The 72,089-nt window shown below is 43.4% G+C and overlaps 1 protein-coding gene across 1 annotated transcript; it reads right to left on the bottom strand.

Moving 5' to 3' along the window:
* Positions 1-43,713: 43,713 nt before the first annotated feature.
* Positions 43,714-70,074, bottom strand: NR1D2 (nuclear receptor subfamily 1 group D member 2). The gene is made up of 8 exons (XM_059920415.1): positions 69,979-70,074; positions 63,417-63,683; positions 62,407-62,495; positions 60,364-60,508; positions 57,910-58,532; positions 55,987-56,172; positions 53,379-53,589; positions 43,714-47,108 (listed from the first exon to the last, which is right to left on the bottom strand). The coding sequence occupies exons 1-8, from the start codon at positions 69,992-69,994 to the stop codon at positions 46,912-46,914; spliced, it is 1,734 nt and encodes a 577-aa protein (XP_059776398.1). The 5' UTR covers positions 69,995-70,074; the 3' UTR covers positions 43,714-46,911.
* Positions 70,075-72,089: the final 2,015 nt, after the last annotated feature.

Raw genomic sequence — 72,089 nt, 5'->3', positions numbered from 1 at the left:
CTTAAAGTTCATAATGATCAGCCTTGCAGGGCAGAGCAGGGAGAAGAAGAATTTAGAGTTATTCTAGAAAGGCAAACAGGATACTTTTCACAGGGGTGGGGAGAAAGTGCTCAAAGCCATTTAATTTGTAAAATAATTTTTACCCCATGGTAAAACATGGGTCCAGGAGATCAACAGGAGATACCACTTGTATTCTTTTTTCAGACAGTTGAACTATGTATCTGGGAGGAAAAGTAACTCAGTAAAGATTAATAAAAAAATAATCTACAAAAATAAGATTCAGACCCAAGTCTGCTTGACAACAGGGCCCACACTTTTAGCCACTCTGATTACTGCCTGTAACAGTTATATTTTAAAAGTGGGATTCTCAGACTGCACAAGGACTTGGCTATAACCCATTCTCATCTTACTGCTCAAAATATTTTTTTCTAGAACTACAGCATATGGACATTTTCATGTAAAACCCTCTATGAGAGAATTATAAACCCTTGTATGAGGACAAGCAGTACAGAAAGTGGTCTATGTTTGGAAACAGTCACCCAAAATAAGAAATAAATTAACGTTTGAAAGGGGAGAATCGCTTGTCTCAGCCTGGGCAAAGCTTCCGTTTTCAGAAATCTATGAAGATTAAAATGAGGCCTCAGGAGAAGCCAACATCACTGATTGTGTGAAAGCTTAGAGAGCAAGGCTGATTAGGCAAAATTCCATCCTGCAGACTTTACATCAGTGGGCAAGGGGAGGGTTCTTGTCTTTCCTTAGCAACTTTTTCGAAAAGGAATGCATTTGGTAGCTACTTGACACCAAGGAGAAAGCCTAGTTCAGAAAGCATAACACTCTCTGTGTGTTTCACTAGATTAACAACAGTTTATTCTGTTCTCAAGTGTTTTCCTGTTCTCATAAACCAGTGAAGGCTAATTTATGCCTGATTCCTTTTCACACTCATAGCAAGTATCTCCACGGATTTCTGTATTTCTATAGGCGTATATTTCAAGGCAAGCTCGGAGCTTTTTTAATTCTGCCACAGAGAAGATCCTAAGCAGAAAGGTATTTAGCAGGCCACAAGGGCAGGCACTACAGGCTGACAAAGAAGCATCTCAGCTCAATTGAGTGAAACCTGAAGAATGGGATTACCCCTTTTCTGCCACCTCCGTGTAGACAGATGAGAAGCCAAGCGCAGGTAACCATGCCAGAAATAAGAAAAGGTGGGACAATGTGAGCCCAAAAAGTAAGACCAGAAAACCAAAGTCACTTGTCACTTATTTGCCTGTTTCAAAGCTGCTGTCTCAAAAAAAAGCAAAGCTTTGCACCATCTAAGAGACACTGTGGTATCATCATAGAACATGTCTTCAAAGCCTGTAGAAACAGGACAGGTTCTAACCAGGCCTTGCCACTTAGGCCTGGCTGTGTGCGACTGAGCAAATTCATCTCTCTGGAGCCTCAGTTTATCCAACTATATTACGGGGGTCACAATGCCCAGATAACAGGTTGATTGTGAGAGTTACATGAGATTTCCTGCCTTTTTTTTTTTTTTAACCAACCCAAAAGCTTTACAAATAAAGCTCAATTTCCTCTAAGCTCAACTTTGCCTAAGTCAGGTTCTGTAAACACCACTGAAAATGTACTTGAGGGGGTCGAAGAACACCTCCAGAAAAAATTAAGATGGCACCAAAACACAGAACTTCCACTGCATTATGAAGGTTCATTTATAATTGAAGATGGAAACAAAGGTAGTCTCTTTGTTCTACAGGCTTCCAGAATCCCTCTCACCACTTACTGTATCATATTTGCCTGTCTAGTTGCCCCTTAGACTGTATGTCCTGGAGGGCAAAGATGTTATCTTTTACTTCCGTAATCCCAACACAGAGCATGGGAGTTGGGACATCCATAGTGTTCAATAAGTATTTATTGAACAGATAAACAGATTGCCAACTAAACACTGGCACTTGCCATCTACCCCTACAAGGATTAAATCATGAGCCACCACAGTCGCTGACCTTCAACACCCGCCGAAAGGAGTTCAGAGTGGAGATCAGGAAGGAGGCTCTCTGTGCTCTGGGAAAACTGGCAGAACAGGCCCTTCAGATAGTTAGATATTTTCAGAAGATCTGATGAGCCCAAATTCTTACATCTTCTCATCTCTCTGCTCCTCATGACTAGCAGGCAGCCTGTGCCAACATGTGTGTTCCACCACACATATACCCCCTTCACCACAATCACATACATGCTGACCTCACCCGCTACGTCTTTGGAGCAGTTCCCCAGAGCCATGTGAAACACTGTCTCCTGGGCTACAGTCCTCAATTTGCCCCAAACAAAACTTAACTCACAGCTCTCATGGTGTGCTTTTTTTTTTCTTTTCAGTTAACAAGATGGATGAACACATGAATTACTGCCTTCCTGCCTCTGTCGTAGGGCTGTTCTGAGGGTCAGAGATAACATGTGAACATGCTTGGGACATTATATAGTGTTTCAAAAGAGCTCAATGAACCGTCTTAGTTTTCTCAGTCTACAGGAAGAGGATGGGAAGTGCTTTTCAAGGCAGGAAAAGAGATGGCTGATAGCCTGACCTTAAAGGAAAGATGTAAAATTTTAAATGTAACTACAGAACTTAACTACTGCCTCAAAGTGTACATTCCTGGCCACAGGTCTTAAGTAACTAACAAAAATAAAGTTACACATTTGTCAGTAATGACTTCATTCAGGAAAACGGAAATCACTCTAGGTATTTTGAACAGGAAGGGATTTAATACTAGGGATTAGAAGCTTACAAAAACATTGGAGGGGCTGAGGAAATAAACATAAGAGAAAGTTGCCTTTAGAATTCAGGAAATTAGCAAGTGCAGACATTGCAAAAAAGTACTGTCAATGATCTCAGCTACAGGAAAAAAAAAAAAAAAAAAGTAAGGCTCACAAGCTTCTGCTTCAGAGAGCAAGCCAGCAGAAGTGTGTGTGTGTGCACACGTGCGTGTGTGTGTGCGTATATTCCCCCTTGTACCTTTTATCAATTTATTGCCTCTCTGAGCAAAATTCACTATTTCCTTCCTGCTATGTGAGAATGAATCTGGGCCCTTTAAACATTTCCCTTTGGCTGCTGGCTGGAAATTAAGTTTTGTCTGTGGAGGGCACTGGAGAGATGGCAGGAGGAAGGGGTTCTGCTTCCTGGTTCTGGAGAGACTCCTGCTGCAGGGGCAGCTTTTCCCACCTCCAGCTCCCGCAGTACAAATGACTCCCCCAGCACCCAACTCCTACAGCGAATGACAGCCTGCAGGACCCAGCAGCCAGGTACCCCCGGCACCCCCGAAGGGCTTCTGGAGCTGTGTGCCTTCTGTGAAGCTCCCCTGCGCAACTTCCCCTGGCACCTGGAGGGCGGATTTCCAGCAGGTTCCACCAGGGAGGCCCCACAGCAACCTCTCAACCGGTCAGTGAAACTCAGCCACAGCCTCCCCAGAACGTCTGGAGCTCAGACCTGGGGGAGGGGAGGGGTGGGGCTCTTCCTAGGACCTCAGCCCAAGGGGCGGTGGCCGCTCCTTATGTCTGCTAATCCTGTATTGTTTAGAGATCTCTTTACTTCTGACTACCCAATCCCTCATTCCACAAGCCTCTGCTGTACTGGCACGTCTTTATACTACGGTCTCCCTGTTCAAATTGCTGTACGGTTCCTCTCTCTTGATTGGACGCAGACCAATCCATCCCTCAGTAAGTTTTAGTATATCACTGTGTAAAATAATTCATTATATGGGATTACTGACTTCCCTTAGTCATGTTGCTATATTCATTCATGCATTCATTTATCCACTCATTCAACAAATATTCACTGAACACTTACTATGTAGTAGGTACTGGGCCTACAAGGTCTTGCCCTCCAGGAGCTTACAAACCAAAGCAAGATAGACACAAGTATGAGACCAAGTAGAGTACAGAGGTGAATAAAGTGGTTTTCTTTTTTCCAAATTCTCTCCCCCACTGCGTTGTGCTGCATTACTCTTTTCCATCGCAACGTCTCAGGCAGATCGTATAGCTTTCTGGTCATTTCAGCGATTAAAATTCCATTTTAAAACTCCAACATGAACGGTGTCTCTCCTCTCCCTGGCTGGCGGGGTAGAGGGTGGCAAGGTCAGCTTCTGGAGCACCTGCTCTCCCTCCTGCCTATGTGCCAGGACAGGGAGAACGAAGGAAGAGAAGCGTCTCCTATTACTGACGCCCCATGTCTCAGGGAGCACAGCCTCTTGGATGGGAGGGCCTCTGCTCTGCGGGGCTCCCGACGGGGGTCAGGCCCCGTCTCGCCCTCTCTCAGACCCCCTCTTGGCCCTCCCCCTGAAGGTACCCCGCTTCCTGCTGGAGTCCCACTGCCCAGCAGGCACCCCTCCTGCCCGGGACACCAGCAAGCGGCTTCAAGCCACACAATCGTCTCTCTCCAGGTCTCCTTTCCCCTGCTCGGGGAGCCCCGGCCCGGACCCAATCCTAACCCGCTGCCTTAGCGGCGTTCCGTCTGGGGAATGGGTGCCAGGCTCCGGGGCCTGCAGATGCCTCCACTCTCTGGGCTGGGATTCCCGGGAGCGGCATCTCTACGAGGGCGGGGCGGGAAGAGAGCGACCACGGGGGAAGACGGGCAGAGCCACGGCACTCCTCGCCGGCTCACAACCCCTGAGTCTACAGGTGAGTGCCCGCTGCCCTTGCGGGCCGTTCGGCGCCCCGAACACCTGGCTGGTGGTAGCATTTCCAGCCACCAATCCCTCAGCAAGCCCTGCAGTGGCTATTAGGCCCAGCTGTTGGCAGCTCTCCTAGTGCTGTGAAAGAATGAGCGTCACTTTCAAGCCCAGGTTGGCCCCTGTTGATAGCTCTAGACAGGAAGTCCCTCTGAGTTCCGCTGTTACACAGGGAAACACTAATAGCTCCACAATAGGCCTGTTCTGTGGGGACCTAACCCAGGCACGAGAGGGCTTCCCCAGAGCAGGTGAGATCTGAGCTGAGTCCTAAAGGACACGCAGGTTTACCTAAGCACAGAGTGTAAGGAGAAGGTGCCAAAGACAGAGAAAAGGTCATGTGGAAGTCTGGAGGATAGAGCGGTTTCTTCCAGGAACTGCAAGTTTTTCCTACAACAAATACTCACAGGCACCTACGATGTGCCAGGCATGGTTCTAAGTCTGGAGGGACAGCAGAAAGCAAGACACCACAAAAACCCTGACCCTCACGACGCTTACTGTGTTGGTGGAAGCAGGGAGGCAAGGCAGGGCGCAGAGGAACCCGAAGCATCCGAGAAAAGGGGGCCAGGGAGGTAGGGCCTTGAAGCACAGCCAGGAAAGTACGGCTTATCTTGAGAACATGGGAATTTCACTGAAGGATTTTAAGCAGAGGAGAGGCATGAGACATTTACATGATATCACTCTGTTCCAGAGCATATTTTCTTTTGCTTTTTCCATAAAAATCCTCCCCATTCATTTTTTCAAGGCTCGCACAATCCTCTTAGTATATTTGACAAAGGAGGATACAAACAGGAAGTACCAAAGAACCTCAACAGGAATACAGGCAAAAAAACCCTAATGACATTGGAGCAGTTGGTCACCCATTCAGAAAATAATACATATGGAACCTTAAATCACACATCAGTGAAAATGAAGTTCAAAATGAATATAAGATTTCAATATAAAAATAAGACTATAAAAACACTAGAAGAAAATATATTTTTTATAATCCTGGAGGGGGAAGATATTTTAAAACATGACACAAAATATTCACATATTTGACTTCTGGTCAAAATTTTAAGCATCCAAGAGGCAAAAGTGACCATACACAATATTTCAGATCACAAAAAGGAAAACGTATACAATATACGTGACAATAAAGGGGCAATGCGTACAAAATTCTCACAAATCAACATGAGAAAGATTAATGGCGCAATAAAATAAAGGCAAAGGATATGAACAAACGTTTCTCAGTAAAAAACACACAAATCAATGTTATTAAACCTAAAAAAAGATGTTTCATCTTTAAAAATGGAACCTAAAATTGCATCAGCATTTTTATTCATTCTCTTTCTTTCCAGCTTTATTGAGATATACTTAACATATAATACTGTATAAGTTTAAGGTTTACAATGTGATGATTTGATACACATATATATCACAAATGTTTACCACAATAAGGTTAGTTAGCACGTCCTTGACTTCACATAATGACCATTCGTTGTGGTTATTGTTGTTATGGTGAGAAGATTAAAGCTCTACTCTCACAGCACCTTTCAAGTATGCGATATAGTATTGCTAACTACAGTCCCCATGCTGTACATTAGATTCCTGGAACTAACCCTATAAGTAAAAGCTTATCCCTCTCACCAACATCCTCCCACTTCCCCCACCCTCAGCCCTTAGCAACCACCACTCTCCTCTTTGTTTCTGTGAGTTCAATGTTTTTAGATTCCACATATACGTGAGATCATACAGTACTTGTCTTTCTCTGACTTATTTCACTTAGCATAATGTCCTCAAGATAGGATTTCACTCTTTTTTATGGCTGAATAATATTCCCTTTCTTTTTTATATTATATACATATATATCAATCACATTTTCTTTATCCATTCATCCATTGATAGACACTCAGGCTGTTTCCATGGCTTGGCTGTTGTGAATAATGCTGCAACATGGGGATGCATGTATCTCTTTGAGGCAGCAATTTCACTTCCTTTGGTTATATACTTACAAGTGGGACTGCTGGATCATATGGTAGTTCTATTTTCAGTTTTTTGAGGCACCTCCATACTGTTTTCCACAGTGGCTGCACCAACTTACATTCCCACCAACAGAGCACTAGGGTTCCCTTTTCGACCCATCCTACCCACCATTTCTCATCTCTGTCTTTTTTTTCTTTTGGCCGTGTCAGGTCTTCATTGCTGTGCATGGCCTTTCTCTAGTTGCAGCGAGCAGGGGCTACTCTTTGTTGTCGTGTTCGGGCTTCTCATTGCGGTGGCTTCTCTTGTTGCAGAGCATGGGCTCCAAGCACGCAGGCTTCAGTAGTTGTGGTGCGCAGGCTCAGTAGTTGTGGCATGTGGGCTTAGTAGTTGTGGCTCGCGGTCTCTAGAGCGCAGGCTCAGTAGTTGTGGCGCAGGGGCTTAGTTGCTCCGTGGCATGTGGGATCCTCCCAGATCAGGGATTGAACCCGTGTCCCCTGCATTGGCAGGAGGATTCTTAACCACTGCACCACCAGGGAAGACCCTGATCTCTGTCTTTTTGATAACAGCCATGCTAACAGCCATTTCCGTGGCTGCAGGTTCACACTATGGGCACACACATGGCACGGAGGCTGGTGACGGGAGTCAGGCTAGCAGGTGCAGGTGCACAGCTAAAGGGGCTAGCCCCACGTGTGCATGCAGCAGTGAGGGTCAGCTGCAGGGTTTAGGCTGGCACCTTGCACTCGTGCCACCACAGAGGCCTGGGCAGGCTGTCAGTGCAGACGCCAGGCTCCAATGGCAGTGGGGAGGTGAAGAAGGGGCAGTGGAAGACATCAGGCGGCTGATGGCAGAAAACTGGTGAAATCTTCAGGGCCCACGGTGGCCGTGCTGGCCACTGGTTTCCTCGGCGTCAAAGCTTCTGGTGTCCTCTGTAGAGGAGGGCACTGGGAACCTCAGTGGCTCCCAAGGTGTGGCTGATTCTGGTGGCCCCTGCTCTTCTTCCTTGTTCCCAGCCATCCCGACGTGTCTCAGCTTTGCCAGTCTCTGAACAGGATGAAACTAAAGTGGGTCCTTCACATGGTGCCCCAAAAGGCTGGGAAGCTAGTGGCTCACCCCACCTCCCTCTCCAGGCAAGGGCAACTCTTTCTGGGTGGGACGTTATCTCTCAGCACTGAGCAGAGGGGAATGGGATGATGCAGGCAGAGTGAGCTGCTCTCCTTTCCCTTTTGGTGCAGTTTTTCCCACGGTTTTTGCTCCACTGCGTTGCTTAAGTTTCTTCAGTGGACTCCCGATCTCTCCTAGAGCTATTTCTGTTGGTGGGCAGCTGTCTAACCTTTGCTGTGGGACACAGCCTAGGGTCCCCACTTCCCCATCTTGATGATGCCCTGCACTGCCTCTTTCAGTAATCACAACTTGCAACACCTGCAATAAACTAAATGCTCTACAATTTTTTTTTTAATGATTTACTACCAATCTTGATTTTCTTCATTCTATGCTGGTGTAAATCTCTTGCATTCCTATACATTAACAATGAAAAATCTGAAAGAGAAATTAAGGAAACGCTCCCATTTACCACTGCAACAAAAAAAAATAAAATACCTAGGAATAAATCTACTTAAAGAGACAAAAGACCTGTATGCAGAAAACTATAAGAACCTGATGAAAGAAATTAAAGAGGCTACAAACAGATGGAGAGATACACCATGTTCTTGGATTGGAAGAATCAACATTGTGAAAATGACTATACTATCCAAAGCAATCTACAGATTCAATGCAATCCCTATCAAACTACCAATGGCATTTTTCACAGAACTAGAACAAAAAATTTTACAATTTGCATGGAATCACAAAAGACCCCAAAGAGCCAAAGCAATCTTGAGAAAGGAAAATGGAGCTGGAGGAATCAGGCTCACTGACTTCAGACTATACTGCAAAGCTACAGTAATCAAGACAGTATGGTACTGGCACAAAAACAGAAATATAGATCAGTGGAACAGGATAGAAAGCCCAGAGATAAACCCACGCACCTATGGTCAACTAGTCTATGACAAAGGAGGCATGAATATGCATTGGAGAAAAGACAGTCTCTTCAGTAAGTGGTGCTGGGAAAACTGGACAGCTACATGTAAAAGAATGAAATTATAACACTCCCTCACACCATACACAAAAATAAACTCAAAATGGATTAAAGACCTAAATGTAAGACCAGACACTATAAAACTCTTAGAGGAAAACATAGGCAGAACACTCTATGACATAAATCACAGCAAGATCCTTTTTGACACACCTCCTAGAGAAATGGAAATAAAAACAAAAATAAACAAATGGGACCTAATGAAACTTAAAAGCTCTTGCACAGCAAAGGAAACCACAAATAAGACCAAAAGACAACCCTCAGAATGGGAGAAAATATTTTCAAACGAAGCAACTGACAAAGGATTAATCTCCAAAATATACAAGCAGCTCATGAAGCTCAATATCAAAAAAACAAACAACCCAATCCAAAAATGGGCAGAAGACCTAAAGACATTTCTCCAAAGAAGATATACAGATTGCCAACAAACACATGAAAGGATGCTCAACATCACTAATTATTAGAGAAATGCAAATCAAAACTCCAATGAGGTATCACCTCACACTGGTTAGAATGGGCATCATCAGAAAATCTACAAACAACAAATGCTGGAGAGGGTGTGGAGAAAAGGGGACCCGCTTGCACTGTTGGTGGGAATGTAAATTGATACAGCCACTATGGAAAACAGTATGGAGGTTCCTTAAAAACTAAAAATAGAACTACCATACAACCCAGCAATCCCACTCCTGGGCATATATACCCTGAGAAAACCGTAATTCAGAAAGAGTCATGTACCACAATGTTCATTGCAGCTCTACTTACAATAGCCAGGAAGCAATCTAAGTGTCCATTGACAGATGAATGGATAAAGAAGATGTGGCACATATATATAATGGAATATTACTCAGCCATAAAAGGAAACAAAATTGAGTTATTTGTAGTGAGGCGGATAGACCTAGAGTCTGTCATACAGAGTGAAGTAAGTCAGAAAGAGAAAAACAAATACCATACGCTAACACATATATATGGAATCTAAAAAAAAAAAAAAAAAAGGTTCTGAAGAACCTAGGAGCAGGACAGGAATAAAGACACAGACGTAGAGAATGGACTTGAGGACATGGGGAGGGGGAAGGGTAAGCTGGGACGAAGTGAGAGAGTGGCATGGACATATATACACTGCCAAATGTAAAATAGCTAGCTAGTGGGAAGCAGCCACATAGCACAGGGAGATCAGCTCAGTGCTTTGTGACCACCTAGAGGGGTGGGATGGGGAGGGTGGGAGGGAGACGCAAGAGGGAGGAGATACAGGGATATGGGGATATTGTATGCACATAGCTGATTCACTTTGTTATAAAGCAGAAACTAACACAAGATTGTAAAGCAATTATACTCCAATAAAGATGTCTAAAAATAAATTTAAAAAATAAAATAAAATGGTTGTGAATAGAAAAAAAAAGAAGCTAAATTCCAGGGCCTACATTTATTTCTATTACACTCAAATTTCAAAATGATCTTAACAGGTCTGAATTCTGGGCTGAAATTAACAATCAAAGTTTCCTATCTGTCATGCCAGCTCTCGATTCCACGTTATATTTTTATCCCAAGTCATTTTTCTTAATGATGAACATGTCAGGAACAAAGACAGAAAGCAAATGCAGTCAGATCAAAGATGGAAACCCCAGCACAATTCATGCATGGGAGAGGGCTTCTGTCAAGGTGGGAGCTGCCACAGGAGAGGCCCAAGCTTGGAGGTGACCAAAAAAAAGGTGAGCAAAGTTGGGATTTGGAGGGGGCAAATGACCACATGCCCAGTGAGGTTAACAGATAAGGCAGCCAAGTGGTTCATCACACACCACCTGTGCCAAAAGAGTGAAACAGGGATGGACGCTTGGATGAAAGAGACCACATAGTGCCTGGGGTACCTGGAGAGACCCAGAAGTAACACAAACTCTCACCACCAGGTAACTGTGTACCAGCATCCCACCAGCATCATATCTTACCTCTCCTTAAAGACAATATGACATAAGACAGGAAGTCTCAAATATCTAGATGAGTACAGAAGCAATAATTTTCTAATATTTGAAGGAAGTGAACATCAGGAAAAAGAGGTACTAAATTCAACAGACAGAAGTAATACCTAAGGAAACAGAGTTAATGAAACAAACAGAAACACTGAAAGAAGTACTGGGAAAAGAATCAACTAGAGATCTTGGAAAAACATAAACAGCACAATGGATACAGCTGAGGAGCGATGAATAAATCAAGAAATTCTCTCAGAATGCAGCCCAAATTTTCAAAGAGATCAAAAATATGAAATGAAAGTTACAGTGTTATTTATGCTGCATTCTACTGGTAAGAAATGAATCACAGGTTAGTTACTGAGCCCAGAGTAAAGGGGAGGGGACCACACAGGACTGGGAGGGATGACCCACGGGGGGCATCCTTGTGACATCCACCCTTCCACAATCCCCCATGACTCCATGCCTACCTCTATTATCACCTCCCATGTGATGTTATCATCTGTTTACTTGTCAGCCTCCCTCCTAGACTCTAAACCTCATGGGGGCAAGAACTATCTCACTCATCGTCCGTATCCACAAGGGTTGGCTCAGGGTCCAGCATACAGCAGGTGCTTGCTAAATGTTTATAGAATTAAATTATCCCTGTTGCAATCATCTAGAGTACACAGAATCAGGGAACCTGGCTCTAAAGATAGTTCTGGACCATCTGGGTTGTATCTCTAAAACAAAATTAAAATTAAATTAATTGTTTTCAATGTAAAGGTAACCTCCAGAAGAACTGAAGTAGTACATGTAAGTTCCAAGACGTTAGGAGAAAAGGAGACAAGGAAAACATAATCCAACAGAAGCCTTTTACACACCCCACTCAGAAATCTACAAATAAAGTAAATAAAACATAATAACATGGCAGATTTAAACCACATAGCCATCAGACTTGAACTAAAGATGCAAAAAAAGAATTTTGTAGCCAACAATTTGTGTGCAAACACACATGGCACATTTATAAAAACTATGTATCAAGCCACAAAGAAAACCTCAGACACTCCAAAAAGCAAAAAGGCAGATCATTATCGTAACACAATTTAAAATTCACAAAACAAAAAGATGGACAGTGCCTCCCCCCTCCTCCAGCCAAAGAATGGGGATAGCCACAAAAATGCAAACTCTTAAATAATGCCTACGTGAAAGAAAAAGTAAAATAGAAATTATAAATCTAAATAGAACACTAACCACAAAAGATAATCAAATGTCTCCTCCCTGAAACTGCATCAGGTCCGTATGATAGGTGGGTTCTGTCAAACCTTGAAATTTAGCATTTCCATGTTATACAAACAAGTCCAAATCACAGATAAGGGTGAAAGATTTTTCATTGATATTATGAAGTTAGCATAGCAGTGACATCAAAACCAGATAAAGAATATACAAGGAAAAAACCACAGGCCAATCTCATGTATGAACCTACATGCAGAATGTATACCTACTAGAATATTTAAATAATGAAAAAAATATGACTGATTCCAGGAATGCAATGTTAGATCACATTTTAAAAATCTATTATACATTGAATTATATTAACAAATCAGAGAAGAAAACGTGTATAAACATTTCAATAGATGACAGGAAAGTACAAGATAAAAGTTAATACCTATTTCTTAAAAAAAAAAAAAAACAAAAACTCAACAATCTAGAGTGGAAAAAAACATCAAAAACCAAAACAAAGATTGTACTTAATGGTGAAAATTAGAACCTTTCCCACTCAGATCAGGTCCAACTCAAGGATGCCTTCTATCACTGCTACTATTAAAAATCATACTGGAAGACCTAGCCAATTCAATAAATAAAGTAAAAGAAAAAAGCTCTGTAGGTAATATAATTGTGTAGCATGAAGAAACCATGAGAACTAACTGACAGAAAGTCACAACAAGGTAGCTAGTTACAAAATACAAAAATCCATAGCTCTACTATAAACTAATAATTACCAATTGTGGGGGAAAAAAGAAATATCCCATTTACACTAGCAGTTAAAACTATTACCACTATTGGGCTTCCCTGGTGGCGCAGTGGTTAAGAATCCACCTGCCAATGCAGGGGACACGGGTTCGAGCCCTGGTCCAGGAAGATCCCACATGCCGCAGAGCAGCTAAGCCCGTGCACCACAACTACTGAGCCTGCGCTCTAGAGCCCACAAGCCACAAGTACTGAACCCGCAAGCCACAAGTACTGAACCCTCATGCCACAACTACTGAAGCCCATGCACCTAGAGCCTGTGCTCTGCAACAAGAGAAGCCACTGCAATGAGAAGTCCAGGCACCACAATGAAGAGTAGCCCCCGCTCACCACAACTAGAGAAAGCCCGCATGCAGCAACAAAGACCCAACACAGCCAAAAAAAAAAAAAACTATTACCACTATAAATAAACAAGAAATATATTATACCTACATAAAGAAATCTAAAAAATTTACTGAATTTATTGTATAAAAGCAGTCCTCAATATATCTCCCCAAAATAATTTACAAATTCAAAGAAACCTCAATTAAAATCCCCAGAAGATTTTCACAGAGAAGACCATGCTGATTTTAAAATTTATAAGAAAATGTCCAAGAATAGATAATTTTGAAAAATAGCATTGGAAGGGGATTTGCCATACTAATTGTCAAATATATACTTTAAAGATTTCGGTAAATTTTTTTAAATGGGGCATTGGAGCAGAAATAGAAAAAAAGAGAAACCCTAAACATACCTCCATGTGTGACAGGAATTTAGTATATGATTTTTTTAAATGTTGTACATAAAATCATTGGCAAAAAGATGAATTATGCAATAAATAATTCCGAGAACAACTATCAATCTGGAAAAAAATAATTAGGTTTCCTGCCACCCACAAAAATAAATTCCATGTGAATTGAAGATTTAAAGTTTAAAAAAATGAAAAAAAAAATCTAGAATGTGTTTATAACCTTGAGTTCAAAAAGTCTCTTTGGAACATGATTTTTAGATAAATACTAAATCGGAATGCTAAGTAAAATAAGTCAGACAGAGAAAGTCAAATACCATACGAGCTCACTTACATGTGGAATTTTAAAAACAAAACAAACAAAACAAGAGGAAAACAAAAAACAAAAAAAACAAGTTCACAGATAGAGTGAAAAGACTGGTGGTTTCCAGAGCAGGGGCAGAGGGTGAGGGGGTGGGTGAAATGGGTGAAGGGGGTGAAAAGGTACAAACTTCCAGTTATAAAATAAGAAGTCATAGGGATGTAATGTACAGTCAATAATACCATACTGTGTGTCTGAATGTTGCTAAAAGAGTAGATCTTAAAAGTCTTTATCACGAGAAAAAAAATTTTGAAACTATGTATGGTGACAGATGTTAACTAGACTTATTGTGGTGATCATTTCACAATATATACAAATATCAATTCATTATGTTGTACACATAAAACTATTGATATTATAATGGTATGTGTCAATTATACCTCAATAATAATAATAATCTGGAAAGTAAAATATTAATAAATCTGACAACAAAAATTTTAAATTTCTATACCACAAAGGCACCATAATTGAGTTTAAAAGGAGACAGACTACCGAAACTATAATGTTTATAACAAAAGAGCAATATCCAGAATATACCAAGGACTTCTACAGATAAATAACACAAACAACCTAAATGGAAAATGAAAACGCATCAATGATTCATAGAAGCAGAAAAACAAATGAGCAATAAACACATGAAAAGGCACTGAATTTCACTAGTAATCAGTAAAATGCAAATTAAATAACAATGGAAAACCATTTGAGGCCTATTTGATAAGTGAAATTTGAAGTTTTACAACATCAAGTGTCGGAGAAGATGGGGCAAAACTCACCACTCCCGTGAAATTACGGAATCTTGGTGAGATCACTTTGCAAAATGTGCTCACGTTTGAGATGCGCTTATCTTCTGGTCCAGCAATTCCATTACTCAGTATCTACACCAGAGGAGCACTGGCCTGTGTCCACAAGACGACAGAGATGAGGAGAATCCTCAGAGCACTCTTGGTGATGCAGGAAACACTGGGCGTGACCCACTCCATTGCCCCCCCTGCTGGGGAGATAGTTCAGTAGTGAAAGAAGGAAGGAAGGAAGGAAGGAAGGGAAGGAGGGAGGGAGGGAGGGAGGAGATTTTTTTTTTTTAATTTTTTTTATTTATTTGTTTATTTATTTATGGCTTGTGTTGGGTCTTCGTTTCTGTGCGAGGGCTTTCTCTAGTTGCGGCGAGCGGGGGCCACTCTTCATCGCGGTGCGCGGACCTCTCACTGTCGTGGCCTCTCTTGTTGCGGAGCACAGGCTCCAGACGCGCAGGCTCAGTAACTGTGGCTCACGGGCCTAGCTGCTCCGCGGCATGTGGGATCTTCCCAGACCAGGGCTCGAACCTGTGTCCCCTGCATTGGCAGGCAGATTCTCAACCACTGCGCCACCAGGGAAGCCCAGATTTTTTTTTTTTTAATATGAGGCCCAGTTAAGAGCAAAAAACAATTTTCAGAACATATAAAGTGTGATACCACGTTTGTAAAAGCAAAAACTATACATTTCTATATGTCCATCTATTATGTAAATGCATCTTTAAAAGAGCTGTAAAAAACACACCATATATAATGGAATATTATTCAGCCATGAGAAGGAAAGAAATCCTGCCATTTTTGACAACGTGGATGGACCTTGAGGGCATTAAGCCAGACAGAGAAAGACAAATACTGCATGGTATCGTCAGTATGTGGAATCTAAAAAAAGGTTGCCAGGGGCTGGAGGACGGAGTAAATAGGGAGAGGTTAGTAAAAGGGTACAAACTTTCAGCTATAAGATGAATAAGGGCTGAGAATCTAATGTGGAAAACGGTGGCTATAATTGTTAACTGTATTGAATAATTGAAGTTTACTAAGAACTCAAATGTTCTCACCAAAAAAAAAAAAAAAAAAAGATTTTTAAAAAAGAGAATAACTATCTCACCCTGATTCAAAGTTATTTTATGTTGGGTTCATGTACCACCTAAAATTATGTCCCACACCACCAGTGGAACATGTCCTTAACTAAAGAAGTTTTAGGTAAAATAGATGATGATAGATAGATAATAGATAGATACATAGATAGATAACAGACAGTAGATAGATAGGTAGCTAGCTAGATAGATAATAGACAGATAGATAGATGATAGATAATAGATAGATAGATAAATGAGACTCGAAACCAGTAACAGCCATCACCTCCAAGGAGATTGTCAAGAGTAATTGTAGCTTTATCTGATGGAATACATTATATTGAGAATATATTCTTCTACAGCTTGTGTAATTAACAAAAAAAACTTTTCAAAAGGAACACTAACAAATAAAAAATGTCCTAAGGACAAGGATAGACTCTATGACACACTGTCAGAAACGTTCCTATAAATTGGTCCATAAACACTTTTCATATGATGAGACCTGCTTTGAGCCTGATATGTCACCATGCTTCTAGTCCTCCTACTTTCTCAGGAAGATTCTAGAATCACTGACTGGTAGAAGCCCCTCCAGAAGGAAAGAGAGCCTTTTATTATGTGCCAGGCACCGTTCTAGGAACTTTTCATAAGTTATTGACTCTAAAGGCACAACAGGACTGAGACATGGGCATTATTTTTTACATTTCACACGTGAGAAAGACGAAACCCAGAAAGGTGAAGTAACTTGGTTAAAATCACAGTTTTTAAGTGGCCCATCAGCATTATTCAGATTTGGCTCTTTGATTTCCAAAGCCTGTTCCACTCCCCCTGTAATAGGCTACTTCCTGCTCTACCACTGAGAACAAAGATCCTGGTTAAACTGCCCCCAGGCCGATGGATGTCATCTGGGTAGGAAGAACCGAATGCAGCTGCATGGACGGGAGGACGTGCCTCCAGGTGCCTCTCAAGGCAGGACTTGCTGCCTGGCCGCCAGGGGTGCCTCGAGCTGCAGCCCTTGAGGGACAGCCGGAGCTGCAGCAGAGGGTCACCGAGCAGGAAACGCAGGAGCCTGGTTTGCGCCCACAGGAAGCAGAGTCCAAGGTGGAGTCAGAGGGCAGGATGTACACCAGGAGCACCTATGGGATCGACAGCAGTGGAAGGGATGGGCAGGGGGGGATGTCAAGTCCGAGGTGCAGGCCTGCCCACCCCAGTGAGCTCTGGGGCCAGGATGGCCCACGAGAGCCGCCCCAGGAGGAGCTAAGACGGCCCACCACGAGAGCCGCCCCAGGAGGAGCCAGCCTCATGTCTCACCTCCATCCTCCATCCACCACTGGATGTGGGCCACTAGGGAAGGGCATGACCTTGAGCTGAGGCAAGCCGTGAAGGGGATGGAGGCTGAAGGCTGCCTGCTGAGAGCAGCTGGGGCAACAAGCCCTCCCTGAAGGGGATCTGGGTGGTACATCACCAGGCCCATACAGACTGAAAGAAAGGTTTTGACTGAAAGGCTACACAGGTGGCACTAAGATCTCAGGGTCCTACCCTTCCGTGACGTGGGCGGGGAGAATGTTCTACCCTCTGGAGAAATGCCCCAGGGAGGCTCAGACTCAGGAAGACCAGAAACAGTGGGTGAGCTGGGTGAGGCGCTGGGTTTGCACTGGAGGATGCAGTGAAATTCTGTGTCCTGAATGATGAGAGCTCCCCCCACCCCAGCTCCCCTTCCCAGACCAGCGCCCAGAACTCTCACAGCCAAGGAGGAGAGCGTCCAAAGCCAGGGTAGAAAGAGCCTTCTCAGGAGAAACTGAACACCTCCAGAGAAAAGCCATACAGATAGGACAATCTCAGCATCTCCTCGTGGGAAAGCCAGCTCACCCCCATCACCCTACAAAGGAGGCCACCAAGGAACAAGCTTCCCCCGGCACACAGGTCTCCCTACCAGTTTTCAGTGCCTTGCTCTTCTTTCTAACAGATCCCTGACTCCACAGTGCCTAACATTTAAAGGAAGTCCCGAACATACAGTGCAGAGAGCAAAGCAAAGATATAGAGAAAGAAACTGGAAGAAACTGAGCTACGCAGGACATTAGAAAAGCAACTTGCAAAAAAGAAAATGTAAAATGATACACGCAGAGTCAGAAGAGACACTGTCACGTCCATAAACCAAAGGCAGGCTGCGATTTTTAAAGAGCAACAGAGAACAGGAAAGAGAAAGGGCCCTTGGAAACTGACACTACAATAGTCAAAACTGAAAATTTGATAGGAGGGTTAGAAAAGTCCACCAGGGAGATTGCCTAGATGATAAACAAAAGGAAAGGAAATAAAATGAGCAAAAAGGAAAGAAAGGAGTAAAATAATTACAGGCTTAATCTGTGAGGCTCACCACCCAAATATACGGAGTTCCAGAGATGAAGACAAGGGAAAAAATGGGAGAAAGAAATTAAAAAAGAAGAAAAAGAAAACTTCCAGAACTGGAACATGTGAATCTTCTGATAGAAAACTGCTATTTATAACCCAGCCCAATAAATGAAAAAAGATACACCCCACAAGACATCACTGTGGAATTTCAGAACACCAGGAATAATGAAGAGATTATAAAAGCTTCTAGAGAGAAATGGAAGAAAACAGTCCAGGCAGAGGAAGGCACAGAATCTGGGAAACAGAGGACCCAAGAGAGAAGAGAAGGGGGAAACTTCCAGAACAAAAAGAAGTCCCAGGAGGACAAGAGTCCAGGCTCGAGCAGAAAGGTGGAGGGCTCCAGGAGGGAGGGCTGGGACTAGTGGGTTATCTGCTGCAGGGTGTGGGACAGATTAGCAACAGGTACGGAGAAAACTGAGCAAAATAAACTGATGCAGTTAACAACTCTGGAAAAAGTAAAACGAAAGGAAGTGTAATCTTAGTGCAGTACTTGGTGTAGCGGTAAACAATATGTGCATGTAAACAGTACTTGCACAGGCGTGTAAACACTGATATTACTATAACCAGAAATGCTGCCTGGACTGTATCTGGAGAACAGGAAAGCAGAGTAGCTGGACGACAGGATGGGATGGGAGTAATTAGCAAGCTAAATGCTCATCTACCCTGAGAGGGAATCAGTAAATCAATGAGTGAATGACCACAACTGCCTAATCAAGAGACAAATGAATCAAGAGAGTACTTAGGAACATGAATATCTGGGAATCCCAGAAGCAACCACAGAAAGCGGCTCCCTCCCGGGAACAGGAGCAGGGGGTTGGATAAGACGGGGAATCGTTATTTAAGACTTTGTGTCCTATTTGACTTAACTTTGGTAATGAAATAAAGTTAATTTTTAATAATGAATGGAATAAAGAAAGAGTTCTTTATTTAAAAAAAAAAAAAAAAAAAGGTACCGCTGCCTTTTTTCAACGCAACAGAGCCTGGAGGGTAGCATCAAGGCAACCCAACTATGAACTGTTCTTCTTCTGGGCCGGCTGGAACATCATTACCTTCCCTTAAAACAAGCCCAGGCTCCGATCAGTGGCTACGCTGGCACACACCTGCGTTCACGTCATTCCTTCAGGTTCAATCTCAAGTTAATTAACGACACTGTCTATTGCACTTGAATTGAATTTCACACGTCTCATCTTTCACAATTATTTAGTTTGCCCTCTCTGGACAAAAATTTACTCTTTGCCTCTCAATATACTTGTACACATTTACTTGCATCCTGCAAAGAAGAGGAAAGGAAGCAATGCATCAGCCTACGAGAAGCCTCAAGGCGAGGACCTCGTCTATCTAAATCACACTTTGATTAACGGGACACCGACAGGCTGGAGTGGGAAAGTCAGACGACTATTTTTCTGTGCTCCACTTTCAGAGGACATCTTGGGGCCCGTCTCTCACACACAGGACACACCCCGAGGTCAGTGCATGTACAGGCACCTCCAGCGCCCCAGCTCACGCCGCTCGGCCCCCCTTTCATTTCAGACCTTTGTGCGCTTCTCCCCACCTCACACAGAGAGTGCCTGGCCTCAAGCAAGCTCTGGGACCCCAACATTCCAAAGCCCAGAGGCTTCATCAAGCACTCCCGTGGGGCCGTTACCAACCCCCAGGCAAGCCTCAACTAATGGGGACAGGAGCCGACGGAGAAACACTCTTCCAGCCACTCCTCAAGCAGACCCTTCGGAGAGGCATTTGAAACGCTAGTCAGAACGCTCCAGGTAGGACCACGTCCCAGCTGCTCTCACCACTGACCTCATTAATGCACCTCTTCCCTTCTTCCCTTGCTCACCCCGGCCCTTCACCTCTGCCTCTTGGCAGTATCTCCCAAATAAGCTACCTGCACAAGTCTCTGTCTCAGGCTAAGGTTTAGAAATGACACGAGCTAAGAGCTAGGAAGATCAAACGTTTGCCTGGGACCGAGGGATTTCCCAGCTCATGGAACTTTTAGTGCTAAAACCGGGGAAATCCCTGGCAAACCAGGAAAAAGTCACACTAGTAAGACAACGAAAAGGAAGAGATACCAGAGAAGCTGAAAAAAAGAAAGAGGTGAAAAGGGGACAGTATCTCTCCATTGTCTACACTATAAGCTTCACTACATCAAGAAATATCTGCCATGCTGTAGCTGGCTTCCCTTACCCACACTATTTTTAAACATTCTGTGGATGGAGGTGGTAGCCAATTTAACAAGACAAGAAATAACACAAAATGTACAAACAATGGAAAGAAAGAGGCAATGACAGAAAATCTAGAAGAAAATATTCCAGAAAGCAACCTAGAAAACATAAACACAGCAACTAAAAAACTATGAAAAAAGAATTCAGTAATTTAGCCAGTTAAATAGAAAACATATTAAAAAAAACCAAACATGTTCTTGGAGAAAAGGGAACCCTCCTACACTGTTGGTGGTAATGTAAATTGGTGCAGCCGCTATGGAAAACAGTAAGAAGGTTCTTCAAAAAACTAAAAATAGAATTGCCGTATGATCCAGCAATCCCACTCCTGGGCATATATCTGGACAAAACTTAATTCTAGAAGATGCACGCACCCCCGTGTTCACAGCAGCACTATTTACAATAGCCAAGACATGGAAACAACCTAAATGACCAATGACAGATGAATGGATAAAGAAGATGTGGTACATATATACAATGAAATACTACTCAGCCATAAAAAAGAATGAAATAATGCCATTTGCAGCAACATGGTTGGACTTGGAGATTATCAGACTAAGTGAAGTAAGTCAGAAAGAGAAAAACAAATACCATATGATGGCACTTACATGTGGAATCTAAAATATGACACAAATGAACTTATCTACGAAACAGAAACAGACTCAAAGACATAGAGAACAGACTTGTGGTTGCCACAGGGGAGGGCTGGGTAGGGGAGGGATGGACTGGGAGTTCGGTATTAGCAGATGCAAACTAATACATATAGAATGGATAAACAACAAGGTCCTACTCTATAGCACAGGGAACTATGTTCAATATCCTGTTATAAGCCATAATGGAAAAGAATATGAAAAAGAATATATACATGTATAACTGAATCATTTTGCTGTACACCAGAAACTAACACAAATTGTAAATCAATTATACTTCAATAAAAAATAAATTTAAACAACACGTTCTTATATAACAGCAATAAGCAATCAGAAACTGTAATTTTTAAAAATTCCATTCACTATAGCAACAGAAATTACTAAATGTCTAAGAGTTTACTTGAAAAGAAATATACAAGACTTATATGAATAAAACTATACAAATGTAGTCCAGAATTTAAAAAGTAGCCTGAATAAAGAGAAATACATTCCATGTCCCTGGATGTGAACGCTCATTCTTGTAAAGATGTCATTTCCTTTCCAAATTCACCCAAAAATTCTCAGTGCAAATTCACCCAAAGTCCCAATATGATTTTTTTAATGAAATTTGACAAACTGATTATAAATATCCTCTAGATGAGGGAAAAAAGTATTTAAAATCAATAGAGAAAAGGATTATTCAAGAAATGTTTCAGGGACAACTGGGTACTCATTCAGGAAACATTTAAGTTGGACACAAATACTTATTGAAGATCTAGTGATAAGCATCAAAAAAAAAAGAGACATTTCCTGTTCTCATAGAGCTAACAGGTGAGAAAACAGAAATTAAATCAAAGAATCACAGAGATAGAAGTCAGATAGAAAGACAAAAATCATAGGATATCACTTATACGTGGACTACTAAAAAATGGTAAAAATGAACTTACTGGGGCTTCCCTGGTGGCGCAGTGGTTGAGAGTCTGCCTGCCAATGCAGGGGACACGGGTTCGAGCCCTGGTCTGGGAAGATCCCACATGCCGCGGAGCAACTGGGCCCGTGAGCCACAATTACTGAGCCTGCGCGTCTGGAGCCTGTGCTCCGCAACAAGAGAGGCCGCGATAGTGAGAGGCCCGCGCACCGCGATGAAGAGTGGCCCCCGCTTGCCGCAACTAGAGGAAGCCCTCGCACAGAAACGAAGACCCAACACAGCCAAAAATAAATAAATAAATTAATTAATTAATTAATTAATTAATTTTTTTAAAAAAATGAACTTACTTACAAAACAGAAATAGAGTCACAGATGTAGAAAACAAACTTATGGTTACCAGGCGGGAAGGGATAAACTGGGAGACTGGGATTGACACATACACATTACTATATATAAAACAGATAACTAATAAGGACCTACTGTATAACACAGGGAACTCAATACTCTGTAATGACCTACATGGGAAAAGAATCTAAAAAAAGAGTGGATAGATGTATATGTATAACTGAATTCACTTTGCTGTACACCTGAAGCTAACACAACATTGTAAATCAACTATACCCCAATAAAAATTTTTTTTAAAAAGAATCACACAGATAAATAAAAATTACTACTATGGCAAAAGCTACTAAACAGTGCTACTCTCTGTTGCGAGAACTCAAAGAGTGGGCATTGGTTTAGGAGGAGATGTTGGCTTTGGATAGATCAAGTGTGGCTGCAAGGCAGAAAAATGGATTGGTTAAAAAGCAGTCTTGGGGACTTCCCTGGTGGCACAGTAGTTAAGAATCCGCCTGCCAATGCAGGGGACACGGGTTTGATCCCTGGTCTGGGAAGATCCCATATGCCGCGGAGCAACTAAGCCCGTGGGCCACAACTACTGAGCCTGCGCTCTAGAGCCCGCGAGCCACAACTACTGAAGCCCAGGCGCCTAGAGCCCGTGCTCTGCAACAAGAGAAGCCACCGCAATGAGAAGCCCGCGCACCGCAACAAAGAGTAGCCCATGCTCACCACAACTAGAGAAAGCCCACACGCAGCAACAGAGACCCAATGCAGCCAAAAATTAATTAATTAATTATTTTTTAAAAAGCAGTCTTGGGTCAGGGGATAAACAGAATGTGGGCAGTGGCAGTGTAGTCCTCACAAAAGCTGTAAATAGCTTGGTCTAGGTGGTCGCAATGAAAATAAAGAGGAGGCTGATAAAAGGTGTATTTGGAAGGTAAGATGGACATGAGTTGATAGTGGACCGGATGCTGAGGGTGACAGAAAGGAAGGTGTCAAGAATGGACGGATGTAAATCAACTACGGTCCAATACAAAATAAAAACTGAAGAAAAAAAAAAAAGAATGGATGGATGGATGGTTCTCCCCTTTGCAGAGATGAGGAGCACAGGCCCAGGTTTGCGCTGGGGAAACCACGAGTTCATGCTCGGACAAGTAGGGTCTGGGGCATCCCGAGATGCCCACTGTGGGTATCAAGTGGGCAGTACGGAAGCTGAGGGGAAATACACCTCACTTTTCCAACAGACATGAGACGGCGCAATACTAGCTGCTCGCGCAAGCGCGCCCCTCGGCTGTGCTTACTTACACCCCCGAAGTGGGTCTGGTCCTCGTGGAGCCTCTAAGGCGGCGGCCGCGAGCAACTCGGGTCCACGTGCATCCGGGGCCCTCCCGTCCAGGCAGAAGCGGAAGGAGAGGGTGCGGAACACACCCCCGGACGCCGTCGCCGGAAGTGACGCATCACGCTCTGCAGGTCACCTAGTTCCACAGGGGCGGAGAGCCCGGGACTGCGGCTGCGCAACCGCCTCCGCCTAGTGTTGCTGCGGATACAGTGCAGGGGGAAGAGGGGAGGTTTGCAGTAAGTTGTTCCTGAGTTTGAGAGACTAGGGAGCCGGAGACTTAGAAATAGAGGATGAGCGCGGAGCGCTCTTGGCAAACCTTAACGTCAGAAAACACAATTCTGTGCAGTGTACCCATTTCGTCAGTGAGTATTTATTGAGCACCTGCTGTGTCCTCAGGGCCGTGCCAGACGCGGAAGACCCTGGGGTATTGCGGTCCTCGCCCTAAGAACGTCGTAGTCCAGGGTAGGGATGGGGGTGGGGTAAAAGGAGCATAAATGGACGTAAAGGAGCAGATGACAGTGTAGCCCAGAACTCGAACTGGTGGAACCCCGAAAGGTTTCCCAGGGGAATTGCTGGCTGAGGCTGAGCCTTCGAAGTGGGGCAAGTAGGTCAGGTCTGTAATCTCTGAAAGAAAGTAAGTAAACAAGGTGAGGCCTCCCTACAATTGCCCTGGTTTTCTGCCTGGAGGCAATTTCTGGACTTTGGCGCAGGGAAATGAGCCCAGACAGAACCTGGGAGACTCGCGAGAGGAGACAAAGATCCACTTGGGGAGGCTGAGGTAGCTGGAATTTATGGGGCAGAGCTGGCATTGGAGGGGAGGGAGCTATGCAGAGAAAGTTTTCCAGAAATCTGCATAGGAGTCTTCTCAAGTCTTTGACTGAATATTTATCTGTAAACACTTAGGTAAAGCTCCACAAAGCCAGAGATAGGATAACTGCCAGGTAGCTAAAAGTTGAACAATTCCCAGAGCCAGTTTAGGGCTGGGAGATATTTTGAGTTCCCCCAGCCGGAGTTGAGAGGACTCATTGAATACAAGGGCATTCAGTGCGACCCCGAAATTGTCATGCCTTCGTAGGAGAGTAGACCAGACCTAACAAAGCTTAAAAACAAGCCTAGAAAGGATCAAGGTGATCTGCAGAGTAAGTTTACTGCCTACCAAAATAAATGTCAACATTCTGCTTAGACAACAAAATCCAAGCACACAGCAAAATATCATAAGGTCAACATCTAAAAAAATCACTGGACATGCAAAGAAGCAGGAAGATGTGATGCACATCTAGGAGAAAGATCAGTCAAAAAACCCCAAAAAACTGACTCAGAAATAACAGAGATGATGGAATTACCAAGTGAAGGTGTGTAGGAAGGAGGTGGAATACACAGGGCTTCTGGACAGCTCGCCTGGAGAGTGTCCAGTTTCTTTTGGTTGCTCTGGTGAGAACTGTTCGGGACAGACACCCACTATCATCAGAGGGGCTGGGTGACATGAGGCACATCTAGTGGGCAACTCCATTAAAAAAATGTCGAAGGCTCGTGTAGGTCTTGTCGACTGACAGAATGGCTGCCTTCCTTCCCACTAAGGTACCAAGTTCTCTGAGACTCAGCCAGAATCTGAGTGTCTCTCTTCTCGTTACAGCTTCTCACTTATTTCTAAGATGAACTTGGATTAAATACTTGAACTTCTAAGGAAAGTAAAGGGAGTTAAGCTTTAAGGAGCACCTACTATGTGCCAGGCACTATACAGGCACTCTGACATACATTGTTTCACTTAATTCTTCTACTAGCCTGAGAGACAGCTACTTATCTCCTTAGAAATGGAAACACTTACATCCAGAAATTAAGGAGTTTGCTTGTGGTCATACATGTAAGGTCAGTTTGAACTGAAATCTGCGAAAATTCGATAAACTGTGTCGAGTGTTTTGAAGTCCTCTTGTGGTGGGTAGCCTTTGCAGTCAGGTACACCTGGGTCCAAATCCTGTTCAGTCACTTGCCAGCCTTGCCTTTGGAAAGTTCCCCAGCTCTTGAAAACTCGGGTTCTACACACGTTCAGTGGGAAGAGTAGATCATAGGGAAGATTAAGTGAGAAGATGAAGAACGTGAAGAGCCCAGAATAGAGCCAGGCACATAGTAGGTGTTCAATAAATATCTGTTCAGTAAATATCCTCTGCCTGTGGTAGATCTTATATCATTGGTAGGAGGGTGAATAGCAAAGCCACAGCTAAATCATAGAGAAGGTTTTTCAGCAAACGTATATGTCAGTGGTTCTCAGAGGGAGGTCCCTAGACCAGGAGCATCAGGGTCACCTGGAATGTGCTAGAAATGCACATTTTCTGACCCCACCCCCACAGCTCCTGAATCAGAAACTCTGGGAATGAGCCGAGCAATCTATTTTCAGGAGCCCTCGGGTGAGTCTGATGCACGCTACATTTTCAGAACCACGTGTACAATAGTTTTACCTTTGCATTAGTTTAATTAAAGTACTGCATAGACTGTGTTTAGATCCTAATAACCCATCTAACAGTTGTTCATCATTTTGTCTTTTATGGATTGTTTTCAGATTAATGTATTCTGCTGATTGAACCTCTCTATAGGAAAGAGTAAACCAAGTGAAATGATGTTACATGGAAAACCTTATAAAAAGAGATTCGCAAAACTATTGATTTGATACAAAAAGATAAACGTAGAGAAGTTCTCCTTGAGAAAAGTCATTTTAATGTCCCGGGGGAGGAAGTGACTAAATTGGGAGCATCTTCCCTAACTCCCATAAGAGGTTAGCACACATGACACTTCAAAACCCCAGCCATTTTCACAGTGAATACGCTTTTCCTTTAATTTAGCTATTCTTGCCCCAATCCTCTTAACTAAAACTTAGTTCCTAATTCAGCTGTTTTGTTTTCCTAACTTGAAAATTTGGAAACCAGTGAAGCAGTTTTGATCCAGAAATCAGACACTTGTCATTAGGTGCAAAAGTTTATGTGCTGAAGACCTCAAAATATTGAAAGCTGCAAAACAAAACCTGGTTGTGGGCTGGGCAGCTGAAACCAGTTATGCAGGAAATTTGGCATCTGAAGTAAATGGTACATCTGAATACTTAGAATGATTCTCAATTATATTTCAGTAGTTTTCATTTTTTCAATTGTAGAATCTTCCTCCACACCCCCCTCCCAAGGCTGTACTCATACATCCTTGCTTGCAGATGATTTCAGTTGTTTTCTGTTTTCTTATTCTTCTCTTTTATCTCTGCTGTTTTTCTTTCCTTCCTCATTTCATGATTTCTTTTCCTTGCAAGGCACTCACACAGCATCTGCTGCCTCTGTAAATGAGGGGATTTTTCTTCCTATGTTTTCTTCCTATGAAGTGACAGCTTGTCTTTCTCCTCAAGTGTCTTTGTCGCAATGACTGATAAACTGTTTATTTTTCCTAACAGCTTTCCTTTTTTGTCTGAAAAACAAACATTAACCAAGAAGTCCTTGTTTTGCTAGTGGTATTTTCTATGCCATCCCTGGTGCTAGAGCGCCCCCTGCTGGGTAAATGAGAATTAGCAGGTCTTCCGCCTCTGGTCCAGCGGAGGATGAAATACTTGAACTTGAGTGGCCATGTTCTCATCCTGGGTACAAATTCTTCAGAAATGACCGGTGTACTATTCTTGATATGGTCCCTCCTCTAACTGTCCTGCAGAAGTCACACGCTCTCCAATAAAATCACACTACTGTATGATAAAACTATATATGTTTTACCACCGTCTACTAGATACTCAGCAAAATGCCCTCCATAGAATAGAATGGCCAACAAGGGGGGTGAGGCCCTTCTCTGAACCAGCTAATGATATGGAATGTGTGACCTCGTATAACAGGAAGCCCAGATGATTCCAAAGTTCTTTCTTATAATAAATTGAACTCAGCTTAATATAGTTTTCATAGCTTTTATCTGTAATTTCCCATTCCTCTTCTGAGATACTACAAGGTTTACTTACTTTTCCACAGGTGAGCCCTTTAAATATTTGAAATGTGCTACCATATCCCCCTAGACATTCAAAATACTGCTCACTCCCCAGTAAATATAAACCTGTGTCTGCAAGCCAGGAAGAGGGCCCTCACCAGAACCCAGCCACGCAGGCACCCTGATCGCAGACCTCCCAGCCTCCGGACGGCGAGAAATAAATGTCTGTTGTTTAAGCCAGTCTGTGGTATTTTGTTATACAGTGATCCTACTCTGCATAGCACTATTATGTCTTGTAATCGTCCATAGCATATTCTGTACCCTACGGGTTTTATTTCCTGGTAGTTACATTTTTTGTATTATTAGATGATCTTAAATTTATTGGAGAACCGGAGTTCAAGTACTGGATACAATCTACGGATCGTCTCCCAAGAAAAAAAAGGCGCATAAGTTGATTCATGCAATGTTGGATACGATGTTTCGTGCATTTACTGGAGCTCATTTATGGTTCATCTAAATTTGGTAGATCTCAGGTTAAGAATCTGTTTTAGATCATAAAGAGTAAATACTAACGCTCATCTCATTTAATCGTCTTATTTAACAGATGACAAATGGAGGCATGGAACTTATCAAGGTAGTTACTTTTTCAAGTGAGCTAACTAGATGTCCCTATTCTATAGCTGAGATAATGAAGATGGTATCTTCAAGGCAAATGCTCTATTTATTTATAATCTCACCAAGGCTCATGCCACAGCAAGTTTTTGCCATAATGGTTTTTGAAAAAGCTCTTCACCGACTGCTGACTTGCCATCTCAACTGAACTCAAAATCCTTATTTTCAGGGCTTCTCTGTTACTCTGACACATTGATATACTTGCTTTGTCAGGAACTTACATTTTTCAACAGTAGCCTTGGACATTTTCCTGCTGGTGCCCATATGCAAGTTGGGAAAAATATGCACTGACCAAAATTACAAACCCAGTGTGGTAGACTGAAAAAGTGGCCACACATTCTTTCCTTCCTTATACCTACACCCTAGCAAGGTGACACAGTAGCTCCTTAAATCAGGAAGTAGACTCTTTTTCTCCACCCTGGACTGGTCTTGAGACTTTCTTTGACAGAGTGATATCGTACTAGTTCAGAACCTGAGGCCTCGTGTGCTTTCACTCTCGCTCTTGGAACCTCGGCTGCCAGGTGAGTGAGCCCAAACCAGCATCACATGGATCACAGTTACCCAAGCCCCCAAGCTGAACCCATCAATAAGCCAGGCAACCCATCCGAACCACCAGCTGACCAGAGATACATGAGTGAACCCAGCCAAGATTAACCAAGCCCAGCCAAGACCAGATCTTCCCAGCGGAGCTCAGCCCAAACCGAAGACTGATTCAGAATCATGGGCTAAATAACTAGCTACCATACTATGTGAAGCTGCAATGTCACCTACAGTGTATTGTAGACATAAATAATTAACTTACATCTAATCAAGTCTTGAGATCTAATTTCCAATTTACAGGAAATATACAGGATAAAGGAACAAGCTAACTTCTGTTTGGGGATGAGGCAGGTATACATAAATAAACACGCACATATGCATACTCTATACACATCATTTTACACTCTTGCTGTAGTGTTTTACGTTAGAGAACTCCCTGAGAACTTTTGGGGGACATTCTCCCAGCACTTCTCCTTTCTTGTGCCTAAAACCTAAATTAGTCTTAAGAAAAAAAAAAAAAAAAATCATACCAGTGTCCCAGCAGCACTGTTTACAGGGTTCTGTAGACTGAAGATGTGCAGTTGCATTTCAGGGACCCTGAAGAAAGTTGAAGTCTAGCCACTTTAGAAGCTGTGACAAAAGTTCATCTATATACAGTCTCTGAATTGACCACTTCTCAGTTAAATCTTTTTTAGGACCATTTTAACACCCAGCTTCTGAAGCCCAGCTGTACAGTGTCTGTGACTCACAGAGTGAAGGAAAACCATCAGACTGGCCATTTTTCATCTCAAAATTTTTATTCTCATTGACACAAGGAAGGATTTATTATCAGCTTCTGCAAGATGCAGGTAATAAATCAGCCTTAGGAGTTTGAACTAGAAATGGATAAGTATGACCAGAATGTGGGTCCATCTGGCATCAGGAGTGGTTGGGAGTTCTGAAATTTTTTTTAACTAATACATTTTTTTAAAACCCATAACATATTTTCGTAAGGATTTTCTCCTTCATTTCTAAGCCCACATGTCTTAACAAGGAAAATGGAACCCATGTACTGTTGAATGTATTTACACCCCGTTCATTATAGGCGTTACATTATACAACACTGACATTCTCTTCTGTAGGAGTTATTTCAGGGCTCAAATGATTCTGAGGCTAAAATTTTTGAACTCTCTTCTCCCAGCCCCTCAAAGAGTCCCAGAATTTGTAGACCATACTCTTGACTCCTCACTGGAACATCAGATTCTTTTTTTTTTTAATTGAAGTATAGGTGATTTAAAATGTGTTAATTACTGCTGCACAGCAAAGTGATTCCATTACACATATATATACATTCTTTTTTTTATATTCTTTCCCATTATGGTTTATTACAGAATATTGAATATAGTTCCCTGTGCTGTACAGTAGGTCCTTGTTGTTTATCCATTGTATATATATATAGTTTGCATCTAATCCCAAACTCCCAGGCCATCACTCCCCCATCCCCCCTCCCCCTTGGCAACCACAAGGAACATCCGATTCTTAAAAAGGTTTGTCCAAGTTTAATATTCATCTGATGGAAAGATCTCCAGATTAGGGAAACCAGTCCTTCCCCCTCTCTCTTTTGTCCTTGATTCTAGCTGCTCTGGATAAAGCAAATGAAATTGTTTCTCTATGAAGCAGGGGTTGGTACAATCTTGCAACCCTCTCAGCAACTGAATGAAACAGGGTGCCATTGGGGAATTCCATAGTAAGGAAAGAAAAGGCCCCATACGAGTGCAAGGTGCTACCAGACTGTTCACAAAGCCCATTTCAAAATATTATCTCCCCGGAAGGCAGATGAGGAACTGCTAACGGTACAGCTGGAAACACCTGCCAGTGTGTACTCAAGGGAGCGTCTCCACCGCCCTTGGCTTCCACGGCCTCTCTGAGAAATGACGGCTGCCCTTGCCCCCAAAGGTGCTATGTGCGCATTACTCCAGTTACTATTATTGCATGACAATGTACTTCAAATGTCAACATGTAAAACAACTATCATTTTATTTTGCTCCCAGATTCCGTGGGTCAGGAATTCAGGCAGCGCTTGACTGGGACAGACGGTCCCACTGGGGGTCATGCAAGAGGCTGCAGTCAGATACTGGCTGAAACCGCAGGTATCTGCAAGTGCAACTGGGCTACAGGTCCAAGATGGTTCACTCACACAGCCGGCAGCTGACGCTAGCCGTCGGATGGGAGCTCAGCGGGGGGCTATTGACCAAAGAGCTTCCCCATGGCCCCTCCACTGTGGCAGTCCCAGGGTAGCTGGACTCCTTATACAGATCAAAGCTCCAAATGCAGGCATCCCAGCAGCCAAGGTGGAAGTTGCATGGCTTTCGATGACCTAACCTTGGAAGTGACAGAGATTATAACGGAGCAGGACCCTAGGAGGCCTTCCCAGAATAGACCCTCCCCACCCATGTCCTCCGCCTGCCTTTTGTCTGTAGAAAAACTTTAGTCAAAGAATAAGTTTAATCCGAGAAGTGAGCAAATGCAGACAGAAAGGAAAAACAGTCAAGCAAGACAAAATAATAATAGTTTAGCCATTGAACAAAGTCAAGGACCTTTAGTTCTTCCTCCAGGACTATAGAGAATATTCTGAGCCACATCCTTTGAGCTGTTTTGCAGATACTGAAAACCCCACCAGGTGGAGGAAGTTAACTGTCTGCTGCCCACAGGCATGTAGACCGCAGACCGGTTGGAACCAGAAGGTTGACGATGCCGACTCCCCATTACCTCACCACCAGCCAATCAGGAGAATGTCCTCTGGCTGACCACGCCCTGCTCCTTGAACACCATTAAGACTCCTCACTACCCCCTCCAGGGCGGGGCACACCGTCTTGAGGGCCTGAGCCCGCTGTGTTCTCCTTTGCCTGGCAAAGCAATCAAGCTCTTTCTACTTCACCCAAAACTCTGTCTCCGTGTTTCTATTCGGCACCAGTGAACAGAGGCCAAGTTCCGGCAACAGGATCACTTTTCTCCTATTCTATTGGTGAAAGCAGTCACAAGCCTGCCTAGATTCTAGGGAAAGAATCCATAGATCCCCACGTCTCAATGGGAGGTGTGTCAAAAATTTGCAAGTGAGACTTTAAAACCACCCCCAATAACTACGGATACTCCCACGGAAATCTGTTATGTCACCAAAAGTTACCCCTGAGGCCAACACTGCTGTCGCCCTGGTCCAAGTCTGGGTCCACCTCCAAGTGCAGACAGAGGGCAGTTCCGGGGTTGCTGACCGTGACCCACTGCAGGGGCTCAGGCCGCTCTGTCTCACAGCCTGAGGGCTTTCTCTGGGGTGTGGGAAGGAGCTCAGCCCTCGGGTAACCCCCAACCAAGAAGAGACAGAGTCGGCGGGTAAATACCCAACTTCCTGTCCTTCTGGGGGGACAGTTCCCAGGCACTTTCAGGTGGTCCCCAACACAACGGTGTGGCGGCCAGCTCACGAGCACAGCCTGTACAGGCTCCCCTCCTGTCCCTCTCCGGCTCTTCCCGGTCGCTTCTTCTTCCTCGCGTCCCTTCCCAGGGCGGGGAAACCAAGTTTCCCTTAGCGGCTCCCACTTTCCCAATGAAAGAAAGCACCTGTTGCACCAAAAAGCCGGTCCTCCCTGAAAGCAGCCATAGAAGTCAGCACTGAACAACGGTCTAAAGCCTGAAAAGAAATTAAGCAGGATTGAAAATAAATAGATCCCAGTAAAATCTAACCTTTCATAGCCAGCACACTGCAGGCAATTACAATTTCTGCCTTGAAGGGTGGGTTTTATGGATGGATTTTTATTTTATTCTTTCGCTCCTCATCCTTGCCTCCTGGAAAGCTATGCTCTGGAATTAGCTTATCAGATGAATCAGCCTTCCCTGGTCTCTCAGGATCTCTTGTAACTAGCTTTGTAACATAATGCAGAAGCGGCTGTGTGCAAAGCTCAGAAGAGTGAGAAAATCCATCTAGAGCAGTTGCCAGAAGTTCCAGCGTTTTCTCAAGCTTAGTTGGCTAATTCAATTTCTTGGCATAATCAAGAATGGGTCCCCAGATCCGCCAGGCCTTTCTGGCTCCCCTTAGGTTGGAAATGTCTCGAGAATAATCCATTTCTCTGGAGGCTTCTCTTATGTCCTACCTGAGTGAAAGAAGTGTGGTCACAGAAGTGACAGAAGTTTCTCATGTGTCCAGCCTTGGATTGGAGCGGGAGTTTAATACATCCATGCCAGCCACCCCCAAAACTTCTTAACTCCCACAGACTGTTACCAACAGAAGTAACAAAACTGCCTGGGAGACAGCAACCTGGTTGTTTTCCTGAAAGAACTCCAGAGACCAAATTATACAATTTCTAACACTGGGCTATTCAGGGGCCTGGTAAACACAGAAACCACAAGAGGGAAGGGAAGGAAAGAGAGACCGGAGCAGGATGTCTGCCCTAATTCCGCATTCGCTTTGCTCTGCTCTGTTTTATAACAATGTCAGCTCTATGGAATAAAACCAAATGTGGTGTCTGTGTCTTTAAAACCCAGGCAGTCTGGGCAATAGATAGGTTGCCATGGCAACCTGTAATTCTACTGTCAACTAAATTGAAAAGCAACAATAGAAAATCCCTAGCAAACAAAGTGTGCTACCTCTCAATGACAATTATCTGTTTATTACAGTCTGGCTTTGAGTGCTGAAAAATACAAACACCTAGAATCCTTTGCCATGTGTGAATGAAGCAGGCTATTTTTTTTTCTTTTTTCTTTCAAAAGCTCTCAGACAGAAAAGAAGAAAACAAACAAACAAGTTTCTGAGAGAGTTTAGATGTCAAGCCTCTGCTGTGGCCCCAGAAGAATGTTCCCAGTGTACACACACACTGCACAAAAGAAGCAAGCCAGATTAGGCAATTCAGAAATCTATGTCAACAGGAAGGGGTAAGACCTCAGCCAGTAAGTGTGCTACATCAGACTTGCTTGAAAAAAGGCCTAAGACCCTACTAAGCTTCGACATGTGTGCTTTGCACACCAAAATGAGATTTTAAGATTATAACCCCAGGGGACTTCCCTGGTGGCGCAGTGGTTAAGAATCCGCCTGCCAATGCAGGGGACACGGGTTCAATCCCTGATCAGGGAAATAAGATCCCACATGCCGCATGGTGCGGCCAAAAAATAAAAACCAGGGAAGACCCAATCTCTGACCTCTATAAGCTCACGATCGGGGAATGGGGGTTGGGGGAAACAGATACATAAATTATACGACCGGGTTTCCCAAGTGTTACAGGCTGAATCATGTCCCCCCAAAACTCCATATGTTAAGTCCTAAGCCACAGTACCTCAGAATGTAACCATATTTGAAGATATGTTCCTTCAAGGAGTAATCATATTAAAACAAGGTAATTAGGGTAGACCCTAACCCAATCTGACTGGCATGTTTATATGAAGAAGAAATTTTGGACACAGACAAGTACAGGAGGAAGATGTTGTGAAGACACAGGGAGAAGACGGCCGTCTAGAAGCCCAGGGGCAAGGCCTGGACAGATCCTTCCCTCACGGTCCTCAGAAGGAACCAACCCTGCTGACACTTCGATCTTGGACTTGCAGCTTCCAGAACCATGAGAAATGAATTTCTGTTGTCACCACCCAGCCTGTGGTACTTTGTTACAGCAACCCTAGCAAACTAATACTCCAGGCTATATTCTAGAGTAGTGGTCTGCAACCGTTTTGGCACCAGGGACCGGTTTCGTGGAAGACAATTTTTCCACAGACGGGACGGGGAGGGGGAATGGTTCAGGCGGTAATGAGAGCGATGCGGAGTGATGGGGCAGCGGCAGAGGAAGCTTCGCTCACTCACCCGCCACTCACCTCCTGCTCTGCGGCCCAGTGCCTAACAGGCTGTGGACCGCTAACGGTCCACGGCCTGGGGGTTAGGGACCCCTGTTCTAGAGTAGTGGTGCGCAATTGTTTTGCTGAATCAGAGTCGCCTGGAGGATTTATTAAAACAGACTGTTAGGCTCCAGCTACAGAGTTTCTGATCCAGGAGTTCTGGGGGGCCTCTAGAACCTGCAATTTTTTTTTTTTTGCTACACCACACGGCTTGTGGGAGTTTAGTTCCCCAACCAGGGATCGAACCCAGGCTTTCAGCAGTGAGAGCGAGAAGTCCTAACCACTGGACCGCCAGGGAATTCCCTAGAACCTGCATTTCTAACATGTTCTCAGGTGATGCTGGTGCTGCCGGTTTGAACACTACACCCTAAGAACCACTGTTTTAGGGGTACAAGTTCAAGATAAAGGCTATATCTAATCTGGCAGAATCAAGACGGGAGACCTCTTGCTCCCTCCCCTGCCGAGACTAAAACGGGAAGTTTTCAAACCTGAGCTTCACACCAAGGTGCAGTAACAGGAGGTGAGCTGCCCAGGTATGCTCACCCCGCTGGAGGACGCAGTCAAAAAGCTGCACCTTGTAGCAATCCCAAACCTTAGGACACAGTAACCCTGTCCACTACTAAAACACGGCCGTGAATGAGTCCTGGGTTCTGATCAATAAGACCGGCAATCCTCCCTGCACTGAGAAGGTCGTCAGGAGGGTAGATGGGGGATGCAGTTCAATCCTCCCTGTGTTACCAAACCCAAGTTCGCGTGCCCAACACAAAGTGAGGCCAAACAAACGTCAGAGTCTGGAGCAGAGAAAGGTTTATCGTAGGGCCAAGGAAGGAGAACGGGTGGCTTGTGCCCAAAAAACCCCAAACTCCCCGAAGGGTTTCAGCAAAGCATTTTTAAAGGCCAGGTGAGGAAGGGGCGTGGTTGGTTGTTGCAGACTTCTTGGCGTCAGAATCCTTTGTTCTTGCAGCTGTCCGTGTAGGTCAGGTCACGATGTTCCTGTAAACCTCCAAGACAAATGTTATTCTCTATTCTGCTTTTTATCTCTGTATGAATGGAAAAGCATTATACCCTTAAAGGTCAGAGCCTTGAGAATGGGCTCTATATTTCAGGCTCTAGGCAACATTCTTTCATTCTTTCTTTCTTTTTTTTTTTTTTTGGCTGCGCCGCGCGGCATGCGGGATTTTAGTTCCCCGACCAGGGATCGAACCCGTGCTCCCTGCAGTGGAAGCGTGGAGCCCTAACCACTGGACCACCGCCAGGGAAGTCCCTAGGCAACATTCTTAACTCAAAGTAGAAGCAATAGAATACAAAAGTTAAAGTAAAAGAAACAGATCTAATATGGAGTCAGATTTCTTCTTCGCTATTACACCTGCCTTGAGAAGGTCGTCAGGAGAGTAGATGTGGGACAGAGGTGTTCTCTCCCATCCAGCCAGAGGCTGAAGACTGGAGGGAGGGGCCAAAAGAATTCCTCTCTTGCCCTCCCTACAACCCAAGCTACTTACTGGGCCCCTGCCCCCGAGTCACACTTTAAAGTCTCAAGCCTATCCCTCCTCTGGCTGTGCCCCTCTCCTCGGCCAAGTATGCCCAGAACCCATCCTAGCTTCTAGATCAGCCCCAGATCTGAACCCCCTGCCCGAATGGCCCTGGGCTGCTTCCCAGGCCTGTACAAGCCTCTTTCCTTGGATGTCACAGCCAAACTACACTGCCAGTATCCAAAGCTCTGGGCCCCAGGGATGGTGAAGGGGGATGAACAGAGCTTGGACCTAGGAGCCAGGGTGTGTGAGAGGCTGAGCAGTGCATTGGTACCTGGGGTGGAAGGAGCCCTAAACTGTAGCATTTACTGATTTCCACAGTATCAACGCTCCCACTGGGGGCAATTTCAAGATACCAATGTGAAGTCAACAGGCTCACAAAATTCCTGAAAAAATAGCTCCTCTTGCTATGGGACAAAGGCAGGAGCGGGAAAAGGACAGGGACAGGCTAGTGGCCTTCGTTTGTATTTTTGCCCCAGCCCTGCGTATATTAGAGGTAAGCCAAGAGCATCATTTCTGCGTCAAGGATGCTGCTCTGGGCATGACTGATTGTAGCTATCAGTGATGCGCTCACAAAGGAGGACCCTTCCTCCCTAACAGGAGTCCATGCAGAAGACAGTATTGTTGGTTGCCTGCCCGACAGCCATTCTCCAACCCCTTGTTCTTTCTGGGAGAGACTGCTGCTCTCTACAGAGGGTGAAAGACACTACATACCAGCTTTCCAGGCTCCTCTACCACATGAGACCCAACTGGCCAGTGGCAGCTGAGACGTGAAGTCTGCTGGGACCTCCTGAGAAAGGTTTCCCCCTAATAATCAAGAGGAAGATCTCTTGGGCTTCCCTGGTGGCGCAGTGGTTGAGAATCTGCCTGCCAATGCAGGGGATGAGGGTTCGAGCCCTAGTCTGGGAAGATCCCACATGCCGTGGAGCAACTAGGCCCATGAGCCACAACTACTGAGCCTGCGCGTCTGGAGCCTGTGCTCCGCCACAAGAGAGGCCGCGACAGTGAGAGGCTCGTGGACCGCGATGAAGAGTGGCCCCCGCTCGCTGCAACTAGAGAAAGCCCACGCACAGAAACGAAGACCCAACACAGCCAAAAAATATAAAAATAAATAAATAAAATTAAAAAATAAAAAAAAAAGAGGAAGGTCTCTGCTTCTCTGGACACAGTGCTTCTGCTGTGATGCCTGATGGTATCAATGTTACAAACATGCACAAGATGACAAAGAAGGATCAGAAGTTCCTGGGTTTTGTTTTGTTTTTATTAATTGTGATAAAATACACATATCATAAAATTAACCATTTTTAAGTGTATAGTTCAGTAGTGTTAAGTACAATCACATTGTTGTGCAACCAATCTCCAGAACTTTTTTCTTATCAATATTTTTTGAAGTATAGTTGATTCACAATGTTGTGTTAATTACTGCTGTACAGCAAAGTAATTCAGTTATACATATATATATATACATTATTTTTTAATATTCCTTTCCATTATAGTTTATTACAGGATATTGAATATAGTTCCCTGTGCTATAGAGTAGGGCCTTGTTGTTTATCCATCCTATATATAATAGTTTGCATCTGCTAATCCCAAACTCCCACTCCATCCCTCTCCCACCCCCCACCCCTTGGCAACCACAAGCCTGTTCTCTGTGTCTGTGAGTCTGTTTCTGTTTCATAGATATGTTGATTTGTATCATATTTTAGATTCCACATATAAGTGATATCATATGATATTTGTCTTTCTCTTTCTGACTTACTTCACTTATCATGATAATCTCTAGGTGCATCCATGTTGCTGCAAATGGCATTCATTCCTTTTTATGGCTGAGTAATATTCCATTGTATATATGTGCCAAATATTATTTATCCATTCATCTGTCAGTGGACATTTAGGTTGCTTCCATATCTTGCCTATTGTGAATAGTGCTGCAATGAACATAGGGGTACATGTATCTTTTTGAATTATAGTTTTGTCTCCAGAACTTTTTTCATCTTGCAAAACTGAAACTCTGAAATGCCTCTCCATCCTGCCCCTCCTTCATCTCCAGGCAACCACCATTCTACTTTCTATCGCTATGAATGTGGCCACTCTAAAGTACTTCATATAAGTGGAATTATACAGTATTTGTCGTTTTGTGACTGGCTTATTTCACTCAGCGTAAGGTTCATCCTAGTTGTGGCATGTGTCAGAATTTTTCTTTTTTAAGACTGAATAATATTGCCATTGCATGTACATGTGCCACATGTGTATCCATTCAGACGTCAGTGAACACTTGGGTTGCTTCCACCATATTTGGCTACCATGAATAATGCTGCTATAATGTGGATGTACAAATACCTTTTCAAGATGCTGCTTTCAATTCTTTGGGGTATAATCCCAGAAGTGGCATTGTTGGATCATATGGCAATGCTATTTTTAGGACTGCCATACTGTTTCCAGAGCAACTGCACCATTTTACATTCCCACCAACAGTGCACAATGGTTCCAATGCTTCCACATCCTCACCAACACTTATTTTCTTTTTTTGTTTTCCTGTTTGTTTGATGATAGCCAATCTAATGGGTGTGAGGGGTACTCTTGAGTTCTTGATGGCACTTGGAGCAACTGAACCAGCCTGGAATTGCCCTGCCTCCAGAGGTCTTTAGCGGGATTAAGTAATAAATATCCTTATTGTTTTACTCCCTTTTCAATAGGTCTTAAGCATCTTCTAATTGATGCACTGCTCTTTTTATGAGACCCCAAACAAAAAGGATTAATTCATGATTTAATTCTGTTTCTCATGCTTTCCATTATGTGCTGCTTTCCGCACTCTTGGAACCTAACACTAATTCTACCCCAGGGTCAAGTTGTGCCATAGAGCTACTACAAATACAAAGGAGTGCTCATAAAACCTTTATCCATAATAACCCAAAACTGGAAACAGCCCAGATATTCATCAATAGGAAAAATAAACTGTGGTATATCCATACAAAGGAATACTATTCAGCAATAAAAGGAACATATAGTTTTAGAACAGGTTAATGTAATCTGTAGTAGAAGAAATCAGAGCTTAGTTACTGTCTCCGTAGAGGTGAGGGTTGCCTGGAAAGGGGTATGAGGGGACTTTTTGGGGTGACAGTAATGTTCTATATCTCAGTTGGGTTTGGGGTTGCACAGGGAGACTGCATTTGTCAAACAGAGTGATGAATATACCTAAAGGTGTGCATTTCGCTGTCTATAAATTTTACATCAAAAGAACAAACTGTAAATTAATATTCAACTCTAGCAAACTATATGCAAGCTGAAAATTTTAGGGGGCAGTTTACTGGTGACTGCAATTTATTAAAGTATTTTTTAAAAACCCAAGATGGACTTATGGATGGAAGGATGGATAGATATGTAATAAATAAGTACAAAATAGTGGTAAAATACAGGTGGTAGGTGTCTGGGTATTCCCTGTAAAATTCTTTTGACTTCACCACTTAAGGATGTTTTGGAAAGTGACAGTAGGTGAAATTTTGGTTTCACATGGTAAAGATTTCCCTGATTTCCTTGAGGGCTGGAGTAAAATTAAAAGGATTTAGGGGAACCCTCACACACTGTTGGTGGGAATGTAAACTGATACAGCCACTATGGAGAACAGTATGGAGGTTCCTTAAAAAACTAAAAATAGAACTACCATATGACCCAGCAACTACCATATGACCCCACTACTGGGCATATACCCTTAGAAAACCATAATTCAAAAAGAGTCATGTACCACAATGTTCACTGCAGCTCTATTTACAATAGTCAGGACATGGAAGCAACCTAAGTGTCCATCGACAGATGAATGGATAAAGAAGATGTGGCACATATATACAGTGGAATACTACTCAGCCATAAAAAGAAACGAAATTGAGTTATTTGTAGTGACGTGGATGGACCTAGAGTCTGTCATGCAGAGTGAAGTAAGTCAGAAAGCGAAAAACAGATACCATATGCTAACACATATATATGGAGTCTAAAAAAAAAAAAAAGGTCATGAAGAACCTAGGGGCAAGACGGGAATAAAGACGCAGACCTACTAGAGAATGGACTTGAGGACACGGGGAGGGGGAAGGGTAAGCTGGGACGAAGTGAGAGAGTGGCATGGACATATATACACTACCAAATGTAAAATAGCTAGTGGGAAGCAGTCACATAGTTCAGGGAGATCGGCTCGGTGCTTTGTGACCAGCTAGACGGGTGGGATAGGGAGGGTGGGAGGGAGGGAGATGCAAGAGGGAAGAGATATGGGGATATATGTATATGTAGAACTGATTCACTTTGTTATAAAGCACAAACTAAAACACCATTGTAAAGCAATTATACTCCAATAAAGATGTTAAAAAAATAAAATAAAATAAAAATAAATAAATAAAATAAAATGGAATGCCACATTAAAAAAAAAAGTAGTTTCTAATAATTTTAACTACAGTTATGATTGCCACAAATAATATAAATTACAATGATATAGTATAAATTTTAATGTTATTGACTATACTAGATGACACAATGAAATGCTTATTTGCTTGAACCCACATGTAGACTCCTAGCAGCTACATCATTGAACTGACACAGGTGTCTTGTATTGTAATTCAAATACCACAGATGTCATTGCCATAATGAATGGTATTCCAAAATGAGGAAATACATCTTGGTCTGGTTTTGCCTTGAAAAAAAAAAAGGATTTAGGGGAATAGATAAGAGAATCAACTACAAAAAACTTCACACTCTTTTACACTTTTACTACAAAAACCTACATTTCTGTTAGGATCGAAAACTGGAAAGCGAGGCTGTGCAGGAGAGGTCTGGTCTTGAGCAGCCCGCGCTCCCCTAGCACTTGAGGACCGCCTGGAGCAGACAGGTCAGCCCGGCGCCCCCTGCCGGGCGCTCCTGACATTGCTCCTGCTCTGGGCCCCCCTCCAGCTTCTCAGGAACCCTGGGGGAAGGGAAACTCCTCGACACAAGCCCCTCTCCGGCACACTTCTGTCCCTGAGCCTTGAGAGGTGACTCGGAGCTAATGGCGGGCGAGGGAGGACCACGGACAGACGGCCGGCCGGCAGGGCGCAAGTTCACCCCGGGTTAAGGCAGGTGAGGTGTCACCCTTTAGCTGCGGGGTCTCTGCCCACCCCAATCCCCAACACATTCTCCACTCTGGCCCTTCTTTCTCTTCTAACTGTGTTGTTTGCGTACCATCACATCACAGAGGTCGGCCCTGGAAGGGATGCTGGAGGGCGTAGTTCAATCCCCTCACTTCGCAGAGGAGCGCTGAACCCAGGACGGGAAAGGGAACCTCTAGAGACCATTGAGGATACGGAAGTTATTTTTACTGTCAAGAAGCATTAAGCCAATGATTCCTGCCCTCTGAGGTAGGAGTTCACCTTGGACGATGCCGGCACCAACTAGAACACTAAGGATCCTCCCTGTATGTTCTCGTCTGGGGGACTGGTGATGAGACACGGTCTCGGTCATCTTCTGTCCCTTGTTTTAGATTCTCCTGAGGAAGCAGTGTCTGAAGGCTGAGGTCATCACTGAGTCAGTCTTTACTGACAGGGCAGTTTCTAGCTGAGAAGGCCTAAATCAAGGACCACCCCCTCAGTGACTTCAGCCAGAGGGCTTGTGAGAGACCCACCACCCAGGCTGAGCGGGGAGAGGACCCTCCAGGGCGCCTCACTGCCCCAGGGACGACTCCTGCTTTCTCCTCTTTCTAGTTAATGGCAGGGACCTAGGGTCTGTATAGGTTTCACTGTCTGCAAGTTTTCAATACACCTCATTTAGTCTTGCAGCCACTTGAGTTCACCCTTTCTACAGATGAGAGAAAATTTTACTTAGGGGTTGGGGGGATAACATTAGACTATTATGTATTGAATCCTTGCCTAAGAGCTTCCCCTTTACCCCTTCCCAAACAACCCTCAACTGCAGAGATCAAAGTAGACCTACTAAAAACCACTCTGCCAAGGAGACCCCAAGCCCAGTGCCTCTCTGTTACACATAACAGCTGAGAACAGATTCTAAGGCCCAAATATCTGGGTTTTGCAATCCGACTCTCCACTCAGTAGCTGTGCGACCTTCAGTAAGTTACTGAAACTCTGAACCCTGGTTTCAGAATCACCTCTTGGGGTTAAGCGATAGTGGTCTGCTGCTAATGTTTAACAACCAGCCCCCTGGGGAGGAAAAACATATGTATGACTGTGTAAGTATTATTCTTACTGAAAGGCTATGCAGCACACAATATATAAACCATACAATACTCTTTACTGTAAATTCCATATAAACAATTAATTCTCACAGAATGCATTCCTTTATTTTTGCCAGAGTTGCAACTGACAGACAAGTATAGTTCTGGCATGAATGTTGATTTTTTAAGTATATTAATACAACAAAACAAACAATAAGAACTATGTTAGAACTTGACTTATCAGTCATATGAGAAACTTCTTTGCTAAATCAGATAATAGTTTTCAAGTACTGGACAATTTCTTCACTTCTCTGTGCCTTTTGCAATGGTTAATGGCAACAGACTTTCAACCTGTATTATTAACATTTTCTCCATCACTTTCTTAAGTCTAGAAAAGAGTAAGAGAGAGTAAGAGTTAAGAAAAGCAAATGTGACAAATTTTAACAGGCCGGAAATGCGTGTAAAAACTAAAACCAGATCCGTGAACTGGCTGTCTTCACTCATTTACTCAGCTGTAGCATTCCCAAAATTTGGAAGGACTTTAAGCTCTTTTGTTTTCCATCAACCACACATTTATTTAGAGCTCAATGTTTCTTACACTGTGCAAAAAAGGGGCAAAATACAATGCAAATTTGTAATCAACAGAATATGATCAACATCCTGATGAAAACCCAAAGTGGGTTAACAGGGGTTTTTTCTCCAGAGAGCACACTTTCCAAGGAGCCCTCAGAAGAGCTCAGCACAGAAAAACAAAAGGGGGGGGGGGGGTTATTTGGTGGAGAAAGTTTGGGAAGAACTACATCCCACTAAACCCTTCCTTAGGATCCACGATGCACATCTGCTCATTAGAGAACAGGAATGCCATAAAGACATCTCAGTAACCCTGGTTAACCCAGTATTGCCGCATTTGTTTAATCAAGAAGCCCATTTCTCCCACCTAACATCGATTAATATTCACAGAGAAGTAGTGGATATTACTGGTCTTGGAAACAACTGCAGGGAATGCTGATTTCAGTAACTACCTTAACTCGGCCCGCCTGGCTGCAACCACTGGGAAAGGGAAAAGGAGGTCGTGGTCCTGCTCAGGCTCCTTACCCCATCCACGGCCAAGGCTGAGTCTCAGCTACACCAGGTACCCTACCCCTTCCTCTCTCACCATCTCCTTCCCAGAAGACCACCTTACCAAATACGGCAAACCACTGTTCAGCTGGCATTACAGAAAACAGTAATGATCCTTGATGGAATCTCTAAACAAACTCTACAACAGTCTTCTTTTTAAAACAGCCCTGCATACAGACATGCCCCCTCCCCACACTGAATCAGAGATCTGTTCAATGCATAGGAGACCCTGCTCTGCTCCAGGGAAAAGTAGTCAGTTAAATTATAGATGGTCTTACCAAAAAGTCAGGAGAGAAAGATACCAAAAACCACAGCTGGTTAGAAATAATATTTATTATTCCCTCCCCCCATGTACAGATTACTTTTCAGAAACAGGAAGATATTATCCATGTCTTCATCAATAACAGTTTGTAGAAAATAAACGTAATTCCTATCTTGTCAACAATATAGTTCTATCATTTTTTTTAAAACAATAGCCATTTTATTTTTCCATGTTAGTTCAAGAATAGCTTCAAGTTTTATGTTTCAGATCAAATCAAGACAATCTTTGTTTCTAGGTAATTTCCTGACAGAGCCCCTCCCCCCAGCCCCTAAAAAATTCTATATCCTAAGTGATAAACTCCTCTTGTACATTCAGCAAACTTTATATTGGAAAAGAATAACTGAGATAGGTACTTACTCTCGTGCACAGTAATAAATCTAGCTGAGCTTCTACACCTTGCTTTGCAATGATGTTTACATAAAATAAATCATATCTTATCAAGTTACAATGGTAATTTCTTGAAATGTAGTTACGAAAGCTATACACTTAATCCACTGAAATTTCCTTCTAATTTCTGAATCTGTAATTAAACCATCGCCATAAGGAAAAGCTTCATCCCAAGAAGATGTTCCCCCTTTTCCTCAGCTATTTCTCTCTAAAGGCTTGAACCCTCTCTCAGATCATGTAAAGAGATACATTAAAAGCACAGGAAAAAAATGTTTTAGCTCGCTGACATAATGCCCTTAAGTTTGCTGACATAATGCCCATATTTTAACTTTAAAATGTAAAATCAGAGTTAAAGCATCACTTAATTCATACAGTACATTGTTCATTAATCAACAGTGTCCCACCAACTCAGAAGTTCCCTAAACTGTTTGTCTTCTCCGCATTTAGTAGGTTTAGGACCAATGACTCACATCAAAGAATGTGCTTGTAATAGGCTGCTGGTTTAATTCTAGAATTAGAAGTTTCAATCTTGGGCTATTTTCAAATACAGAAATGCTATGAGTGGCATATGAACTATTAATTTTGTTTCCCATTACCTACAGGAAGAATTTGTTCAAATAAAATTTTACAAGACAAAATGCAAATCTCTATACCTATATATAGATGTATACATGTATATATTGAACCTAACTAAAGTTTTATAAGCAATACTAACATAGTTCTGGTTACACATTCCTAAAGACTTAGTAACTGTTTTAAAGATATATGTTATAAAGAGGCTTATGCAAAAGGCAAAAATTAAGAAACAACATGATCTTTGAGGTTTTCAGTATTACTTCAAAAAAGCTGTTTCTATTCCCCATAGAAGAAAACTGTGCATTTATCTTAGAAAAAAAAATTATAAAAAGATAATGCTATCATGTAAAGAGTTCACAAAAACTATACTGTATATCCCATAAAAGTCATACCTATTTAAGGTAAATCACGATTATGGTTTATATTGTATTACAGACATCACCATCACCTTTCCTCTTTAATAATGAGAGGGTTTAACTCTGTTTTAACTTAACTAGTGCCACAGAAATTCAAGTCCCAGTAGCAACAAGTTAAACAAGGTTACAAAATAAGGCATTCTGCTCACATGTCATTAAAGTAACAGGCTGAGTATAGTAAAATGGGATCTTTTCATTTTTGTAATTTTATACAATCCAAAAATTATATAGAAGGCAACTTTACCCAAAAATCCAATTAATTGCTATCTTCCAGGGCAACAGAAAAACATACATAAAATCCTCAACTTTTTGGCAATTTTCTCCAACTGCCATAAAGAGGCTGATCTTATCTATTTAATAAAGCCCAGTATCAGAAATATGGATGAAACGTCTCTGACTATGCCATTTCTAAGCCTGTAGGTCACACACTAAATGATTTTTCAAATCACAGATTAAATCTAATTTGACAAAATCCCTGTAGTGTTATTTAGGGGGAAAAAAACAAGTGGATTCAGAACACACTTGCACACCCACACTCACACACACAGGCACACATCAACATATTGAACAGTTTTCTTAAACATTGGTTGGTTCTCCAGAAAGACTCCAAATATTTATCATCAAGCTACAGCATGTGCGTAAGGGGCAGCAATGCAACTTTCTTAGCACAAAGTAAGAATCTGAATGAACTTTTAAACAACTAGTACCTGAACCAAAGATTTTGCCAAAGATGAACTCTGAAATACATGTTTTTTGAAATCTGGACTCAACTGCCTGTTGCACTTGTACATTAAGTGTTGCTTAGATAAACAAAAATAGAGCATAAATTCATTACTATCTAAAGATTTAAAGCAATGGTTATGTCATCAACAGGTAAAATGCACCTAATTTGGGTCTTTTGACACCTCTTGTTTTAAGTTTATTGTATGATAAAGTTCTTCACAGTTTAAAATATTGTGAAGAAATATATTTATATATAACTATATTCACATAGATAATATGTACACATACTATGTGTTTAATGTACCCATAAACTTTGAATATGTGTGTGCCAGAAGGATAACCCACACATACGCAGGAACCCTGAATAATAGATTGGTGTGGACTGTGAAATGATTTCTCAGAAATGCATAGAAATAAAAAGAGTATTATTGTGAATAATTATAATAACAAAACTTTTACCGCATTTACATAGTGCCTATCTCCCAGGAGGTAAATATGCTTTCTAGACAGTCGTCAGCATCTCTGTGAGGTGGGGCATTGGGAACACGATCAAGTCTCATCTTCCACAACCAGCGAGCCTGTCCAGGACCACACACTTTCACGGTGGCAGAGTGGAGCACAGACAAGGAGGTTTCCTAACTTGCAAAGGCTCCAATCACCAGATCAAACAGTCTTGGGGTGAAATCAAGTTTCCATCTTACAAGAGAACTTCCACCACAAAGGATTAATTTATAAGTCCTCATATACTTGTGATTGTGCATTATATTTGTACCACAGGGAGATCAAAATGGTTTTTGGTTTTGGCAGATGAAAAAGTCTAACATTCAGTGTGACTATAATTCAGTGTAACTTCTCCAGTTTAAGTGCAACACCGCTGACTGGTCTACCGGGGGATGGCGGTCAATGTCTAAGCATGGCTGAAGAAATCTCAAACAAACAGCTGCTGCCTGGTCACAGAGGCGGCCTGCAGTCTCATGTTGTCTTAGAGGTCTCTCCTACCTCCACGTACGGTACACACGTAAATAAGCATTTCAGCACAAAATACACAGTCAGCATGAATCAGTTCATGTTTAAATAAACAAAGGCCTTAGGGGTGAACTTTAAAGGCCAAGAGCTCCTCGGAGTGCATGTTGTTTAAAGATCGAAGATCTGGCAACTTTAGAAGAAGTTTTGTAAAAATAGAGGCCTCGTTTGGATGGTTTTTCATTATTAAGGTCCTTAGGGCGCGGATGAGCGTTTCCTGCAAAGCCTCCACAGAGTTGACGTTTTCTATCCCGGATCGATCTGAGGGAGAGTGAGGAAGAGGGCGAGATGGAGGAGAGGACGTGTTATTAACATTAAATACAAATATAATCCGTGCTCGTCGGTCTCATTAATGAATTCAAAACAAGGTTTTACACACTGCAACAGAGGCAAAAGATAACTGACAGAATTTTTAAAATCCCAATGGCAAATTTTTATAGCTATTTATTATCAAAATATATATCACATAGTTCATTTGATAAATCAAAATTCTTTATAGTGATTAGGTATCTGCTCACAAAAATCTAGAGGTTCTGATTTTTAAAATTAGATGCTATCTAATTTCAGCTGCTTCTGATTGGCGAAACGAAATGAGTCATGTGGTTTAGCAGTGTATTTTCCTCTCATGTGGAACATACCACACCTGCACGTCACCATAGGTGGCAGGCACCTGAGACCCACGAGTGGATCCCTCTTCCCTTGGGTGGGCCAGACTCACTCACTACTAATGAATAAAACATTGTAGAAAAAACAGTGGCTTCCACCTTAGGCAAGCTCTCACTCGCTTGCCCTGAGGAAAGCCGGATGCCATGTGAGATGCCCTATGAAGTGGCCTGAGTGCGAGGGAATTGAGGGTGGTCCCCAGCCGCCAGCCAGCCAGGAACTGAGGTGCTCAGTCCAACGACTGCAGGGAATGACTCCTGCCAACCACCACGTGAATAAGCCTGGAAGCGGATCCTGCCCTCGTGGAGCCTTCATGTGAGACCACAGCCTGCCCACAGCTCGACTGCAACCTCCTAAGAAACCCTGAGCCAGAGGCACCCATATCCTAACCCTCAGAGATAACAAATGTGTGCATTTTTAAGCCACTGAGTTTTCGGGTAATTTGTTATGCAGTAGTAGATAACTAACATAGTATGCAACTTTATTACCTAGTTACATTAACTTGCATTCACTTTCACTTAGCAAACTGTGTTTATTAAATTCATCATACAAAAATGTTAATAAATTAGTGATTCAGCATAAACCAGCAATAAAGGAAAGTATCCTTAAATGAGCCAAACTTATGTTGTTTGCCATGGACTTTTTTCATCAGCATGGGCTATTTCTTCCCTTTACAATAGGAGACCGTAGTGCACAAGAAATATTCAATGGCTCCAAGTATAGGGGGTTGTAATTAACAAGAAAAGGACTTCTCTAAGGAAGCAAAATTCTCTGGCCATTTACACCCTTTTTTCATTTTTTTTACAAGGAAATCAAGGAGGTCTTACATTATAACTGATAGCTGAAAAACGTTACTTGCAATGCAAACATTCAGAACAAGGACTAAAATTTAATAGTAAAGGGGGGGAAAGTTTCATTAACTTAAATGCAGGAAAAAATGATGAAAATAGTTTTATATTACATTTAATAAAATTTGGATTATGACTACAACTGTGTGCTAATTCTTATAGGAAAAGAAACAAACTGAATGTTGACTACTGGCTGGGGGGCGGAGGGAGTCATGATTTATCACACAAAATTGTGAGATGGACAAAAGATCTCTTTTGACACTTGACTCTGGCCATACAATCATAAGGGTCATCTCTGCAAAACTACTTAAAGCTTTCAATCATGCTTCCAAGACTCTCCTTGCCTTTAATGTTCAAGTAATTGTTTTCTTTAACAGCCTTGCATTTACTAATTCATTCACCAAACACTTATTCTGTGATGGGTGCTAGGGAATTAGCAGTGAACATAACAAACAAACCTCCCCTTCCTTTAGAGAGCTCATATTTGGACAGAAGAAAGTAATAGGTTTACATTGTATCATCAGTAATTTACAATAACAACTGGGAAAGAATGACGGTGATCCCCACAAACAAAATAATCTAGATGGCAAAGAAAGAAACAGACAGGAAGTGGGAAAGGACATTTGAGTTGGTATTACACGTGGTTGGTCCTCCAGCGAATATCTTGTGTTTCGGTGACCTATACTTATGTAGTCAACCCCCTTCGGGGAAACAGATGCCTATACTGTACCTAAAAATGTTAATCATATTACATTTTTCTAAAACCATGCTTTCATGATTTGAAGGCCAGAGGACCTAACTACAAATCTAGCTGGATCACAGAACAACGATCCTCTAGAAACTGCAACATTAGAATGCACAGACTGAAATGGAAATTCACCTTGCAAATGATGCCCTAAGTGCTATACTACTACCTGCGTAAGTTAACTCATGATACGGCTTTCTACTTCCTTAACTATCTCCCAAGCTTGTCCTCCTCACCAACTGTGCTCCTGATGCATATTCACTTCCTACGCGATGGAAGTTGAATTCCTTCAACGAAGTCTCCATGAGGACAGCTGAAACCCACATCCAGGTGAGCCCTGGTCTCACACCCACAGGCCAGTCTCTAATCTTCAACTGGAAGTGACTGCGGCCATTACACACAACCTGAAAAAGAATTTACCTTCCAGGTATAATTCCTCTTCTCTCCATGGTATCAAGAGTCTTCCAATCTCACAGGCAAATAAATACCATGTTTGAGACTGCTCTCTCCCTTAGCAGCTAGAGCTATTCTGTTAACAAGCGGTAGAGTGGGAAGGCTTCTGAAGCTAGACTAACAGGAGTTCAAATGCCTGATCAGCCCATTATGAAAAATGTGACCCTGGGCAAATTATTCAAGCCCCCTGTTCCTCAAATTCCTTGCCTGTCGTAACTGAGGATAACATGTCCTAGCTCACATTCAAGGTCTGTTGTGAAGACGAAATTATATAATGAGATCATTAACTAGCATTTCTTCAGACAATCACCACCAGAACAGAACAAGAACCAGAAGGCAAGTGTAGATTCCAAGAAAAACAAAAGCTATTTTGAATATAAAGCAAACTATAATGTTGCTTAATTCTAAACAGTTAACAGAGAATATAAATAAATAACCCATTCGTTATCTGACCCTGGAACACGCCCTTCAGGAAGGGCAGGTTTAGGGGAGAGTCTCTGTTGCCTTGTTACCCTTTCAGCCCCACCATGTGAACGCTATGAGCACTATTCACGTGATCATGCTACGACAAATGCTGACGTTTTACTGTTCAACTTTTAACATCAACTGATAAATAAAGCACGGAAAATAGTCACATTATAGAACAGAACGTAAATATTTTCATTCTTGACAACGCAGAAGAAATGTTAGCACAGAAGAAGCCGGGATGTGGAGAAAGGAGGGCCCTGTGTCCCTGGATGGTGAGAATATTCTATCTAAACTATCTGAGAGGTTATGAGAGAGTGAGTGAGCAAAGACTGCGAGCATGTTAAATTTATAAATAAAACCAATAAAGTAGCAGAAAAAAATAAAACATAAAAATTGAGGGGGAAAAGTGAGAGGGACCTTGTTTTTTTTTTTTCTAATTTATTTTTGGCTGCATTGGGTCTTTGTTGCTGCACGCGGGCTTTCTCCAGTTGCGGCGAGCGGGGCTACTCTGCGTTGCGGTGCATGGGCTTCCCATTGAGGTGGCTTCTCTTGTTGTGGAGCACGGGCTCTAGGCGCACAGGCTTCAATAGTTGCGGCACAGGGGCTCTAGAGCGCAGGCTCAGTAGCTGTGGCATGTGGGCTCAGTAGTTGTGGCTCGCGGGCTCTAGAGCACAGGCTCTGTAGTTGTGGTGCACGGGCTTAGCTGCTCTGCGGCATGTGAGATCTTCCCGGCCCAGGGCTCGAACCCGTGTCCCCTGCATTGGCAGGCGGATTCTTAACCACTGCGCCACCAGGGAAGCCCCGAGAAGGAACTTTTATTTATCAGTTACATCTACTAAATAAAAAGAGGCATAGTATTTAGAGTTGGGTCAGCAACCATCAGAACAATTAAAAAGAAAGATGGTTAGAAATCTAGTTCTCTGAAGAACAGGCTAGGAATAAAAGAAGGAAGGCTTTCCATTTTATACTCTTCTATAGTTATGGAATTTTATTTTCCTGCTTTAAGAACAACAATAGTTCTTTTCAAGTGACAAAGCTTTAAATTCGACATGAACACTATCATATATTTGAGTGAAACAACAAATTTTAAAATGCACGCATGCTGTGTTGCCTGTGTATCTTCATATATAAACACAACACAAACAAGAATGCCTTACCATCTTTTACAGTCAGTCTCTCCCCTTTGGTACCATCTATCAATAAGCAGGCAAATGGACAAACGGATGGACGGGTGAATGGAGAGAGGCAGACCCCCTAATGCTAACAGTGGTCTTTCTTGGCAGTGATATTATCATCTTTATTTTCATCTTAATGTTTTCTAATTTCTCAAAGAACCCCTATTATTCTTATGATAACAAAAGAAGGCTTTTTCAAAATTAAAATTTGAAACATAAAAATCACGTTCCTGGTGGAAAACACAACTGAAGTAGCATGGTTCTGGCAGAGAGCTCCCCTTTACCCCTTGGCCTTCTTTTCTTCCCCTGAACTACCTCGGGGACATAGTCCCTCCATCCCCCCTCCTCTGCCACAACCTATTTCAGGAGAGTTCACTCCACTGCCTCATACCTGGAGTCATTTCAACAGCCTCTCAACCTGACTCTCCAGCTCTGATGACTCACCTGTCTAATCCACCCAGGACAAAAATGCAGAACTAAGTTTAAAGCACCGCTTTGTTCATGCCAGATCATTCCCCTACTTACGACGTTACACTGACTTATTTCAGTTACAGCTCTTCTGTTTAGCTCGCACAGCTGTCACTCTGTAACCCCCTGCTCCCCTCACCCCAAGCCTTCTGTGCACCCCAGGCTTTGGCCCCGCCCCATGCCCTCCCTCACCTCTGGCTGGGAAAACCTAATACCCCATCCTCCCCACAAAGCCTTCTCAGATGACTTCATCTTCCTTCCTAAACTCCTACCTACCTCAGTCAGAACCAAGCAGTTTAGTAACACAAAGCTTTCTGTGTTGGTTCTGTCTCTCCAAATGGAACACAAAGCTTGTGTCTTAATGCTTGTTCTGTCTCCCCCGAGCACCTAGCACTTAAGGCATATTCATCAGATAAAGAAGTTAACAAGTATGGATTACCTTTATTTCACAATTACAGATTTAGTAATCGGATGACAACTCAAACCATTACTAATTCCTCATGAAGAGAATGCGAAATGGTAGGTAAGTGCAAGAGGCATTACAAGGTTACTGAGAAAACAGGCATCCCTCACTGACACAGTCCATTCAAACTATTCCCATAAGTGTGCATTTTTAGCTACCCAGGTAGAGCTGATCAGAAAAGGTAGCCAAATAATGCTTGCAAATGGCATAAGTTTTTTATACCACTGGCGTGCAACAGGCCCTTTAAGATATACAAAGAGCTTCCTCTCCTTAAGGATCGCTGATGTAAGAGTTACTGACTTACAGTCCAGCCACATAACCAGGGGCCACAACCTATACTTTACAACCCTCACGGTGCTCAGCACAAGGTCTTTTACGCAGTAGGAGGCAAATGGGAAACTTAAAGTAAGTCATATCAAAATACTGTCTAATGCTCAACAAATGGTTTAAAATAAAGTTAGCGATACCTAAAAATGGCTGGCACTTTCTTACATGTCCCCAAGAAAGTCACTGTCTCAATTTCCAATTTGCTATTGGGAATAATCTCTGCCTTACTAACTACTGTCTGAGTTGAAATACTTTGGTCAGAAATAACTGCAATATAATGCAAGGTGGCAGGGAAGTTGGGAAACACCATCAATGACTCATATAAATAAACATTAAATGATAGGACTCAACAATCTTGGAGGCTCCCATGGTACAATCCCTTCCTTTCACAGGATAAGGAAACCGAGACCCAAAGAGAAAATTACTTACCAAGTCACACAGAAAATTCAGTAGCAAAGCTGGTGAAAGCCTACAACTCATAATTCTCTGATTTTTGTTAACAAAACACAGTAATACATCTTGATACTTGTAACATTTTCAAGTAACCCACATAATATTTTAACTAAAACTTAGATTCATATTATGACCACCTACCTAGAAATACACAATGTTCCAAAAAATAAATGCATGAAATAATGCTTTAGACTTGTAAAAAATCATGAACAAAAGCTAAAGACTAAGAGTGGTATATGTGAGGCCCAGATCTAAACATCCTTTTATCCCTATACAGCACTTTTGACTTCTACTGTCACGATAAAAAAAAAAAAAATTAATTATGCAAAAATACCAGATTCCTAGTTTAGCATCTTTCCGGAGGCCGTCTCCCCTCTACACAGCTTGCCGGAACCTGGCCGCCTGCCACCCTCTCCCCACTGGGCCACCGCACTCCAGGTGCCGCACGGTGGCCAGCAGCTCCCTTACCTGCAGAGACCAGGACAACTGCTGTAAACAGGCTCATCTCTTCACCACTAAGTCGGAGGGCATTCAGCTTCTCACTAAATTCAAACATAGAGTTTAGCAGATCCCCTGCTCCCATTGAGTGTAAGTCATCCACACTATACTTCTTTCCACTTAAAAAGGTGACAGTACGTTCCTTTGCGTCAAATAATGATGCAAACCGTACCATTAAAACCTGGAAAAAGAAAAAGACTTCAATGTATCTGGGGAAGTTCAATAGCAATACTAAAAAATAACTCAGTATTCAAGTCAGTTAAGAGACATCCTACACATAAAAAAAGAGTTGTAGAAGAAAAACTGAGTTTATTTTTACCCAGAACTATTTGCTTAAGACAAAATCTCCACCAAAGCGATAAATACTCTAGGAAGAGCATTAAAAAAATTCCAGCCACCGGTGGCAAAATACTCAAGTCCTGTGATCCTCTGAAACTATTAATAAAGATTCTGAAATGTAAATTCAAAATTAAAGCAGGCAAAAAAAAAAAAAGCCCAAAAACCGAAATTAAAGCAGGTAATAATGCCAAGAAAATTGAAACTGGGCCTTGGCCAAAGGCATTTAACAAACTCTTTAAGCTACCAAGTGTATCATATGGTCTCTAAGCCCTAAGTAAAAAGAGCAGTATTTCAATGCAACAACACTTGGAATCACCCAAACACCAAATGCAACCAAGGCAAATGCAGCAGACAAACTCTAATTAGTCTATTTTAAGAAAGCATAACCCAAAGAGACAATACACAAAGAAAACTATGATAGTAGGTGCTCCAGACATCAAGTTATAATGGAAATCCAGACCAAACCAGTCAACAACTGCTAACCTGCAGCACTCCCTCCACTATAGTAAACGGTAGCATCTAGGTCACATATTTCTCTCATAACCAGAGGAACACTGAACAAACACCTGCCCTTTGCAATGCTCCCAAGCAAAGACTTGTTTTACCCAAGACAACCCGAAAGAGAGTGAGCCTTCTAAGGAGATGGTGCTAGCTCTGCAACACAGCAATCTTCAGACAAATCACAAGGTGAAAAGAACACAAGTCCTGGAGCATGAGATTCGTGTTCTAGCCCTGACTGTGTTATGAATTTACTGGGAACCCAGGAAAGAAAAGTCTCTTCACCTCTCTGGGCTGTAGTTATCTAACCTCAAAACTGGGTGAATTGAACTCAATCTCTGACATCCCTTCTGACTTTAAACCTTAAGTCTAATGTTTTCCTTTGAACTGAAAACCCTAACCTACAGGTGTTTCTTTGGAATTCTATCACAGCTATTTTATTTACAAAAACATCTTCTCTGTTCTAGCTCAGGTGCCCCAGAGAACAGAACCGAAGGCAAGGGTTTATGTGCGAGGTGCACTGGCACATGTGAAAACAACAGGAGTTAAGAAAAAGGAAATGAGATGGAAAGGAAAGAGAGTCAGTATCAGAGGACATACTGCTAAGCTGGACACCACCTGACATCAAGAACAACTGAGAGCCGGATCCTGTGGGAACAGCCGAGGAAGTGAAGATCTTCCCCCAGCTCCCTTCCCCTGCTGATCAAAGACTGGGCCCACCCGGCATCAACGTCCCACCCACCCCCTGCATTTCAGGATAATGCCTACCTGAGTGCCGAGCAAGTGCTGAGACTTCTCCCACCTCAGCAGCAGCAGGGAAGCCCCGGGGCAGACAGGGGAGAGGTACCTAAGCAAGCACAGCGAGAGCCTCTGTCTGCATCCTACTCGAATTGGCAACAGGGGCTGCCCCAGGCCCAGGCAGAAGGCACCACAGCAAGAGAAGGTGGAGTAGCACAAGTAGCCAAGGATCCTGGAGTGAGGCGAGGCCATGAGGACCCACAGTGGTACATAAGAGATGTCTGCAACACCTCCCAAATATCCTACCATCTCCTAGGAGACAAAAACCACGATCTATTTACCCTTCGTGTCCAGTACTGAACACAGTAAACGCTGGGTTAGGCTTTCAGGAGGTGTCTAACTCGGGGAACCCACCAAGTCCACACCTGAAAGCGATTCTAGAACTCGGAGTTCATGTGCTGCAAACACAGTCCGTTTGTATCTCAAGTCCTAAGTAACTCAGCGTTTACCTTGTCTTTTCCCAAGATCCTGAGATGGTCATTCTTTTGTTGAAATTTTCAGCCTCTGGGCTATAAATACTTGTTGAGAAAAGAATCAAAGTAAAATACTACCTTCGACTTCCCTGGTGGCACAGTGGTTAAGAACCCACCTGCCAATGCAGGGGACACAGGTTCGATCCCTGGTCCGGGAAGACCCCACATGCTGCGGGGCAACTAAGTCCGTGCACCACAACTACTGAGCCTGCGCTCTAGAGCCCGCAAGCCACAACTACTGAGCCCGTGTGCCACAACTACTGAAGCCCATGCACCTAGAGCCTGTGCTCCACAAGAGAAGCCACTGCAATGAGAAGCCTGCGCGCCGCAACTAGAGAAAGCCCGTGTGCAGCAACGAAGACCCAATGCAGCCAAAATAAATAAATAAATTTATTTTAAAATAATAATAATAAAATAAAATAAAAATACTACCTTGCCCTGTATCAATATTCAGGATAAATAAAACCTACCTCGAAAGTCCCAGCCTTTAAAAGGTTGACCTGGTCATGTTGAGAGAGATCTCTGAACCCGGGAATACGCTTTGCAAACTCCACCACTTCCTTCACTGCTGGGGTGAAGCTCATCGAAAATTCTTCCCAGATTTCATGCCCCGATTTATGAGGATCCACATACGGAGACTTATTCATTGGACAAACCTAATACACACAAAACAGAAGAACTACTGAATTGTGAGAGGTGGTAAAGAAATTTCAAAGGTAGCATATCAATCAATGGAAACCCCATGAATATACCCTCCAACACGAGTAAAATCTACTAATATTAGCACTTTCTCCATTTGCTACTTGCCTTGTGACAGAGAGCCTCAGAGCAGCCTAACTTAAACAGCAGTTAACTTATCATAAAAAGAGGTAGCCTAAGAAAAAGTCCATCTATCACAAGCTAGTTAAAAAACCTGTTGCACAGGTTTGAGAGTTTATTTTGTAATATTGCTGCCATCTTGCACTGGGTTTTATGGTTTTCAAACAAATTCATACATATTCATTCACTTGATTCTCAACCTTACTACTTAGTCATGGCAGACATTATAATTACCATTTCTTAGATAAGGAAATGGGACTTTAAGAGGTTTAGTGATTTATCCAAATACACCTAGAAGTCACAGGCCTAGAGTCCAACCCCGCACTTAGTATTTCAAAACTCACTTTTTTCTAAATAGGCACAATTACACTGTTGTAATTTCAAACAGGAAAAGACAGTGAGATGCCTCACTTTTTTAAAAAAGGTCACTGACCACTTATTTCATATACAATGGTGTGACCACTGGCCTCCACTTGTTCAATTAGGACACAATGACTGGACATACAAGATGGACCTTCTAAACGAGGATTGGGGAGGAAAAAAATAGGAAGCCAAAGAAAGTATTAGGACACTACAAAGATTATGAAACATACACTGTATACTCTATTGGTAAAATCGGCCTTTAAATTTTCATTAAATCCATAGGAGATCGAGGAATGGGATGATTCTATAGCCATGGAGAATATCACAGAGCAGAACCTAAATGCTTACACGTTTTTTCCCTCCCTAACACAGCCACTAAGCCTAAAAAAATATGAGGCCACCTTCCAGATCCATGGAATCAAATACTTGTAAGTGACCCCAAAAAATCTAACGTTAGGATTGGGGTAGAGTCAACTATCTTGAAAATGAAAAAAGAAGATTTTAATTACCTGGCTATAGAAAATACCAAGCACTATCAAAGGATCTCATTGTGTAAACTGGAAGTGCCGTGGTACTGCTGTTTTGGATGAAATTTGGGCTGAATATAAACAATGTACTTTCATGTAGACTATTGTATTTGATGAAAACACTTAAATGATATGAGTAACATTAACTCATTCCATAGGATGAAGTCTGAGAAAATCCTTATAAACCAGTGAATTATATTAAACTATGCCTAAATTTTCAAACAACAAAACATCCATGTTCTATATCCAAAGATCTTTTTGCACTATAATGGTTAAAGAAAACACTTTCCTTCTAAATCAAGGAATTACTGACCATGGCAAGCTAAAAGATCAGCCCTCTGAGAAAATCCCAAAGCTAGTGAGGCAATGATTAACCTGAACGCTTCAAGTTTGAAAAGGATTTCTAAGAATTAAAGGACCAATTCTTCATGATCCATATTTTACATAAAATCCTAATCCCAATCATAGTACCAATCAAATAGCATGCCTGTACCTAGCTCTGTATGAAATCAGCTCATTCAGCAAATGATGTTTATTAAAAATATTTGACCTAAAGTACTGCGCAAAATTGATTCTGTAAATCTGTTAGGTTTTCTGACACCCCCGCCCCTGTCCTCTGAATAGAAGAAAGCCTTCAAAGCTTTCCTTGATACAAAGTGAGCAAAAAAAGTGATTTCACTATACCAGATGCATTCTCCCTCCAGCGTTGCACAGGTAACTATTCTTGTTCTCATTCCGAGAACATCCATCTACGGACACTCTATCACATACTCTCTGAGCGTAAGCATTGGAGAAGTTCACACCATGTCCGTTTGTAACACAAATGGCACGCCCGTTGGCGTAAGGCATCACGCTCCTCCCTCTGTACTGTGCACCGAGATGCTGCTGGCTCTCACTACAAGGAAAGTGGCTGCTAAGCCCACCGCCACAACGGTCATCATTCAAGTTATACTGCTCCACATTCTTAGGAATCCGTTCTCTCGGCGGCTGCGTGGTCTCTGCCGAGTTTTCTCGCTGCTCCTGATTATACATAAAGGTATCCTTGTGCGCCCTGGTTACCATGCCAATCACTTCTTCCTTGGCAAAATCCGAAGAGGGAGCAGAGCTTTTGATGTTCTCTTGCTCCAGCTGGGGCCTGGGTCGCAGCTGTTCCTGGGCTGGTAAAGCTGTCTGCTCCTGATGCTCTACTAATGGGTCATTCTGCACATGACCACTGAACTGGCTGTTCATCATGGTCTTCATCGCACTCTGCATCTCAATTAGCATCCTCTGTTTCTCACGCTTAGGAATACGACCAAACCGAACAGCTATTGAAGAAAAAGATATTTAACATCTGCATTCTAAACAAGACCCGTTTATACAAAATAACACAAAACTGGCTCTGATAGCTATGGCTTCTAGTCATATGAGTAAAGAACATCCATTTGTGTCTGGCCCAAATTATCCTTAACTTGCTGGTTATGTTTTTCTGGTACCACAGGAAGTGGGAGCAGGAAGAGAATGTTTCGTTTTTCTCTCAAAATAAAGCTAAGAAGATCTCTAGGGTATTTTATAAGCAAAGCCTAAGAAAGAAATTTGGAATTAACTAATGAAAATCAGTTTGCGGCAGACCAGCATTACTGTACAGCACCTTACTAAGAAAGCTGAAGGCTCTGCTCTCAAGAAGGCACATGTGATTCAGCTACCCACATCCACCAATGCTGATGGAACCCGTAGGTACAATCACTCCCCGAATGACCTCTGTCCATTCATTTTTGTAACCTTATTCTCAAGACCCAACTATGAAGGGATCTCCTTTTCCAACTTCTTAAAAATCTTTAAAAAAAAAAAAAAAAAAAAAAAGAAAAATCACAGTCAATTGAAATGTAGTTATTGGAAAATAAACTTGCTGGATTTTAATTAAAATCAATGAAACAAAAATAAAATCATTCATCCTGCACTACCTTAGAGACTAGTCTTAGAATGAGTCCTGTTTCCAACGTTCATATCCCTAGGGGGGAAAAGCTTCTTTCCACCTAACATGTATACAGAGATAATAAAAATTCAATATCCACCCAGCAAGAAAGCCTCACTAATCTAACTACAGCCTCTGGCGTTGTCACGACCACAGACAGACAACGTTATCATGGTGCACACTCTACCTCTGCTTCCTCCTGTACAACTGATGGCCATTTTTACTCTTTTTGGGGAAATCACAATATCCATCAACTTTGGATTAGTATTTCTAGTGCTATAGAAAAATTTTTCAAGCAACTGGAAATACAAAACATCAATTGCTGAAACCTGTCATTCAAGAACCTCATTACAACACTATATTTCTGCGTCGGTACAATACTAGAGTAATCTAAAGGACTGCTTAAATGACCCTTCCCTAGATAAATACAAGGTTCATTCTTTGCAATTCTTAATTAACTCTACGAAGCCAATCCCTCTGAAAACCTCATACTCCTCTATTATGTTACTTAGAACACAATGAGACTATCCAAAAATGATTTCCCAAGAACAACGGACAGAAGAGTCACATCTTCCAGGGACGTCATCCATAAATAATACTAAAGGTCCTGCAAATCCCCACAACCTTTATTTTCCACGGGAGTGGGTCATGCCAGAAATGAGCAACCACCTCCACTCCAGACCCTGACGTCTCTTTCAATTTTGCATCTCCTTTCAAAGTATTCAGAATCAGTGCCCTAAAAGCACTGTCAGGACTATCTGGACTAAGAAGTGACAGAGCTGATTCACGTAGGGAGGAATGGGTTCCTCAGGACTGCTAAGAGAGCACGGAAAAAAGCCAAGGACTCCTATATCAAGAAAAAGTAAATCTTTTTTTTTTTTTTTTTTTTTTTTAGGAAAAAGAAAAAGTATTCAAATTGCGTAGGGAAAAAATGGGTCTTTTTTTCACAGGCAAGCAACAAAAAAAGAAGAGAGCCAAAAGCTGTTTCTGGGGTGATGATGCTAAAATTTTGACTTGAATGAATTTGGCATCCTACAAGGCATCAAAATGTGTTTTCTAAAATCTGTTTCACCCTGAGCACAAGGGGGCCATTGGTAATCGGCTTATAGCTCCGGTTTATGCTGAGAAATAAGGGCCAAGCTCCACGCGCTTTAAGGAGAGCACTCTTTAAACTGGGGACGTACCATCTCTCGACATTCCAACAGACAGACACTTTTTGAAACGACACTGCTGACATCTGTTCCTATTCATTCTCATTATAGAGCAGTTTTCATTCTTCAGGCACTTCTTGTACTGAATGTTTTGCTGAATGCTTCTCCGGAAAAAGCCCTAAGAACAAAGGAAGACGTAGCCATCCATTTAAAAACACCCAGATGAACCCCTTGTAAGCGTCCTCCCACACCTCACCAGCCAGGACACTGGTAGCCACCAGGAAGTAACTCTGGCTTAGAGCTGAGGGAAGCAGAACACTGACACACACAGTTTAACTGGGTTCTTACCGACATCAGCAAGCACCTGTGCCTCCTAGCCAAGCAAAGCCCTTCTTCCATGCTTCCCGCTGGAGAATCTCAGTACCGCCGAAGACCCCTGCCCACCCAACCCCCGTCCTACACTCTACCCTGTTACCAGCCCTGCCTGCCGCCACGCTCTCCGGCTCACGCTTTAATCACATACAAATTCCAAAACCCTTGAAACATGAATGACATTTTCAACAAGCTGACAGAGAAATGTGTTCCATACCATAACTTCCTCACTAGAACTAAGCATTACGTTGGTAGAACTCGGTCTTTCCTGGATTATTACCTGCTGACACCAGCGAGGCCTACTTATACGTGCCAGATGTTCCTGGCTACTTGTCCGCAACAGGTAAGTGTCACACCACACGCTACAGACCAACTAAGGATCCAGGAAAGACAGTTCCCAGCTAGACGGCTACACAGAACTGCCTTCACTACACAATTTAAGTTGATGCTCTGTGAGTGGTCTTCAAAGATCTCCAGCTTAATGGTTCCCTTGACTTTTTCAGGAAAATCAAAATTACCAAAATTATTTTAAACTGTACTTCCCTTGACTATCATAACTAACCACGTTTTTGATGAATCTATATTAGTAATTATGGGATACAACATTTTTATACTTTGTTACTGCAGTAATATACTTGGACACTATAATATATGAGCTAGACACATCTTTAAGAGCAATTATGTGTGGTATTTATCAGGAATACACAACTAGGCTCAGGTGCTTGTGGCTTTTGTTTCCCTAGCTATAAAGTGAGACTAATGCCTGTCTCACATTATTTCATATTTTTGTAAAAAAAAAAAAAAAAAAACAACTATTAATAGAATTTTAAAACAGTGGAAAAGTGCTACATCTGTACAAAATACTGAGTAGCGCTGTGAAGTGATCGAGCCATTAAGAGCTACAAAATTCACAATTCATTCAGAGCCACCCTAGAAAATATTTTCTCTTTCATCATGTACATTCACTGTTTTGCTCACCCAACACATCCTGCCAAACTGGATTCCTGCTTCAGTCAGAGAACAGCAAGAGCACGTGTCTTGGCCATGTTAATTTTAGATATTCAGGAGAAAGGATTGCGCCAGATTAGAAAAGAGAGAGATTCCCTAGATATAAGTAGGAGGTGCAGACTTCTCACTTGGAATTATCTGACTCAGGAATATTCAACTAAACTTACAAATGAGCTTTCCCAAGGGCTCAACTTATACTCAAGATTCTTTTACTTACTTGGCATCACTTCTGAAGAGAGCACATTTTTACAAACATCTAGGAATTACTCCCAACTCCTAGCACCCGACACTGTCAGAATGTCAAAGTATCTGATGAGACCCACTGGACGTCTGGTTTAAACTAAGCCCCAGAAAGGCAGTAGCGCCGCGCCTGCTCTGCTCCCTGCTGTCCGCCACCACCTAGAACAGTGCCTGACACACTAATGAATAGACACTTCACACCATGCTTAAGTTTGAGTGAGATAGCAAATTTATTTTGATCAAAATTTTAAAGAAAAAAGAAACACTTTCACTGAATTTAAAATATATTTTTCAAAACAAGTTATGTTTATACACTACATAAAATGCTTAAAACTTTAAGAGGAACAGCTGACTTCTCTCCTCCTCCCGGATTATCAATTGTGTAAATTGGCAATCCTAACTGCAATTTCTTTAATCCCAGAATCGGTAGCTTAAAGAAACAAAAGCATGCTTTACCTTACAGCCTTCACAAGCATGAACTCCATAGTGGAATCCTGACGCCACATCCCCACAGACTTTACACAGTAGAACCATGCCACTAAACTCTAAGGCACAAACAGACACAAAAGTGAAATGCTGGAAGAAAAACTAAAATTGTTTGTTTTCTTTCTAACTGAATATTTTATTTTGTTCAGCCTGTAAGTACTTTAAAAATATACAAATCTACTTTTATAACGTAAAAGAAAAATCTTTACACCAAATTGACAAATCAAAAGAAATCATGAATTTCTTTTAAACAGTTTATGGCACTGCCAAAAATATCTCAGAGAGCTGGTTTTTCCATTCCCGATGATTTTAAACATACACTGAAATTTTATAAATCTAGAGTTACTTTACATCAGACATGCAACCAGAGCTAAGAAAACAATCCTGCTGGATAAGAATTAAGAAGTTAGCCAGAGGTGTCAATCAACAAAAGGTGCAAAGGGGTGTCTCCACAGGCTGCTGTACAAATACTCCGTTCAACTCACCTGCAGGTACCAGTCAGGTCCCATCTCTTCCTGATCCTGCCCTGTACCAGCCCATCACCTCCACACTCACTCAGGGATCCAAATTTCCACGACTCATTTGGATATCCCAATCCTCTAAATGTTCCTAGCTCCAACTTCATGAAAGCAAACCCCTTTCCACGAGTAAGTACTCCGTTCTAGAAACCAGATTCAGCACTAGGAGTGCAGAAGAGAGAGAACTGTGAAATGGGGTAAGAGGCTACCCTCGAAGGAAACATGGTCAGACAAGAGTACATAACCACAGATCTTGCTCTGCAGCAAGAACCAATTATGACAGCCCCTAGGCTGCAACTTTTCAGATCATCACTGATTTCTTACCTAACTACTGAACTACGATTACCCAGAAGGGAGTGAAAATTATACCCAAAAATAAAATGGTCCCCCAAATGAACAGCTGATAAAACAAGCCCCACCTGCAACTGGTGGCACCAACCTTTAGAAAACTAAATAACTCACTTGTCACTGCACTGTGACTCTTCGTCATCCCAGGTGCACTCGATTTGCTTGTTTTCATAGAACAATCTATCCGATCATTCTTCAGGATGCCTTCAATATTGGAGAGATCGCCATTTTTGGGATTCCCGTTGTTATCAGAATTAGTGCTAGTTGGAGAAGATGGGACAGAGGAGGAGGAGGACTGGAAACTGTTCTCGGAGCCCTCACTGTGACAAGAGGCAGGGCTAGAGGCTGAGCTGGAAGAACTGATGTAGGCAATCACACCTCCTAGAAAAGATGGGGGAAATCAGATAATTAGATACACAATAATACATATTTTCTACTTTTGCAAATCTGAACAGTAAAGTCACTAACTTTAGAAACAGGTTAATGATTAAAATTACCGCACAAGGAAAAAGTTAACTTATTTTCTTCCTTATTTCCTACTGTTCTTCTTGCTTCCACAAGGTTCAAAGCCAAACAATTCCCACTGATTTAAAAAGTAAGCAGGTTCTCATTGGCTTTGTTATTCTGAGCACATGCAGATCCAAACCTAAAGCTTTTCATCTTCCAATGTATTCCTAAAAGGAATGAAAAACGTTCCTGAGCTACAACATAGAGTAATCAAGTTGTTTTGGCCGTGAAGAAATCTGGTTCTGGTCTTGTCTGTGCGTCCTTCATTATACCTTTACATGGAACAATCCCAGAACAATGGGTTCATCATTTAACTCCCCCAGCACTTGGCTAAAACACAGGTCAATCAGGAACAGACGTAACACTTGGAACTCTGGATAAAGTAGTTTATCTGGAAATGAAAAACCTTTCATAGCTGTTGCCCCCAGAATCTTTCTGTCGTGATGTTCCCCAAAGACTCTATGACTATCCACTAAACCCCAGTTCCACATACTGCCTTCTCCACCTACTTCTGCCGTTGGACTTGCAGACACCCTTATCACTAAGCCCAGACTAGAGAAGGCACCCTCAGGAATGAGCATTTTGAACAAGTTCTCCAGGTGATTCTTTGCATATTGAAGTTTAAGAATAGCTACAACTAGTGAACTCAAGCACAAACTGGCCCCCAGTTTTCAAGGTTGATTTTTTCACCGACTTAACTGCCTGAATATCTCTAATACACTGTGAATCCAGAGAAAAACTATTTTAACCTGGAAGTCTATCAAATGTCGTGTTACTGGGTAAAACCACTGTGCCCTCTGTTTTCATAAAACTTCAGAGATCTAAAGGTCATATTAGAAATTCCAGGTGGTAGCAAACTGCTACTTTTTTCTCACTTACCTCCACTGGGAACAGGATACGAAGAAAAATATTATCCTTAGTCCTCAATAAATTCCCAAAGGAAGGTCTCACAGCTATTTATCTTTTCTAAAGGACACTTCAGGTAGTAAATTCACTAACATCTCAAGAGGATAAAAGGTGAGGAAGTTAGACCTTCCCAGGGCCAGCACTTGAGTCAGCCATTTACACCCACGAGGTCTTCTAACTACCTCAGCTTAGAAATAAACTTCTAGATATCCGAGCTATCCTGATGGCTTAAGAACTGGATTAAAGCACTGACTAGGCAATAGACGGTATTAACTACCCAGAACACACCTTCCTTTGCAAAAGCTCCAAAATCAAATCTAAGAAAAATTACTGGGCTGTTATCAATCCAGTTAAGATCCAACTCCTGTCTTTAGGGAATCAACAGTCATTTACAGGAAGCATTTGTGCCAAGAACCATGGAACCAAAGATGACCCATCAAGAAGCAGCTACATTTTCTTAGCAAGACCTTCAACACTGATTTAGTTGTGTTAGCATCTACCAGACACCAATCTACCCACCTGACGGTTAGCAAGCCAAAAACATTAAAATTTAATTTCCTAGAAGGCAAGGGGTACATCTAGCAGTTCCTCAACCCAATGAAGAAGGGGAAGTGAAAAATACAAGACACCAACAACGCGGAGAATAAAATGACAAAATTTCACACCACATTTCATCCTCACAAGAACCCTATAAAATTAACTTCCATTTTTCCATTCTACAGAAGAGGAACTCAGAGAGGTTAATACAGCTACTAAGTGGCAGGGCCAGGGTTGAAAGTCAAGGCTGTCTAATTCCAGAGTACAGAGTATTATTTCTTACTGAGAAGACCTGGGCAAGCAGGTCACTTTCAATCTCTCTAAACCTGAGTCATCTTCTATAAAATGGCAATATCTGCCAGAGTTATGATAAGATTGAAATGAAATGGTGTTCATAAAAGGGGATTATTAAAATAAGCGATTTCTACAGAGACAGTTTTTAATGGTAACACAAGAAAGGTAAAATCCCTGAACCAGCAAGTCCCAACAGCTCCAGAAACAGGCAGAACCTCAAGCTAAAATTAGCTGAGGCAGAGTCTTCTCTATTTTTAGTTGAAAAGGACCCTGGAGCTGGGCCAGGTTCCCAGGCTAGGGCTTACCCAGTGGTCAATGTCAGCCAGTATCAAACTCTGTAGTGCTGGGAAGCACTTACTGTCCCGGCATATACTGGGGTATTCTTACCCTAATTCTAGGCTCACCCGTCATCACCCACCCCCACTGCCCATCATCCCGGAAAATATGCCTGAGTTCAACTCATGAGTGTACTTTTCTGCCTAGTGACTTAGAACCAAACATTTTTACCTTTAAGAAGTTTTAGTTTTCTCATTTTAAAAGTAGGTGTTTAATCATTTCTACTCACAAGATGATAGAGTGGACCTAACGAAGCACTAAACTTCCAATTGTGTCCCAGTGTCAGGGCTCCAGAGATCAAGATGGTCCCTTCCCTAAAAGGCTTTAAAGGCCAGCTGGGGAGACAGCCTTGTTAACCAGTCATTCCAATGCAACGTGAGCAATGTTTCTTACAAACTACTGCGAACTGCTGACAGCACAAGAGCACTATAGAGGGCAGAGATCGTGAGCCAAGGTGAAAATAAGTGGGGTCTTAAAGAATATGTTAAGTTTTTAAATGATGTACTACAGAAGAGATTATTTAAGAAAACAAAAACCATGGTGACAAAAAACAAATAGGTCTTATTTTGTAAAACTGTGTTCTTGTCTCCATGTAAATTGCTGGGAAGCGGTAGGGGGGCAAGTGTAACCTAGTGTCTGGGGAAAAAAAACCCTACTGACTAGCAACAAGATTAAAAAAGAGGAATGATGAAATGGGGAAGCTCTACTGACCCCTGCCTTTTCCACCAGCTATGACCCTGTACCACGGCAAACAACATGGACCCCCGAGGAGACAGGACCACCAAGCTTTGCATATGCCTTCAAATGTTACGTGGGCTTCAACCTAGCACAGCTTGTGCTCCCCAAGTGAATTACGTGCATCTGGCTCTCCCACTTGCCTGGGTAAGTTACTCACTTCAGTTCACTTTGACCCTCATCTTCAAATGGTGACAACAGCACCTTCCTTCATAGAGTTAATGTGAGGCACCAAAGCAGCAACACATGTAAAGGGCCTGGCACATAAATGCTCAACAGATACTGGTGATTATTATTTTACCGTCATTATACTGGAAGAGTTGGACCAGGATAGTTCAAACAAAACTAACCCTCTCTATCCACGCTTCTTTCCTTCAATTCTGAACATGTCACGTGGACCCAGTGGTTTCCCTGCAGGTTCTTATTTCCAGGCCACCTTCTGACTCCCTCAACTCCAATGACTAGTCAGGCAACTTCCTTCTTCACTTCTGATTCTTCCCATTACCTTACTGTTTCTCTCTCCCAGTGAGAAACAGAGTAGACTACAGATTTGTAAAGATAACGATGGCCTATGTGGGAATGTTTTAATAATTTTTAAAATGTGCATCACAGCCACAGTTATGAAGTGTGTACAATATGTTATTTACTTTAAAGAACTTGGTATACTCAATCAAAATCTGTGACAAGAATGTATAGAGTCAATTTCTACAGCTTCACTGTTTCCCCTCTGTATTAATCACGGAAAGGGCAGAGACACAGTGAGTCATGATTTACAGCACAGTTACATGAAATGGTCACTGGGTGAATAGATATTGACTAATAAAATGTTATCCACCCAAAGGAAGGGGTCAGAGGCTGCCACACAGCACTGAATTTGGCCCCACCCCAGCCTACATTTACAACAACGTGACGGAAGTTCAAGGGAACGCTTATCAACGCTCCTTCAGACAGAGGGATGGCAGAAAGAGTATACTGGATTACAGCTTGTGACAGCTTGAACTTGGAGCCAAATGGAAAAAGAGAAAATTTAAGAATGATAATGGCAAGTCCCTACAGTTCAGCTCAAACAATTATCTGCACAATGGATGAAACCTAGCTTCAAATCAGTTCACATGAAAAGGATCTAGCTGACCGCAAGGCTACTGTGAGTCAGCAAAGCAATATGCTACAAAAGCCAAGCCTGCCAGAGAACTCATTTACAAGCAGCATCCCCAGCTTGGAACCTGGTAACTGACCAACAACTTCCACTTCTGGATGCCACATCCCAGAGGGCAACAAGGATGATGATGAGGAAAAAAACAACACTGACCAAGGACCAAGAGATGTGAACCGGTGATTGGGGGGGGGGGGGGGGGCGGGTCAGCAATCATCCCAAGGAAATTTTATAATTTGTAGCCACACTTTAAAATCAAAATTAAGGGGCTTCCTTAGTGGCACAGTGGTTAAGAATCCTCCTGCCAATGCAGGGGACACGGGTTCGAGCCCTGGTCCGGGAAGATCCCACATGCCGCAGAGCAACTAAGCCCGTGAGCCACAACTACTGAGCCTGCAACCTACAGCCCATGCTCTGCAACAAGAGAAGCCACTGCAGTGAGAAGCCCGCACACCGCAGCGAAGAGTAGCCCCCCGTCACCGCAACTAGAGAAAGCACGCGCACAGCAACAAAGACCCAGTGCAGACAAAAATAAATTAATTAAATAAATTAATTAAAATCAAAATTAAGTTCACTGATAATGTTCCAGGAAGGCTCAAATCAGACAAAAACTTTCTAATCACTTGAGCCGGCCCACCTTATCCGACCACGAAGCTGGAAGAATTCATTCACGCTGGGTTAGACGAGGCTGAACTGTATAATCTCTAAATCCTTACCAAGTAAAAGTTTAATTCCATAATAGAGTTACTTAAATTTTTAAACTATCCTCAAAGCTTAAGTAGGCCCACAGGTAATTAAAACACAGAAAAATGGCGCTTTTTTTTTTTAATGTTTGTGGAACGTTCACAATTTGTTATCAAGGCATGGTTTAGAACATATAATAACTTAAAAAATAATCACTGGCTGTTTCTGCAACCTCACTGGCTTTAGGTAAAAGGCCATCCTTCGCTGGGGGAAGGGGGGGCAGCTAAAAGGGCAGAAGCGAGCCTGGTATTGCTCTGTGGCGTTGCAACAGGAACTGTGGCAAGAAAGGGATTGACAGAGTCAAATTCTGTTATCCTGAGACTTCCCTGGCGGTCCAGTGGTTAGGACTGGGGCTTCCACTGCTGGGGGCCCCAGTTCAATCCCTGGTCCCGGAACTAAGATCCCACAGACAATTAAAAAAAAAAAAAAAATCTGTTACCAGATTCAGGAAAGACCAGTGACCCATGGGTTTAAAGCAATTAAGCGAATTGACAAGGACCAGCTGTACAGGAGGCCCAGGAGTCACCCGGGGTCACCGCCCACATGAGCCGAGGGCTTCGCTAAGGGTGGAATCCCTCACGGTCCCGACTGGCGCCTCGGGCGTATTCATCACGGAAGGTGTGCAAGGTCTGTCGCGTCCCCGAGCAGATCGTTAAAACTGATTTTCTTTCTTTCTTTTTTTTTTTGGTAAACACGAGGCAGCGCCACAACCGGGACCTTCCTCCGCCCGCCCGCCGGGCGACCCCGGAGGGTCTCGTGTCGGGGAAGCCCCACGCCGGCCCCGCGGGCCCTCCTCCGGCCCGAGCGCGTCCACGCCCCGCGCTTCGCCCGCCCGCCAGGCCCCGGCTCTGCACGCCGGCGGAGGACACTGAGGCCTCCGCTCTCGCTCGGGGCCGCCGGGCCGCGGGTTCCCGGGGCGCGCACGCGCGGCCCTCTCCGCGGCAAACAACCCCGCGGGGGAGGAGGGGGATCGCGGCCACGTCACAGCCCGGAGGGCTCCGGGGGCGGGGCCTCCGCGGGCTGCGGCGCTCCCGGCCGGCGCGCGCCCCGCCCCCACGTGTCCCTGCGGCCCCGGGAATGTGGGTCACGGAGCCGCGCGGCCTCACGTGTCCCCGCCCGCCGCCGCCGCCCCCAGCGCCCATTATGTAATGCCGCGTCACGCGCCCGCCCAGCCAACCGGCGCCCGCGCGCCGCCGAACGTAAACACAGCGCGCACGTGGCTCGCGCGGCCGGGCCATGTGAGGGGGGGCCGGGCCGGCGCCGTCAGGCCGCGCCGCGGCGTTGCGGTCGGCCAGCAGGGCGGTCTCGGGCCGGGCCGGCGGGCGACGAGCACCGAGCCCGACGCGGGTCCGCGGCGCGCGGCGGCCCTCCCGCCGGCCCCGGGCCCCCGCCGCCGCCCTCGCAGTGCCCGCCGGGCTCCGAGCGCCCCTCGGCCGCGCCCCACCCGCCGCAGTCGGCTCTTACCCGCATTCACCTCCATGGTGCCCTCGGGGAGGGGGCCGGGGCCGCCCGATCCCGCAGAGCGGGCAGCGCCGCCGCCGCCTCAGCGCCGCGCCGCCCCGGGCCGGAGGCAGCGGTGGTCGCGGGGCCCCCTCATGGGCAGGACGGGCGGGGCGCCCGGACCCTGGCCCCGCGGCCGGAGAGCGGGCTGCGGGGAGAGAGGGCGGCGGCGGCGAGCGGCGCTCCTCGCGGGGCCCTGACAACAAAGCGGCGGCGCGGCGGCTTCCTGCAGCCAGCGCACCGCGGCGGCGAGGGCGGCTGACGGGGAGGGCAGCCGCGACCATGTGACCCGCGCACACACCCCCTCCCTCCGCCCGCCCCGCGGCCGGCCGCTGCGGCGACTCCGCCCCTCCCGCGCCGGTGCCCCTCCCCCTCCTCCCCCTCCTTCCCGCCGCCGTCGCCCGCTCGCGCTCACCCCGGTTCCCCTCCTCCTCCCGATTTCCCGCCTCGGGCTGGGAGTCCCTCACCACGCTCCCCTCCCCAACCCTGCTCCCCTCCCCAACGCTGCAATCCCCCCCCCCCCCATCTAGTGACACCTCGGGGCCCCTCCGATGGTTGCCTAGGACCGCCGGGTGGCGCCGAGCAGACCCGCTTTTCAGGCCCCGGGCTGGGCCAGCCCCAGACCGCCCCGCAGGTCCGCTCTCCCCGCCACAGACCTCAGAACGCCGGGCTCCTTGCGGACACTGCCCACATCTCCTCCTTCTACACCTCCTCGGTGACTTCATCCAGTCCAAGAGGCTCAGACACACCTGTGTGCTGAATCTGAGCTCCACGCTCCGACATCCAGCAGCCCGTTTGATTATGCCACCTTGACGTCCTTTAGGCAGCTCAAATTTAAGATGCAGACAGGCGTATGCATGTGTCAGAACTCGGCGAATGCACGCTGAAGATTTGCGCATTTTTGCCTTGTATGCAAATTTTACATCAAAAGGAAAAAGCTGGAAACAAATGACATGTGTGCTGAGGAATGAAGAGGGAAGTGCGTTGATGTCTGCAATTCAGATGCATTACAAAAGTAAGATGGGCTGAGGGATGGCTGGATAGAAGTACAGTAAGATGGTAGTTGAGATGTTGTCTGTGGGTATTCACTGTAAAAGTCTTTCCCAGTTGCTTTTTGAAAATTTGCGGTATAAAACGTTGAGGGACATGTAATGTGTGAGACTCTTTTACGTATGTACTATCTCTTCTCCCCCTGCCACCTCTCCCCCCATCACACACGTACACACAGTGCCCCAACTCAATCTTTACTTTTTGGTAAATCTGCCAGTTCCTGAAGCCAACAAGTCAGGTTTCTCTACTCTCCTGTCTCTCCCCCTCTGTCTGTCTGTCTGTCTGTCTCTCTCTCTGCCTTTTATACCCTCGTTCAATCCGTGAACAGATCTGAGCTATTCTCCCTTCAGTCTTTGTGCTTCTCACCATCAGCATTGCTATTACTCTAGATCAAACCATCGTCATCTCTTGCCTGGGCTACTGTAATAGTTCCCTAACAGGGGAATTACTCCTGTATCCACCTATAGGCACTTCTCCCCAGTTAGAGTGTTGTTTTTTACATGTAAATGAGGTCTAATTCCTCTGCTCAAAACCCTCCAATAGCTTCCTATTGCTTTTTTTGAAAAAGCCAGTGCCTTAAGCTGCTCTGCAAAGGCCTGCACAAACTCTGGGCCCTGCTTCTCTCCAGGCTCTCCAGCACCCTCTACACAGCTCTCTGCACAATGTGGTCCTCTTTCCTTCCCTACCTCAGGGCTTTATCACCCTCTGTGATGCTGGAGCAAGGCTTCCCCGGGCTACACTTTGTAGCTTGCTTTTTTATTTTATGTGCCAACCACCATCTGCTTCTGCACGGGTAAAATGAGGCAAATGTGAACAGTGTAGAAGGCAGAAGTCATAAAGAGGACACCATTCTAAAAAGGCCATGCCGGATGGTTCCCTCAGTGTCCTCGGGGCGTGGGTTCCAGGACGTCTGTGGATACCAAAATCCACGGATGCTCAAGCCCCTCATATAAAACGGTGTAGTCTTTGCATATAACCTATGGACATCCTCCCGTTTACTTTAAGTCATCTCTAGATTACTTATA

This window comes from Balaenoptera ricei, chromosome 4, assembly GCF_028023285.1.
Source record: "Balaenoptera ricei isolate mBalRic1 chromosome 4, mBalRic1.hap2, whole genome shotgun sequence".
NCBI classification, from domain to species: domain Eukaryota; kingdom Metazoa; phylum Chordata; class Mammalia; order Artiodactyla; family Balaenopteridae; genus Balaenoptera; species Balaenoptera ricei.
This window is presented reverse-complemented; position numbering and strand designations above follow the sequence as displayed.

Bases quoted from the DNA above. Each gene is read 5' to 3' on its own strand.
- NR1D2 (XM_059920415.1), bottom strand. The intron at 53,590-55,986 runs GTAGGTTTTATT...TTCTTTTTCCAG, and splicing joins TAAAGGCTGGGACTTTCGAG to GTTTTAATGGTACGGTTTGC. The intron at 47,109-53,378 runs GTAAGGGAGCTG...ACTCTCCCTCAG, and splicing joins AGTTGTCCTGGTCTCTGCAG to ATCGATCCGGGATAGAAAAC.